Genomic DNA, 72,089 nt, shown 5'->3' on the forward strand with positions numbered 1-72,089 from the left:
ATTCATATGAAAGGAATAGTCAACCACATGACCCTCACTGTGAGCATTCATATGAATGGAACAGACAGACACATGACCTCACTGTGAACATTCATATGAAAGGAATAGTCAACCACATGACCCTCACTGTGAGCATTCATATGAATGGAACAGTCAGACATGACCTCACTGTGAACATTCATATGAATGGAACAGACAGACATGACCTCACTGTGAACATTCATATGAATGGAACAGACAGACATGACCTCACTGTGAATATTCATATGAATGGAACAGACAGACACATGACCTCACTGTGAGCATTCATATGAATGGAACAGACAGACATGACCCTCACTGTGAACATTCATATGAAAGGAATAGTCAACCACATGACCCTCACTGTGAGCATTCATATGAATGGAACAGACAGACATGACCTCACTGTGAACATTCATATGAATGGAATAGTCAACCACATGACCCTCACTGTGAGCATTCATATGAATGGAACAGACAGACATGACCTCACTGTGAGCATTCATATGAATGGAACAGACAGACACATGACCTCACTGTGAACATTCATATGAAAGGAATAGTCAACCACATGACCCTCACTGTGAGCATTCATATGAATGGAACAGACAGACATGACCCTCACTGTGAGCATTCATATGAATGGAACAGACAGACATGACCTCACTGTGAACATTCATATGAATGGAACAGACAGACATGACCTCACTGTGAACATTCATATGAATGGAACAGACAGACACATGACCTCACTGTGAGCATTAATATGAATGGAACAGACAGACATGACCCTCACTGTGAACATTCATATGAATGGAACAGACAGACATGACCTCACTGTGAACATTCATATGAATGGAACAGACAGACATGACCTCACTGTGAGCATTCATATGAATGGAACAGACAGACATGACCTCACTGTGAACATTCATATGAATGGAACAGACAGACATGACCTCACTGTGAACATTCATATGAATGGAACAGACAGACATGACCTCACTGTGAACATTCATATGAATGGAACAGACAGACATGACCTCACTGTGAACATTCATATGAATGGAACAGACAGACATGACCTCACTGTGAGCATTCATATGAATGGAACAGACAGACATGACCTCACTGTGAACATTCATATGAATGGAACAGACAGACATGACCTCACTGTGAGCATTCATATGAATGGAACAGACAGACATGACCTCACTGTGAATATTCATATGAATGGAACAGACAGACATGACCTCACTGTGAACATTCATATGAATGGAACAGACAGACATGACCCTCACTGTGAACATTCATATGAATGGAACAGACAGACATGACCTCACTGTGAGCATTCATATGAATGGAACAGACAGACATGACCCTCACTGTGAACATTCATATGAATGGAACAGACAGACACATGTTTGCAAATATCTGTCCAGCAACCTTCACCTGTCAGTGACAACAGCTCTTCACAGGCTCTTCATTTGTACAAATACAGAAGCTAAACCACTTCATTACATTGTTACATTTGATAACCCAATTTATAAAACATAATTTATGTAAACTGATATTATTTGTTCATTATTTTCTACTTCCTAAACCATATTTGGACGGGCTTAGTTTTACTTAGGGAGGTTGGGTAATGTGTTTTATTAGGGAGGTCGGGTAATGTGTTTTACTTAGGGAGGTCGGGTAATGTGTTTTACTTAGGGAGGTCGGGTAATGTGTTTTATTAGGGAGGTCGGGTAATGTGTTTTACTTAGGGAGGTCAGGTAATGTGTTTTATTAGGGAGGTCGGGTAATGTGTTTTATTAGGGAGGTCGGGTAATGTGTTTTACTTAGGGAGGTCGGGTAATGTGTTTTATTAGGGAGGTCGGGTAATGTGTTTTACTTAGGGAGGTCGGGTAATGGGTTTTATTAGGGAGGTCGGGTAATGTGTTTTATTAGGGAGGTCGGGTAATGTGTTTTACTTAGGGAGGTCGGGTAATGTGTTTTATTAGGGAGGTCGGGTAATGTGTTTTACTTAGGTAGGTCGGGTAATGTGTTTTATTAGGGAGGTCGAGTAATAGCTACATAGCTAGCTACATAGCCGTCTTTGTCTCAAAGATAATTGTGTAGTCTAGACCGATTTCCTAGGTTAGCTAGCCAGCTATTGTCGTTCTTTTAACTCAACGTAACGTTAACAACACTGCTAGCTAACCAGCTAGCCCCCGAATAGCAGCACTGTAGAAATTATTACACTCAACGGAACGACTTGATTAGTGTAGTGTCAACAACGCAGTGTACTGCCAGCTAGCCTACTTTAGCAGTACTGTATCTTTTTAATCATTTTAGTCAATAAGATTCTTGCTACGTAAGCTTAACTTTCTGAACATTCGAGACGTGTAGTCCACTTGTCATTCCAATTTCCTTGCATTAGCGTAGCCTTTTCTGTAGCCTGTCAACTATGTGTCTGTCTATCCCTGTTCTCTCCTCTCTGCACAGACCATACAAACGCTCCACACCGGGTAATGCGACCACCCTAATCTGGTGGTCCCAGTGTTTTACCCACGTGGAGTTCCAGGTCTCCGGTAGCCTCTGGAACTGCCGATCTTTACTAACAAGGCAGAGTTCATCTCAGCCTATGCCTCCCTCCAGTCCCTTGACTTCTTGGCACTGACGGAAACATGGATCACCACAGATAACACTGCTACTCCTACTGCTCTCTCCTCGTCCGCCCACGTGTTCTCGCACACCCCGTGTTTCTGGTCAGCGGGGTGGTGGCACCGGGATCCTCATCTCTCCCAAGTGGTCTTTCTCTCTTTCTCCCCTTACCCATCTGTCTATCGCCTCCTTTGAATTCCATGCTGTCACAGTTACCAGCCCTTTCAAGCTTAACATCCTTATCATTTATCGCCCTCCAGGTTCCCTCGGAGAGTTCATCAATGAGCTTGATGCCTTGATAAGCTCCTTTCCTGAGGACGGCTCACCTCTCACAGTTCTGGGCGACTTTAACCTCCCCGTCTACCTTTGACTCATTCCTCTCTGCCTCCTTCTTTCCACTCCTCTCCTCTTTTGACCTCACCCTCTCACCTTCCCCCTACTCACAAGGCAGGCAATACGCTTGACCTCATCTTTACTAGATGCTGTTCTTCCACTAACCTCATTGCAACTCCCCTCCAAGTCTCCGACCACTACCTTGTATCCTTTTCCCTCTCGCTCTCATCCAACACTTCCCACACTGCCCCTACTCGGATGGTATCGCGGTCCCAACCTTCGCTGTTTTACTCTCTCCTCTTCCATCCTATCATCTCTTCCCTCTGCTCAAACTTTCTCCAACCTATCTCCTGATTCTGCCTCCTCAACCCTCCTCTCCTCCCTTACTGCATCCTTTGACTCTCTATGTCCCCTATCCTCCAGGCCGGCTCGGTCCTCCCTCCCGTGTGGCTCGACGACTCATTGCGAGCTCACAGAACAGGGCTCCCGGGCAGCCGAGGCGGAAATGGAGGAAAACTTCCTGCGGACCTGGCATCCTTTCACTCCCTCCTCTCTACATTTTCCTCCTCTGTCTCTGCTGCTAAAGCCACTTTCTACCATTCTAAATTCCAAGCATCTGCCTCTAACCCTAGGAAGCTCTTTGCCACCTTCTCCTCCCTCCTGAATCCTCCCCCCTCCTCCCTCTCTGCAGATGACTGTCAACCATTTTGAAAAGCAGGTCGATGACATCCGATCCTCGTTTGCTAAGTCAAACGACACCGCTGGTTCTGCTCACACTGCCCTACCCTATGCTCTGACCTCTTTCTCCCCTCTCTCTCCAGATGAAATCTAATGTGTCTTGTGACGGCCGTCCGCCCAACAACCTGCCCGCTTGACCCTATCCCCTCCTCTCTTCTCCAGACCATTTCCGGGTAGACTTTCTCCCTTACCTCACCTCGCTCATCAACTCATCCCTGACCGCTGGCTACGTCCCTCCCGTCTTCAAGAGAGCGAGAGTTGCACCCCTTCTGGTAAAAACCTATACTTGATCCCTCCGATGTCAACAACTACAGACCAGTATCCCTTCTCTCTTTTCTCTCCAAAACTCTTGAGCGTGCGTCCTTGGCCAGCTCTACCGCTATCTCTCTCAGAATGACCTTCTTGATCCAAATCAGTCAGGTTTCAAGACTTAGTCATTCAACTGGTAGATGTCTTTCTGTATCACGGAGGCGCTCCGCACTGCTAAAGCTAACTCTCTTTCTGCTCTCATCCTTCTAGACCTATCGGCTGCCTTCGATACTGTGAACCATCAGATCCTCCTCTCCACCCTCTCCGAGTTGGGCATCTCCGGCGCGGCCCACGCTTGGATTGCGTCCTACCTGACAGGTCGTTTCACCAGGTGGCGTGGCGGTAATCTGTCTTCACCACGCGCTCACCACTGGTGTCCCCAGGGCTCTGTGGCCCTTTTATTCTCGCTATACACCAAGTCACTTGGCTCTGTCATAACCTCACATGGTCTCTCCTATCATTGCTATGGAGACGACACACAATTAATCTGTCCTTTCCCCCTTAGGATGACCAGGTGGCGTAATGCATTTTGCATGTCTGGCAGACATATCAGTGTGGATGTGGATCACCACCTCAAGCTGAACCTCAGCAAGATGGAGCTTCTTCCTCCCGGGGTCGGGTACTGCCCGTTCCATGATCTCGCCATCACGGTTGACAACTCCATTGTGTCCTCCTCCCCAGAGCGCTAAGAACCTTGGCGTGATCCTGGACAACACCCCTGTGTTCTCAACTAACATCAAGGAGGTGTCCCGTTCCTGTGGTTCATGCTTACAACATCCGCAGAGTAATGTGCCTCACACAGGAAGGTCGCAGGTCCTAATGGCACTTGTCATCTCCCGTCTTGAGGTACTGCAACTGTGTTTTACTGGGCTCCCTGCCTGTGCCATTAAACCCCTATCATAGAACGGAGCCCGTCTGGTGTTCAACCTTCCCAAGTTCTCTCAGGGACCCCGCTCCTCCGCTCTCTCCACTGGCTTCCAGTTGAAGGATCCGTCAAGACCATGGTGCTTATTACGGAGCTGTGAGGGGAACGGTTTCAGTACCTCCAGGCCCTGATCAGGCCCTACACCCAAACAAGGGCACTGTTCATCCACCTCTGGCCTGCTCGCTCCCTACCACTGAGGAAGTACAGTTCCCGCTCAGCCCAGTCAAAACTGTTCGTTCTGGCCCCCAATGGTGGAACAAACTCCCTCACGACGCCAGGACAGCGGAGTCAATCACCACCTTCCGGAGACACCTGAAACCCCACCTTTCAAGGAATACCTAGGATAGGGTAAGTAAGGGTAATAATGTTCTCACTAACAAGAGTTAGATGCAAGTGGCTGTTCCACTGGTTGTCATAGGTGTTTGCATCAATTTGTAAGTCGCTCTGGATAAGAGCGTCTGCTAAATGACTTAAATGTAAATGTGTTTTATTAGGGAGGTCGGGTAATGTGTTTTATTAGGGAGGTCGGGTAATGTGTTTTACTTAGGGAGGTCAGGTAATGTGTTTTATTAGGGAGGTCGGGTAATGTGTTTTACTTAGGGAGGTCAGGTAATGTGTTTTATTAGGGAGGTCGGGTAATGTGTTTTACTTAAGGAGGTCGGGTAATGTGTTTTACTTAGGGAGGTCAGGTAATGTGTTTTATTAGGGAGGTCGGGTAATGTGTTTTACTTAAGGAGGTCGGGTAATGTGTTTTACTTAGGGAGGTCAGGTAATGTGTTTTATTAGGGAGGTCGGGTAATGTGTTTCATTAGGGAGGTCGGGTAATGTGTTTTACTTAGGGAGGTCGGGTAATGTGTTTTATTAGGGAGGTCGGGTAATGTGTTTTATTAGGGAGGTCGGGTAATGTGTTTTATTAGGGAGGTCGGGTAATGTGTTTTATTAGGGAGGTCGGGTAATGTGTTTTACTTAGGGAGGTCGGGTAATGTGTTTTACTTAGGGAGGTCAGGTAATGTGTTTTATTAGGGAGGTCAGGTAATGTGTTTTATTAGGGAGGTCGGGTAATGTGTTTTACTTAGGGAGGTCAGGTAATGTGTTTTATTAGGGAGGTCGGGTAATGTGTTTTACTTAGGGAGGTCGGGTAATGTGTTTTACTTAGGGAGGTCGGGTAATGAGTTTTATTAGGGAGGTCGGGTAATGTGTTTTACTTAGGGAGGTCGGGTAATGTGTTTTACTTAGGGAGGTCGGGTAATGTGTTTTATTAGGGAGGTCGGGTAATGTGTTTTATTAGGGAGGTCGGGTAATGTGTTTTACTTAGGGAGGTCGGGTAATGTGTTTTACTTAGGGAGGTCGGGTAATGTGTTTTACTTAGGGAGGTCGGGTAATGTGTTTTACTTAGGGAGGTCGTCATGCACAACTACAACCTCTGTCATTTAAGTCCTGTCCCAAATCTGTCATGACAGTTCATTTCTACATGACAGGAGAGTAACAATTCCAGCAAGAATAACCTACTGTTGTCTGAGGTATTGCTGGAGCAAGTAAGCAATAACTGATTAGATAAATTAAAGGACGTGTTTATGAAGGGCCTACATGTATCAACTTTCACAGAGAATGCTTTTGTGTATACATTATGTGCGAATTGAATTGATCACGGCCAAATGAAATCAGTAAAAAAAAGTGCTTATTTTTATGCGAACCTTGCTGTTATTAGATCGCAAAGCAGAACTGAGCTAAACGTTTGGAAAGGACAACTTCACATTCTCATCCGTAGCCTCAAAACACATCTCAGGTGCAAGTGCACTGTTTAACTCACATCTAAAGGGACATTTTACTGCGGATCGCTAAAATATCTGAATGTTTATGATCATACTTCCTCAATTCAAACATTATGGCGACATTATCCCGAGGATAGTTTGGTATGGTTTATTAACTTGGCGAACCAAACTCGAGTTTATCAGTGTCGCCCGAACTTGTTGAAATATCTTCATACCTAGAAAAAAAAACTCCAGGCTGCCATGATAACTGTCACACCCTCATCTGTTTCACTTGTCTTTGTGCTTGTCTCCACCCCCCTCCAGGTGTCTCACATCCTCCCCATTATCCCCTGTGTATTTATACCCGTGTTCTCTGTTTGTTGTCAGTTGATTTTGTTTTCGTCAAGCCTACTAGTGGTTTTCCCTCTGTTCCTGTCTTAATCTAGTTCCTGTTTTCTAGCTTTCCTGGTTTTGACCATTCTGCCTGCTAAACTAATCCCGTCTAAAATGTCTTTAGGTATAACGGACATTCTGGAGTAATAATTACAAAACCAACTTTCTCTAGTAAAACTAGTTCCATGTGAATAGAGCTTTAGATGCACATAATGTCCAGGGTAGCTTGGTGGTCAAAGGTCATGTGGTTTAGTAAGAAGAATGCCCCTCTCCCCACAGGTGTGATTTCTACCTCTGAGGGTTTAGAGCTTGAGGTAGTCACCTCATACAAGTACTTGGGAGTATGGCTAGACAGTACACTGTCCTTCTCTCAGCACATATCAAAGCTGCAGGCTAAAGTTAAATCTAGACTCGGTTTCCTCTATCGTAATCGCTCTTCTTTCACCCCAGCTGCCAAACTAACACCGATTCAGATGACCACCCTACCCATGCTAGATCACCAATATGTAATTTATAGATAGATAGGTAAGGGTGCTCTCGAGCGGCGAGATGTTCTTTACCATTCAGCCATCAGATGTGCCACCAATGCTCCTTATAGGACACATCACTACACTCTATACTCTTCTGTAAACTGGTCATCTCTGTAAACCTGTCGCAAGGCCCACTGGTTGATGCTTATTTATAAAAAAAACCCTGCTCCAATACATAGTGCCAACTGTAAAGTTTGGCGGAGAAGGAATAATGGTCTGGGTCTGTTTTAATGGTTCAGGCCCCTTAGTTCCAGTGAAGGGAAATTTTACCACTACAGCATACAATGACATTCTAGATGATTCTATTGCTTCTATCTTTGTGTTGCTACCATGTTGTGTTGCTACCATGTTGTGTCGCTACCATGTTGTGTTGCTACCATGTTGTGTTGCTACCATGTTGTGCTGCTACCATGTTGTGCTGCTACCATGTTGTGCCGCTACCATGTTGTGTTGCTACCATGTTGTGTTGCTACCATGTTGTGTTGCTACCATGTTGTGTTGCTACCATGTTGTGCTGCTACCATGTTGTGCTGCTACCATGTTGTGTTGCTACCATGTTGTGTTGCTACCATGTTGTGTTGCTACCATGTTGTGTTGCTACCATGTTGTGTTGCTACCATGTTGTGTTGCTACCATGTTGTGTTGCTACCATGTTGTGTCGCTACCATGTTGTGTTGCTACCATGTTGTGTCGCTACCATGTTGTGTTGCTAGCATGTTGTGTTGCTACCATGTTGTGCTGCTACCATGTTGTGTCGCTACCATGTTGTGTTGCTACCATGTTGTGCTGCTACCATGTTGTGCTGCTACCATGTTGTGTTGCTACCATGTTGTGTTGCTACCATGTTGTGCTGCTACCATGTTGTGTTGCTACCATGTTGTGTTGCTACCATGTTGTGCTGCTACCATGTTGTGTTGCTACCATGTTGTGTTGCTACCATGTTGTGTTGCTACCATGTTGTGCTGCTACCATGTTGTTATGTTGTGTTTCTGTGTTGTCATGTGTTGCTGCCTTGTGGTGTCTCTCTTGTTGTGATGTGTGTTTTGTCCTATATTTATATTGTATTTATTTATTTATTTGAATCCCAACCCCCATCCCCGCAGGAGGCCTTTTGCCTTTTGGGAGGCCGTCACTGTATATACGAATTTTGTTCTTAACTGACTAGCCTAGTTAAATATAGATAAAATAAACATTTTACATTTTTTGGGGGAAGGCCCTTCACCATCATGTGTGGTCCTTCTGTAGCTCAGTTGGTAGAGCATGGCGCTTGTAACGCCAGGGTAGTGGGTTCTGATTCCTGGGACCACCCATACATAGAATGTATGCACACATGACTGTAAGTCGCTTTGGATAAAAGCGTCTGCTAAATGGCATATATTATTATTATATATATTATTTCCTGTTTCAGCGTAACAATGCCCCCATGCACAAAGCAAGGTCCATACAGAATTGGTTTACCGAGATCAGTGTAGAAGAACATGACTGGCCTGCACAGGGCCCTGACCTCAACCCCATCGAACACCTTTGGGATGAATTGGAATGCTGACTGCGAGCCTAATCACCCAACATTCGTGCCCGACCTCACTAATGCTCTTGTGGCTGAATGGAAGCAAGTCCCAGCAGCAATGTTCCAAATTCTAGTGGAAAGCCTTCCCAGAAGAGTGGAGGCTGTTATAGCAGCAATGTTCCAACATCTAGTGTAAAGCTTTCTCAAGAGAGTGGAGGCTGTTATAGCAGCAATGTTCCAACATCTAGTGGAAAGCCTTCCCAGAAGAGTGGAGGCTGTTATAGCAGCAATGTTCCAACATCTAGTGGAAAGCCTTCCCAGAAGAGTGGAGGCTGTTATAGCAGCAATGTTCCAACATCTAGTGGACAGCCTTCCCAGAAGAGTGGAGGCTGTTATAGCAGCAATGTTCCAACATCTAGTGGAAAGCCTTCCCAGAAGAGTGGAGGCTGTTATAGCAGCAATGTTCCAACATCTAGTGGAAAGCCTTCCCAGAAGAGTGAAGGCTGTTATAGCAGCAAAGGGGGAACCAACTCCATATCTGACATACTCTGTCAGGGAACTCCCGTCTCAGACCATATGGTGTCCAGTACACCATAGAGGAAGGTTTGACGACTGACATGTTTGGCAAGGTAGCCCCAGGCCCCCAGCACCACCAGATACCTGATAGGTACTGAAGACAGAACTCTACTCAGAGCTGACAGTGTTTTCGACAGTCAAATCCTTAGATTTGGGCAAATAGACCATAGAAATAAATCTAATTCTAGTTCTATTTAGACAGCTGAAGTTGTACTTTACACAACTTTTTAATTTTTTATTTTGTTAGGTAAAATGTAGGCCCCACCGTTTTTTATAAGCACATCTATATATTTAATAATATATGATAATATATGCCATTTAGCAGACGCTTTATCCAAAGCACTTACAGTCATGTGTGCATACATTCTACGTATGGGTTCCCGGAATCAAACCCACTGTTACTTTGTATGCTCTACCAACTGAGCTACAGAAGGACCATGTTTTGTCTTTGTAACACGAAAGACAACAGTTGATTTTTTTGGTTTGTGTTTGATAAATGTGTAATCTGGTTGTGTTAGTGTAATATCCACATGGAAACTAAACCATGAAGGAATATTACTATTGGGGGAGAGACAAGACAAAACTAGCCAGTTATCGAATATTGTTTTCATAAGACAGCTGAGCTGACTGAAGACCGCAGGCATTCAACTCGCAGTAGTAGATATCCCCCACGATAACATGTATTTACACGATGTGACTTTTATAGTGTTGTATAATGAGCGTCTTACGAAACACATTCTAGACACTGGCTGTCACTATCTTACCATAACTGATTTGACAGAGACATATTCCCACTTGAAAAAAATATGACAGTATGTTATAGAATAGTTCACACTGTAGTATCCCTCAATCATGTGTAGTATTTACTATAGAATGTTGTAGTATACTGTAGATACTACAGTACTGTCTGGGAGAAGACACTGTAGTATCCCTCAATCATGTGTAGTATTTACTATAGAATGTTGTAGTATACTGTAGATACTACAGTACTGTCTGGGGGAAAACACTGTAGTATCCTTCAATCATGTGTAGTATTTACTATAGAATGTTGTAGTATACTGTAGATACTACAGTACTGTCTGGGGGAAAACACTGTAGTATCCTTCAATCATGTGTAGTATTTACTATAGAATGTTGTAGTATACTGTAGATACTACAGTACTGTCTGGGGGAAAACACTGTAGTATCCTTCAATCATGTGTAGTATTTACTATAGAATGTTGTAGTATACTGTAGATACTACAGTACTGTCTGGGGGAAAACACTGTAGTAAATAGAGCAATGTCCGTTAAAAAAAACGACACTTTTTTAACTATACTATTTAACTTTACAGGTTAGAGAAAAGCTCTGATCTATTTGTTCAGACCCCAGTCCTACCCCAGTCCTACCCCAGTCCAACCCCAGTCCTACCCTACCTTGTTCTACCCCAGTCCGACCCAACCTTGTCCAGACCCCAGTTCTACCCCAGTCCTACCCTACCTTGTTCAGACCCCAGTCCTACCCCAGTCCTACCCCAGTCCAACCCTACCTTGTTCAGACCCCAGTCCTACCCCAGTCCTACCCTACTTTGTTCAGACCCCAGTCCTACCCCAGTCCTACCCTACAAGTTATGGAACATTTTCTCTTTTAGAAATATAGTAAATACTACAGTATACTATGATCTGCAAAAACACTATAGTAAATACTACAGTAATGTCTGCAAAAACACTATAGTAAATACTACAGTAATGTCTGCAAAAACACTATAATAAATACTACGGTAATGTCTGCAAAAACACTATAGTAAATACTACAGTATACTACAGTCTGCAAAAACACTAAAGTAAATACTACAGTAGACTACAGTCTGCAAAAACACTACAGTAAATACTACAGTATACTACGGTCTGCAAAAACACTACAGTAAATACTACAGTATACTACAGTCTGCAAAAACACTATAGTAAATACTACAGTATACTACGGTCTGCAAAAACACTACAGTAAATACTACAGTAATGTCTGCCAAAATACTACAGTAAATACTACAGTATACTACGGTATGCAAAAACACTATAATAAATACTACAGTGATGTCTGCAAACACAGTATAGTAAATACTACAGTATACTACAGTCTGCAAAAACACTACAGTAAATACTATAGTAATGTCTGCAAAAACACTACAGTAAATACTGCAGTATACTACGGAATGCAAAAACACTATTGTAAATACTACTGTAATGTCTGCAAAAACACTACAGTAAATACTACAGTATACTACGATCTGCAAAAATTCACTGAAGTGTATTTGCGGAATTTAGCGAATACTATTTTATTTATACCATAGTATACTATAGCATTTTTTTTATGTGGGATCAGCTAGATAGGATAGCCAGCTGCAACTATCCCCAAGCTATGCTAGCTAGCTGCTGTCATCTTGGCTCAACACAATGTTAGCCTACACATACAACTGAATTAGCTGACCATTTTTGAGAGGAGAAGTCCTCAACTTCAAAACTCTGTTCTTTCCAGAGCAATGCTAACGTAGCTAACCTCGCTGTACTCACTACTGAACTTGTTTGTTGTGAATGAATGGCAAAGACACACCCAAGAACCCCCCCCCCATATCAAACAACAACCCAAGACAACTTGTCTGCTCCTCCTCCTCTTTCTCTTTCTGTCTCTTCCTGCCTCTCTCTTTCAATTTCAATTCAAAGAGGCTTTATTGACATGGGAAACATACACTCACCGGACAGTTTATTAGGTACACCACCCTGTTGAAGAAAATGGATCGCTCCTACAGTGTCTGTGGCTTGCTATATGAAGCAGGCAGACAGGCATCAAGGCATTCAGTTACTGTTCGATTCAACTTTAGAAAGGGCAGTGGCTAAGAGACTTTGAGCGTGGTACGTCGGTGCCAGGCGCTTCGTACGATCGTTGGTGCCAGGCGCTTCGTACGATCGTTGGTGCCAGGCGCTTCGTACGATCGCTGGTGCCAGGCACTTCATATGATCGTCGGTGCCAGGTGCTCCGGTTCCAGTATCTCAGAAACGGACTCCCTACTGGGCTTTTCACGCACGACATTGTCTAGGTTTTACTGAGAACGGTACGACAAACAAACAACATCCTGTCAGCGGCAGTCCTGTGGGTGAAAACAGCCTGTTGATGAGAGGTAGGCAGTCCTGTGGGTGATAACAGCCTGTTGATGAGAGGTAGGCAGTCCTGTGGGTGAAAACAGCCTGTTGATGAGAGGTAGGCAGTCCTGTGGGTGAAAACAGCCTGTTGATGAGAGGTAGGCAGTCCTGTGGGTGAAAACAGCTCGTTGATGAGAGGTAGGCAGTCCTGTGGGTGAAAACAGCCTGTTGATGAGAGGTAGGCAGTCCTGTGGGTGAAAACAGCCTGTTGATGAGAGGTCGGCAGTCCTGTGGGTGAAAACAGCCTGTTGATGAGAGGTAGGCAGTCCTGTGGGTGAAAACAGCCTGTTGATGAGAGAGGTAGGCAGTCCTGTGGGTGAAAACAGCCTGTTGATGAGAGGTAGGCAGTCCTGTGGGTGAAAACAGCCTGTTGATGAGAGGTAGGCAGTCCTGTGGGTGAAAACAGTCTGTTGATGAGAGGTAGGCAGTCCTGTGGGTGAAAACAGCCTGTTGATGAGAGGTAGGCAGTCCTGTGGGTGAAAACAGCCTGTTGATGAGAGAGGTAGGCAGTCCTGTGGGTGAAAACAGCCTGTTGATGAGAGGTAGGCAGTCCTGTGGGTGAAAACAGCCTGTTGATGAGAGAGGTAGGCAGTCCTGTGGGTGAAAACAGCCTGTTGATGAGAGGTAGGCAGTCCTGTGGGTGAAAACAGCCTGTTGATGAGAGGTAGGCAGTCCTGTGGGTGAAAACAGCCTGTTGATGAGAGGTAGGCAGTCCTGTGGGTGAAAACAGTCTGTTGATGAGAGGTAGGCAGTCCTGTGGGTGAAAACAGTCTGTTGATGAGAGGTAGGCAGTCCTGTGGGTGAAAACAGCTCGTTGATGAGAGGTAGGCAGTCCTGTGGGTGAAAACAGCTTGTTGATGAGAGGTAGGCAGTCCTGTGGGTGAAAACAGCCTGTTGATGAGAGGTAGGCAGTCCTGTGGGTGAAAACAGCCTGTTGATGAGAGGTAGGCAGTCCTGTGGGTGAAAACAGCTGGTTGATGAGAGGTAGGCAGTCCTGTGGGTGAAAACAGCCTGTTGATGAGAGGTAGGCAGTCCTGTGGGTGAAAACAGCCTGTTGATGAGAGGTAGGCAGTCCTGTGGGTGAAAACAGTCTGTTGATGAGAGGTAGGCAGTCCTGTGGGTGAAAACAGCCTGTTGATGAGAGGTAGGCAGTCCTGTGGGTGAAAACAGTCTGTTGATGAGAGGTAGGCAGTCCTGTGGGTGAAAGCAGTCTGTTGATGAGAGGTAGGCAGTCAACTGTGCTCCTGTGGGTGAAAACAGCCTGTTGATGAGAGGTAGGCAGTCCTGTGGGTGAAAACAGCCTGTTGATGAGAGGTAGGCAGTCCTGTGGGTGAAAACAGCGTGTTGATGAGAGGTAGGCAGTCCTGTGGGTGAAAACAGCCTGTTGATGAGAGGTAGGCAGTCCTGTGGGTGAAAACAGCCTGTTAATGAGAGGTAGGCAGTCCTGTGGGTGAAAACAGCTGGTTGATGAGAGGTAGGCAGTCCTGTGGGTGAAAACAGCCTGTTGATGAGAGGTAGGCAGTCCTGTGGGTGAAAACAGCCTGTTGATGAGAGGTGGGCAGTCCTGTGGGTGAAAACAGCCTGTTGATGAAACAGTCCTGTTGAAAACAGCCTGTTGATGAGAGAGGTAGGCAGTCCTGTGGGTGAAAACAGCCTGTTGATGAGAGGTAGGCAGTCCTGTGGGTGAAAACAGCCTGTTGATGAGAGGTAGGCAGTCCTGTGGGTGAAAACAGTCTGTTGATGAGAGGTAGGCAGTCCTGTGGGTGAAAACAGCCTGTTGATGAGAGGTAGGCAGTCCTGTGGGTGAAAACAGCCTGTTGATGAGAGAGTAGGCAGTCCTGTGGGTGAAAACAGCCTGTTGATGAGAGGTAGGCAGTCCTGTGGGTGAAAACAGCCTGTTGATGAGAGAGGTAGGCAGTCCTGTGGGTGAAAACAGCCTGTTGATGAGAGGTAGGCAGTCCTGTGGGTGAAAACAGCCTGTTGATGAGAGGTAGGCAGTCCTGTGGGTGAAAACAGCCTGTTGATGAGAGGTAGGCAGTCCTGTGGGTGAAAACAGTCTGTTGATGAGAGGTAGTCCTGGCAGTCCTGTGGGTGAAAACAGTCTGTTGATGAGAGGTAGGCAGTCCTGTGGGTGAAAACAGCCTGTTGATGAGAGGTAGGCAGTCCTGTGGGTGAAAACAGCCTGTTGATGAGAGACAGTCCTGTGGGTGAAAACAGCCTGTTGATGAGAGGTAGGCAGTCCTGTGGGTGAAAACAGCCTGTTGATGAGAGAGGTAGGCAGTCCTGTGGGTGAAAACAGCTGGTTGATGAGAGGTAGGCAGTCCTGTGGGTGAAAACAGCCTGTTGATGAGAGGTAGGCAGTCCTGTGGGTGAAAACAGCCTGTTGATGAGAGGTAGGCAGTCCTGTGGGTGAAAACAGTCTGTTGATGAGAGGTAGGCAGTCCTGTGGGTGAAAACAGCCTGTTGATGAGAGGTAGGCAGTCCTGTGGGTGAAAACAGTCTGTTGATGAGAGGTAGGCAGTCCTGTGGGTGAAAGCAGTCTGTTGATGAGAGGTAGGCAGTCCTGTGGGTGAAAACAGTCTGTTGATGAGAGGTAGGCAGTCCTGTGGGTGAAAACAGTCTGTTGATGAGAGGTAGGCAGTCCTGTGGGTGAAAACAGCCTGTTGATGAGAGAGGTAGGCAGTCCTGTGGGTGAAAACAGTCTGTTGATGAGAGGTCGGCAGTTCTGTGGGTGAAAACAGTCTGTTGATGAGAGGTAGGCAGTCCTGTGGGTGAAAACAGCCTGTTGATGAGAGGTAGGCAGTCCTGTGGGTGAAAACAGTCTGTTGATGAGAGGTAGGCAGTCCTGTGGGTGAAAACAGTCTGTTGATGAGAGGTAGGCAGTCCTGTGGGTGAAAACAGCCTGTTGATGAGAGGTAGGCAGTCCTGTGGGTGAAAACAGTCTGTTGATGAGAGGTCAGCAGTCCTGTGGGTGAAAACAGTCTGTTGATGAGAGGTAGGCAGTCCTGTGGGTGAAAACAGCCTGTTGATGAGAGGTAGGCAGTCCTGTGGGTGAAAACAGTCTGTTGATGAGAGGTCTCCTGTGGGTGAAAACAGCCTGTTGATGAGAGGTCGGCAGTCCTGTGGGTGAAAACAGTCTGTTGATGAGAGGTAGGCAGTCCTGTGGGTGAAAACAGTCTGTTGATGAGAGGTAGGCAGTCCTGTGGGTGAAAACAGCCTGTTGATGAGAGGTAGGCAGTCCTGTGGGTGAAAACAGCCTGTTGATGAGAGGTAGGCAGTCCTGTGGGTGAAAACAGCCTGTTGATGAGAGAGGTAGGCAGTCCTGTGGGTGAAAACAGCCTGTTGATGAGAGAGGTAGGCAGTCCTGTGGGTGAAAACAGCCTGTTGATGAGAGGTAGAAGGAGAAGGACAAGAATCATACAAGCCAACAGGTGGTTCACAAACAGGCCCATAACGGAGCAGTACAACAGTGGTATGAAGAATGACATCTCTGAATATATATAAAATAATAATATAATAATATATGCCATTTAGCAGACGCTTTTATCCAAAGCGACTTACAGTCATGTGTGCATACATTCTACGTATGGGTGATCCCGGGAATCGAACCCACTACCCTGGCGTTACAAGAGCCATGCTCTACCAACTGAGCTACAGAAGGACCACACAACTGGTCTGTCCTGGACGGGATGGAGACGACCTCACTGGGTTCAACTCCTGTCAGTTAAAAACTAGAAGAAGCGACTCCAGTGGACACGCGATCATCAACACCGGACAATTGAGGAGTGGAAAATACAACATCTGGAATATGACAGTGAGTTCAGTTTACCTGAGGGACCCAGACCTCAACCCAATGGAGATGGAACCGGCAGTTCAAGCATGATTGTAGCGCCGTCCATCGAGCCAGAATGGATCAACATCTCTGTGGAACGTTTTGCGACACCGTGTAGAATGGCCCCAAAAAAATTCAGGCTGTTCTGGTGGCAAATAATAAACTGTAATAATAAACAATGACAAATGAACAGTAAAAATCACAAAGGTTTTCAAAAACATAAAACATTTCAAATGTTGTTTTATTAACAATGTGCAAATAGTTGTAGTACAAATAGTGTAAATAAACAGATCCATATCGGTTGTATTTGCATTGTTGCTTGTGCTCCATTGGTTGTCCTGTTCTCATGGCAACGGGTCACAAATCTTGCTGCTGTGACTGCACACCGCGGTATATCGCCTAACGCATATGGGTTTATGATTTGTTTTCAAATTCGTTGTGGGTCTGTGTAATCTGAGAGAAATATGTCTCTCATAGGGTTATACATTTGGCAGGTTAGGAAGTGCAGCTCAGTTTCCACCTCATTTTTGTGGGCAGCACATAGCCTGTCTTCTCATGAGAGCCTGGTCTGCCTATGGCGGCCCCTCTCAATAGCAGGGCTATAATCACTGAGTGTGCTATAATCACTGAGTCAAGGATTTTCTCTCTCTCTCTCTCTCTCTCTCTCTCTCTCTCTCTCTCTCTCTCTCTCTCTCTCTCTCTCTCTCTCTTTCTCTCTTTCTCTCTGCTCCTCCCTCTCTCTTTCTCGCATCTCTTTCTCTCCTCTCTCTGTCTGTCTGTCTGTATTTGCTCCTCCCTCTCTCCTCTCTGTCTGACTTTCTCCCCCGAAAAAGCACTTTCTATCATCCATTTCAACGTCAAGCTGTTTTTTTAGTGGGCCTCATTATTTAGTATTGAGCTGTAAAATACCCTCTTCTCTTAGCTAAGTGTTCCCATACGTCCTAAAAGTAAGTGTGTGTGTGTGTGTACGTGTATGTGTGTGGTCGCCTTGCTAAGTGTCCACAACCGCTCTGCCAAAGTAGTGCTAAAAGACTGAAGGCCCTCTACAACATCTGCTTAACTACAAACTCACAGAGTCATCAGACTAGAGAGACAGAGAGAGACAGAGAGAGAGACAGAGAGAGAGAGAGAGAGAGAGAGAGAGAGAGAGAGAGAGAGAGAGAGAGAGAGAGAGAGAGAGAGAGAGAGAGGGTTGAGAGGGAGAAGAGAGAGTGACAGAGATGGAGAGAGGGACAGAGATGGAGAGATGGAGAGAGAGAGAGAGAGAGAGAGAGAGGGTTGAGAGGGAGAAGAGAGAGGGACAGAGATGGAGAGATGGAGAGGAGAGATGTTTATTTCACTTTTGTATATTATCTACCTCACTTGCTTTGGCAATGTTAACACTTGTTTCCCAATAAAGCCCCTTGAATAGAATTGATAGAGAGAGAGACAGAGAGAGAGAGAGAATTACATTTTTGTTTTTGTTTATTTCACTTTTGTTTATTGATCTATTTCACTTGCTTTTGTCAATGTAAACATATGTTTCCCATGCCAATAAAGCCATTAAATTGAAATTGAATTGAGAGTAGTGAGTGGGTAGTGAGCTCATGGGCTCCTGAGTTCTTCTGCAAAAACAGAATTACAGTTGCAGAAATGTAGATAAACTAGAATTTTACAACGATTTATCTTCACATTAAAACCTTCAATTCAAATCAATATTCCTAAAACCTTTATTTTGGACATAATTACCTGAATATACAAGACAGAGGAGTTGGTCGTGGACGACAGGAAAAGGCGGGCCAAAACAGACCCCCCATTAACATCAACGGGGTTGTAGTGGAGCGGGTTGAGTGTTTCAAGTTCCTTGGTGTCCACATCACCAGCAAACTATCATGGTCCAATCACACCAAGACAGTTGTGAAGAGGGCACGACAAAAACCTATTCCCCCTCAGGAGACTTGGCATGGGTCCTCAGATCCTCAAAAGGTTCTACAGCTGCACCATCGAGACTGGTTGCGTCACTGCCTTGTATGGCAACTGCTCGGCATCTGACCGTATGGCGCTACAGAGGGTAGTGCGAACGGCCCAGTACATCACTGGGGCCAAGCTTCCTGCCATCCAGGACCTATATAATAGGCGGAGTCAGAGGAAGGCCAATACAATTGTCAGACTCCAGTCACCCAAGTCATAGACTGTTTTCTCTGCTACCGCACGGCAAGTGGTACCGGGGCGCCAAGTCCAGGTCCAAAAGGCTCCTTAACAGCTTCTACCCCCAAGCCATAAGACTGCTGAACAGCTTCTACCCCCAAGCCATCAGACTGCTGAACAGCTTCTACCCCCAATCCATAAGACTGCTGAACAGCTTCTACCCCCAAGCCATCAGACTGCTGAACAGCTTCTACCCCCAAGCCATCAGACTGCTGAACAGCTTCTACCCCCAAGCCATAAGACTGCTGAACAGCTTCTACCCCCAAGCCATCAGACTGCTGAACAGCTTCTACCCCCAAGCCATCAGACTGCTGAACAGCTTCTACCCCCAAGCCATAAGACTGCTGAACAGCTTCTACCCCCAAGCCATCAGACTGCTGAACAGCTTCTACCCCCCAAGCCATAAGACTGCTGAACAGCTTCTATCCCCCAGCCATCAGACTGCTGAACAGCTTCTACCCCCAAGCCATAAGACTGCTGAACAGCTTCTACCCCCAAGCCATAAGACTGCTGAACAGCTTCTATCCCCCAGCCATCAGACTGCTGAACAGCTTCTACCCCCAAGCCATCAGACTGCTGAACAGCTTCTACCCCCCAAGCCATCAGACTGCTGAACAGCTTCTACCCCAAGCCATAAGACTGCTGAACAGCTTCTACCCCCAAGCCATCAGACTGCTGAACAGCTTCTACCCCCAAGCCATCAGACTGCTGAACAGCTTCTACCCCCAAGCCATAAGACTGCTGAACAGCTTCTACCCCCAAGCCATCAGACTGCTGAACAGCTTCTACCCCCCAAGCCATAAGACTGCTGAACAGCTTCTACCCCCAAGCCATAAGACTGCTGAACAGCTTCTACCCCCAAGCCATAAAACTGCTGAACAGCTTCTACCCCCAAGCCATCAGACTGCTGAACAGCTTCTACCCCCAAGCCATAAGACTGCTGAACAGCTTCTACCCCCCAAGCCACAAGACTGCTGAACAGCTTCTACCCCCCAAGCCATAAGACTGCTGAACAGCTTCTACCCCCAAACCATCAGACTGCTGAACAGCTTCTACCCCCCCAAGCCATAAGACTGCTGAACAGCTTCTACCCCCCAAGCCATCAGACTGCTGAACAGCTTCTACCCCCCAAGCCATAAGACTGCTGAACAGCTTCCACCCCCCAAGCCATCAGACTGCTGAACAGCTTCTACCCCCAAGCCATAAGACTGCTGAACAGCTTCTACCCCCAAGCCATCAGACTGCTGAACAGCCTCTACCCCCCAAGCCATCAGACTGCTGAACAGCTTCTACCCCCAAGCCATCAGACTGCTTCACAGCTTCAACCCCCAAGCCATCAGACTGCTGAACATCTTCTACCCCCAAGCCATAAGACTGCCGAACAGCTTCTACCCCCAAGCCATAAAACTGCTGAACAGCTTCTACCCCCCAAGCCATAAGACTGCTGAACAGCTTCTACCCCCAAGCCATCAGACTGCTGAACAGCTTCTACCCCCAAGCCATAAGACTGCTGAACAGCTTCTACCCCCAAGCCATAAGACTGCTGACTGCCATAAGACTGCTGAACAGCTTCTACCCCAAGCCATAAGACTGCTGAACAGCTTCTACCCCCAAGCCATAAGACTGCTGAACAGCTTCTACCCCCAAGCCATAAGACTGCTGAACAGCTTCTACCCCCATGCCATCAGACTGCTGAACAGCTTCCCCCAAGCCATCAGACTGCTGAACAGCTTCTACCCCCAAGCCATCAAGACTGCTGAACAGCTTCTACCCCCAAGCCATAAGACTGCTGAACAGCTTCTACCCCCAAGCCATAAGACTGCTGAACAGCTTCTACCCCAAGCTAAGACTGCTGAACAGCTTCTACCCCCAAGCCATAAGACTGCTGAACAGCTTCTACCCCCAAGCCATCAAGACTGCTGACTGCTGAACAGCTTCTACCCCCAAGCCATAAGACTGCTGAACAGCTTCTACCCCCTGCTGAACAGCCTATGCTGAACAGCTTCTACCCCCAAGCCATCAGACTGCTGAACAGCTTCTACCCCCAAGCCATCAGACTGCTGAACAGCTTCTACCCCCAAGCCAACAGCTTCTACCCCCAAGCCATAAGACTGCTGAACAGCTTCTACCCCCAAGCCATAAGACTGCTGAACAGCTTCTACCCCCAAGCCATCAGACTGCTGAACAGCTTCTACCCCCAAGCCATAAGACTGCTGAACAGCTTCTACCCCCAAGCCATAAGACTGCTGAACAGCTTCTACCCCCAAGCCATCAGACTGCTGAACAGCTTCTACCCCCAAGCCATCAGACTGCTGAACAGCTTCTACCCCCAAGCCATCAGACTGCTGAACAGCTTCTACCCCAAGCCATAAGACTGCTGAACAGCTTCTACCCCCAAGCCATAAGACTGCTGAACAGCTTCTACCCCCCCAAGCCATAAGACTGCTGAACAGCTTCTACCCCCAAGCCATAAGACTGCTGAACAGCTTCTACCCCCAAGCCATCAGACTGCTGAACAGCTTCTACCCCCAAGCCATCAGACTGCTGAACAGCTTCTACCCCCCAAGCCATAAGACTGCTGAACATCCAATCAAATGGTTCACCGGACTATTACATTGACCCCCATCCATTTTGTTTTGTACACAGCTGCTACTTGCTGTTTATTATCATAGTGACTTCACCGTTACCTACACATGACCTCTAACCTGTACCCCCGCACACTGACTCGGTACTGGTACCCCCTGTATATAGCCTCGCTATTGTTATGTTATCGTGTTGCTTTTCATTATTTTTTACTTTAGTTTATTTGGTAAATATTTCCTTAACTCGTCTTGAACTGCGCTGTAGGTTAAGGGCTTTTCAGTAAGCATTTCACGATAACTTGTTGTATTCAGAACCGAGTGGGTAATATTCAGTCTGAAGATATTTCTGAAGCCAAAAAAAATAAAAGACAATAATCTCTAGGTCATTTAGTTAAATAAAGCCAAGTAAATAAGGCTACTAAGCTACCAAGCTGCTAGGACAGAACAGACCTGGGGGCACCTTCAATTAGCACTGAAGTGTGAAGTCAGATGTGTGAAAACTCTTGAGCCCCAACAATGGCAGGGGAGTTTCACAACCCCTCCCAACCAAATTCAGAGGCCTTTGAAGCCCATAAGGCTTATCCCTGTCCAGAGGTCATTACAGTACAGTGGATATTAAACATAACACTGCATGAAATAAGTACACAAATAAACTCCTCAATGACAAATCAGAGACACTGTTTGCTGACTGCTACAAAGAGGGAAACGTAAGCAACTTAATGTTCCACACAGACCATCCCCTGGCACAGTGCTATACGAACACACTACCCCCTATGTCAAGAGAGAGGGTATTGACCCAGGGTGGAAACTCAGAATACTAGACATTGTGTACAAGGTGTACAAGTCTGGGACAGTAATGGTGCAGGGACTCCTCGTGCAGTTCCATCAGGACGGGATCAAAGAGAGAGAGTACACAGCAGGAAAGAGTCTCTCTTTGTGACGACTCCCCCATCCTGAGTGATTCGCATCACACCTCTTCAAACTGTCCTGCCGAGGAGGAGAGTCACTCCCCAACAGCACTGAATACACCCAGGTCCCACAACTGCACTGCTTCTCCATCTTTGAGAGGGATATATTCACAGAGCTGGAGAGAGACGTGGTGGAGCTCAGAGAGCTGGAGAGAGACGTGGTGGAGCTCAGGGAGCTGGAGAGAGATGTGGTGGAGCTCAGAGAGCTGGAGAGAGATGTGGTGGAGCTCAGAGAGCTGGAGAGAGATGTGGTGGAGCTCAGGGAGCTGGAGAGAGACGTGGTGGAGCTCAGAGAGCTGGAGAGAGACGTGGTGGAGCTCAGAGAGCTAGAGAGACACGGTGGAGCTCAGAGAGCTGGAGAGAGACGCGGTGGAGCTCAGAGAGTTGGAGAGAGACATGGTGGAGCTCAGAGAGACGTGGTGGAGCTCAGAGAGACGTGGTGGAGCTCAGAGAGACATGGTGGAGCTCAGAGAGACATGGTGGAGCTCAGAGAGACATGGTGGAGCTCAGAGAGGCATGGTGGAGCTCAGAGAGACATGGTGGAGCTCAGAGAGACATGGTGGAGCTCAGAGAGACATGGTGGAGCTCAGAGAGACGTGGTGGAGCTCAGAGAGACGTGGTGGAGCTCAGAGAGACGTGGTGGAGCTCAGAGAGACGTGGTGGAGCTCAGAGAGACGTGGTGGAGCTCAGAGAGACGTGGTGGAGCTCAGAGAGACATGGTGGAGCTCAGAGAGACATGGTGGAGCTCAGAGAGACATGGTGGAGCTCAGAGAGACATGGTGGAGCTCAGAGAGACATGGTGGAGCTCAGAGAGACATGGTGGAGCTCAGAGAGACATGGTGGAGCTCAGAGAGACATGGTGGAGCTCAGAGAGACATGGTGGAGCTCAGAGAGACATGGTGGAGCTCAGAGAGACATGGTGGAGCTCAGAGAGACATGGTGGAGCTCAGAGAGACATGGTGGAGCTCAGAGAGACATGGTGGAGCTCAGAGAGACATGGTGGAGCTCAGAGAGACATGGTGGAGCTCAGAGAGGTATTCCACACAATCCAGACTGAACAAATCCATAAAACAGACCAGCAACAACAACATCCCCCAACAAGACCCGGAGGGCAGAATGTGGAGATGGACGGCCGTCTGAGAGAGTTTGCTGCTCTGAATTAAAGAGGCACACTGAAGGACAAGGTCAGAAGGCTGAGGTGTGACACTCGCCCAGACAAGACAGCAGAACAGCCCATCTCAGACCCGGACCACAACCTCAACACCACAATGTGACAGACAACACAGGACCCACCAACCCAACAGACCCCACCCCTCCTAACGGACCCCACCCCTCCCAACAGACCCCACCCCCTCCTAACAGCCCACGTCAGACCAGGACCACAACCTCAATACCACAATGGGAGAGATAACACAGGACCCACCAACCCAACAGACCCCACCCCCTCTTAACAGACCCCACCCTCTCCTAACAGACCCCACCCCCTCTTAACAGACCCCACCCCCTCCTAACAGACCCCACCCCCTCTTAACAGACCCCACCCCCTCCTAACAGCCCACCTCAGACCCGGACCACATCCACAACACATTGGACAGACAACACAGAACCCACCAACCCAACAGACCCCACCCCCTCCTAACAGACCCCACCCCACCTCCTCCCCCACCCCCCTTAGACCCCACCCCCTCCTTATAGACCCCACCCCCTCCTAACAGACCCCACATCCTCCTAACAGACCCCACCCCCTCCTAACAGACCCCACCTCCTCCCAACAGACCCCACCCCCTCCTAACAGACCCCACCCCCTCCTAACAGACCCCACCCCCTCCTAACAGACCCCACCCCCTCCTAACAGCCCCTGTCAGCTCCCCTGACTGACCTCCTGACCCCCCCATCTACTGAGGACATACAAAAGCCAGAGATTGTGCTCCTCATTGACTTAAATGGCAAATACATTCAAGAGGATAAACTTTTTCCCAAACACAAAGTGGCTAAACTCTGGTGCCCAAACACTAGGCATGCCCTAGAGCTGTTGTCAGAGGACAAACACTAGTCCCTGGAGCTGTTGTTAGAGGACAGACTAGGGTCCCCCAGTCACATCGTAATTCACATGGGCAAATATTACCTGAGAACCCAGCAGGAAAGGGTGTCCACAGCACTCAAGGGAGTGATTGAAAATAATTTTTCCACTTTCCCCAACGCACGAGTGGTTAGCTACCACAAAGATCATTTTACCCTGTCACCATACAGTGGGTGAATGCAAGCATTTCGTGAGACTGTGCCTCAAAACCTAATGTCTTCCTGGCCCACCACTCCACCCTGGACTTGAACAGCCTTTACGACCAGGTCCACCTCTACAAGGCAGAGAGCAACCGACACCCTGTCCAGACCTGCGAGACCCCCTCCCAGACCTGCAAGACCCACTTCCGAAGGACCTGCACAGAGAGAACCCATACCAAGAGGACCTACACCCAGACCCCAGCATCACCAGCCACACCCCGGCCAGCTAAGACCACCCCAGGCAAACCCTGGCCACACCCTATATAAGCCCCCCCATATCAGACCTATGCCACTTCTGCCAACCCCGTACCCCCACCACTGTGGCAAGGACCTCAACATGACAGCAGGGAATTTACCCAGACTGTGAGCAGAGCAACAGGCCCAACCCCCACTATTACACCTGCCCAAGCCCCATCCTGTAACAGGCCCAACCCCCACTATTACACCTGCCCAAGCCCCATCCTGTAACAGGCCCAAGCCCCATCCTGTAACAGGCCCAACCCCCACTATTACACCTGCCCAAGCCCCATCCTGTAACAGGCCCAACCCCCACTATTACACCTGCCCAAGCCCCATCCTGTAACAGGCCCAAGCCCCATCCTGTAACAGGCCCAAGCCCCATCCTGCAACAGGCCCAAGCCCCATCCTGTAACAGGCCCAACCCCCACTATTACACCTACCCAAGCCCCATCCTGTAACAGGCCCAACCCCCACTATTACACCTGCCCAAGCCCCATCCTGTAACAGGCCCAAGCCCCATCCTGTAACAGGCCCAAGCCCCATCCTGCAACAGGCCCAAGCCCCATCCTGTAACAGGCCCAAGCCCCATCCTGCAACAGGCCCAAGCCCCATCCTGCAACAGGCCCAAGCCCCATCCTGCAACAGACCCAAGCCCCATCCTGCAACAGGCCCAAGCCCCATCCTGTAACAGGCCCAAGCCCCATCCTGCAACAGGCCCAAGCCCTATCCTGCAACAGGCCCAAGCCCCATCCTGCAACAGGCCCAAGCCCCATCCTGCAACAGGCCCAAGCCCCATCCTGCAACAGGACCAAGCCCAATCCTGTAACAGGCCCAAGCCCCATCCTGCAACAGGCCAAAGCCCCATCCTGCAACAGACCCAAGCCCCATCCTGCAACAGGACCAAGCCCCATCCTGTAACAGGCCCAACCCCCACTATTACACCTGCCCAAGCCCCATCCTGTAACAGGCCCAAGCCCCATCCTGTAACAGGCCCAAGCCCCATCCTGCAACAGGCCCAAGCCCCATCCTGTAACAGGCCCAAGCCCCATCCTGCAACAGGCCCAAGCCCCATCCTGCAACAGGCCCAAGCCCCATCCTGCAACAGACCCAAGCCCCATCCTGCAACAGGACCAAGCCCCATCCTGTAACAGGCCCAAGCCCCATCCTGCAACAGGCCAAAGCCCCATCCTGTAACAGGCCCAAGCCCCATCCTGCAACAGGCCCAAGCCCCATCCTGTAACAGGCCCAAGCCCCATCCTGTAACAGGCCCAAGCCCCATCCTGAAACAGGCCCAAGCCCCATCCTGCAACAGGCCCAAGCCCCATCCTGCAACAGGCCCAAGCCCCATCCTGCAACAGGACCAAGCCCCATCCTGTAACAGGCCCAAGCCCCATCCTGCAACAGGCCAAAGCCCCATCCTGTAACAGGCCCAAGCCCCATCCTGCAACAGGCCCAAGCCCCATCCTGTAACAGGCCCAAGCCCCATCCTGCAACAGGCCCAAGCCCCATCCTGTAACAGGCCCAAGCCCCATCCTGCAACAGGCCCAAGCCCCATCCTGCAACAGGCCCAAGCCCCATCCTGCAACAGGCCCAAGCCCCATCCTGCAACAGGCCCAAGCCCTATCCTGCAACAGGCCCAAGCCCCATCCTGCAACAGGCCCAAGCCCCATCCTGCAACAGGCCCAAGCCCCATCCTGCAACAGGCCCAAGCCCCATCCTGCAACAGGCCCAAGCCCCCTGCATCCTGCAACAGGCCCAAGCCCCATCCTGCAACAGGCCCAAACCCCATCCTAGGTAACAGGCCAAAGCCCCATCCTGTAACAGGCTCTGCCCCATCCTGCAACTGGCCCAAGCCCCATCCTGTAACAGGCCCAAAACCCATCCTGCAACAGGCTATGCCCCACCCAAAGCTTTCCTGCAACAGGCCCATCTCATCAGGCTGGAATATCCTGGTCAACAGGCCCAAGCTCCATCCTGCAACAGGCCCAAGCCCCATCCTGCAACAGGCCCAAGCCCCATCCTGCAACAGGCCCACCCCATCCTGCAACAGGCCCAAGCCCCATCCTGCAACAGGCCCAAGCAAAACCCATCCTGCAACAGGCCCAAGCTTTTACTATCTCATTCTGGAATATACAAGATCCTACTGTGACGGTCAACACAAATACAAAACATTACACACTATGGAACCCAAAGCTTTTACTATCTCATCCTGGAATATACAAGGTCAGAGGTCAACACAAATACAACATTACACACTATGGAACACAAAGCTTTTACTATCTCATCCTGGAATATACAAGGTCAGAGGTCAACACAAATACAACATTACACACTATGGAACACAAAGCTTTTACTATCTCATCCTGGAATATACAAGGTCAGAGGTCAACACAAATACAACATTACACACTATGGAACCCAAAGCTTTTACTATCTCATCCTGGAATATACAAGGTCAGAGTCAACACAAATAAACATTATAACTATGGAACACAAAGCTTTTACTATCTCATCCTGGAATATACAAGGTCAGAGGTCAACACAAATACAACATTACACACTATGGAACCCAAAGCTTTTACTATCTCACCCTGAAATATACAAGGTCAGAGGTCAAATGCCTTTGGCCTAAAGAGCAGGAACCCAGACTTCATCAAATAAATTGGAAATACAGACATTGTCACCCGACAAGAAACATGGTATAAAGGAGACGTGTTGTCCTCTAGGTTACAGAGAGCTGGTAGTACCATCCACCACACTACCAGGTGGGTGGTATAGAGGAGATGGACCCACTGGTTGACCTCTAGGTTATAGAGAGTTGGTATTCCCATCCACCACACTACCAGGTGGGTGGTATAGAGGAGATGGACCCACTGGTTGTCCTCTAGGTTACAGAGAGCTGGTAGTCCCATCCACCACACTACCAGGTGGGTGGTATAGAGGAGATGGACCCACTGGTTGTCCTCTAGGTTACAGAGAGCTGGTATTCCCATCCACCACACTACCAGGTGGGTGGTATAGAGGAGATGGACCCACTGGTAGCCCTCTAGGTTACAGAGAGCTGGTAGTCCCATCCACCACACTACCAGGTGGGTGGTATAGAGGAGATGGACCCACTGGTTGTCCTCTAGGTTACAGAGAGCTGGTATTCCCATCCACCACACTACCAGGTGGGTGGTATAGAGGAGATGGACCCACTGGTTGTCCTCTAGGTTACAGAGAGCTGGTAGTCCCATCCACCACACTACCAGGTGGGTGGTATAGAGGACAGACCCACTGGTTGTCCTCTAGGTTACAGAGAGCTGGTAGTCCCATCCACCACACTACCAGGTGGGTGGTATAGAGGAGATGGACCCACTGGTTGTCCTCTAGGTTACAGAGAGCTGGTAGTCCCATCCACCACACTACCAGGTGGGTGGCATAGAGGAGATGGACCCACTGGTTGTCCTCTAGGTTACAGAGAGCAGGTAGTCCATCCACCACACTACCAGGTGGGTGGTATAGAGGAGACGGACCCACTGGTTACCCTCTAGGTTACAGAGAGCTGGTATTCCCATCCACCACACTACCAGGTGGGTGGTATAGAGGAGATGGACCCACTGGTTGTCCTCTAGGTTACAGAGAGCTGGTAGTCCCATCCACCACACTACCAGGTGGGTGGTATAGAGGAGACAGACCCACTGGTTGTCCTCTAGGTTACAGAGAGCTGGTATTCCCATCCACCACACTACCAGGTGGGTGGTATAGAGGAGATGGACCCACTGGTTGTCCTCTAGGTTACAGAGAGCTGGTAGTCCCATCCACCACACTACCAGGTGGGTGGTATAGAGGAGACAGACCCACTGGTTGTCCTCTAGGTTACAGAGAGCTGGTATTCCCATCCACCACACTACCAGGTGGGTGGTATAGAGGAGATGGACCCACTGGTTGTCCTCTAGGTTACAGAGAGCTGGTAGTCCCATTCACCACACTACCAGGTGGGTGGTATAGAGGAGATGGACCCACTGGTTGTCCTCTAGGTTACAGAGAGCTGGTATTCCCATCCACCACACTACCAGGTGGGTGGTATAGAGGAGATGGATCCACTGGTTGTCCTCTAGGTTACAGAGAGCTGGTATTCCCATCCACCACACTACCAGGTGGGTGGTATAGAGGAGATGGACCCACTGGTTGTCCTCTAGGTTACAGAGAGCTGGTATTCCCATCCACCACACTACCAGGTGGGTGGTATAGAGGAGATGGACCCACTGGTTGTCCTCTAGGTTACAGAGAGCTGGTAGTCCCATTCACCACACTACCAGGTGGGTGGTATAGAGGAGATGGACCCACTGGTTGTCCTCTAGGTTACAGAGAGCTGGTAGTCCCATCCACCACACTACCAGGTGGGTGGTATAGAGGAGATGGACCCACTGGTTGTCCTCTAGGTTACAGAGAGCTGGTATTCCCATCCACCACACTACCAGGTGGGTGGTATAGAGAGATGGACCCACTGGTTGTCCTCTAGGTTACAGAGAGCTGGTATTCCCATCCACCACACTACCAGGTGGGTGGTATAGAGGAGATGGACCCACTGGTTGTCCTCTAGGTTACAGAGAGCTGGTATTCCCATCCACCACACTACCAGGTGGGTGGTATAGAGGAGATGGACCCACTGGTTGTCCTCTAGGTTACAGAGAGCTGGTAGTCCCATCCACCACACTACCAGGTGTGAAACAGGGAACATTTTACATCAAGCTAGAAATTAAAATGGAAATGATCTCAACAGAGAAAATTGTCCTCATCTGTTCTACCTATATCTCCCGAAAATAATCCCCAGACTTTAACGATGACAGTTTCTCCATCCTAGAGATCAACGATTTCCAGGCCCAGTGACGTACTAGTTTGTGGCGACCTATATGTCAGAACTGGACAAGAACCCAACACCCTCAGCACACATGGGGACAAACACCTACCTGAAGGTGACAGCATTCCTTCCCCCATATAACCCCCCCAAATATAAATACGAAAGCATAACCAACAAACAAAATGGGCCACAACTCTTGCAGCTGTTACATCCTGGGTATGTCCATAGTCAATAGGCTTCGAGGGGACTCCTATGGTAGGTACACCTATAGCTCTGTTACATCCTGGGTATGTCCATAGTCAATAGGCTTCGAGGGGACTCCTATGGTAGGTACACCTATAGCTCTGTTAAATCCTGGGTATGTCTATAGTCAATAGGCTTCGAGGGGACTCCTATGGTAGATACACCTATAGCTCTGTTACATCCTGGGTATGTCCATAGTCAATAGGCTTTCGAGGGGACTCTATGGTAGGTACACCTATAGCTCTGTTACATCCTGGGTATGTCCATAGTCAATAGGCTTCGAGGGACTCCTATGGTAGGTACACCTATAGCTCTGTTACATCCTGGGTATGTCCATAGTCAATAGGCTTCGAGGGGACTCCTATGGTAGGTACACCTATAGCTCTGTTACATCCTGGGTATGTCCATAGTCAATAGGCTTCGAGGGGACTCCTATGGTAGGTACACCTATAGCTCTGTTACATCCTGGGTATGTCCATAGTCAATAGGCTTCGAGGGGACTCCTATGGTAGGTACACCTATAGCTCTGTTACATCCTGGGTATGTCCATAGTCAATAGGCTTCGAGGGGACTCCTATGGTAGGTACACCTATAGCTCTGTTACATCCTGGGTATGTCCATAGTCAATAGGCTTCGAGGGGACTCCTATGGTAGGTACACCTATAGCTCTGTTACATCCTGGGTATGTCCATAGTCAATAGGCTTCGAGGGGACTCCTATGGTAGGTACACCTATAGCTCTGTTACATCCTGGGTATGTACATAGTCATTGGTAGGCTTCGAGGGGACTCCTATGGTAGGTACACCTATAGCTCTGTTACATCCTGGGTATGTACATAGTCAATAGGCTTCGAGGGGACTCCTATGGTAGGTACACCTATAGCTCTGTTACATCCTGGGTATGTCCATAGTCAATAGGCTTCGAGGGGACTCCTATGGTAGGTACACCTATAGCTCTGTCACATGCTGGGTATGTACATAGTCAATAGGCTTCGAGGGGACTCCTATGGTAGGTACACCTATAGCTCTGTTACATCCTGGGTATGTCCATAGTCAATAGGCTTCGAGGGGACTCCTATGGTAGGTACACCTATAGCTCTGTTACATCCTGGGTATGTACATAGTCAATAGGCTTCGAGGGGACTCCTATGGTAGATACACCTATAGCTCTGTTACATCCTGGGTATGTCCATAGTCATTGGTAGGCTTCGAGGGGACTCCTATGGTAGGTACACCTATAGCTCTGTTACATCCTGGGTATGTACATAGTCATTGGTAGGCTTCGAGGGGACTCCTATGGTAGGTACACCTATAGCTCTGTTACATCCTGGGTATGTACATAGTCAATGGTAGGCTTCGAGGGGACTCCTATGGTAGGTACACCTATAGCTCTGTTACATCCTGGGTATGTACATAGTCATTGGTAGGCTTCGAGGGGACTCCTATGGTAGGTACACCTATAGCTCTGTTACATCCTGGGTATGTACATAGTCAATGGTAGGCTTCGAGGGGACTCCTATGGTAGGTACACCTATAGCTCTGTTACATCCTGGGTATGTCCATAGTCAATAGGCTTCGAGGGGACTCCTATGGTAGGTACACCTATAGCTCTGTTACATCCTGGGTATGTACATAGTCAATAGGCTTCGAGGGGACTCCTATGGTAGGTACACCTATAGCTCTGTTACATCCTGGGTATGTCCATAGTCATTGGTAGGCTTCGAGGGGACTCCTATGGTAGGTACACCTATAGCTCTGTTACATCCTGGGTATGTACATAGTCAATAGGCTTCGAGGGGACTCCTATGGTAGGTACACCTATAGCTCTGTTACATCCTGGGTATGTACATAGTCAATAGGCTTCGAGGGGACTCCTATGGTAGGTACACCTATAGCTCTGTTACATCCTGGGTATGTACATAGTCAATAGGCTTCGAGGGGACTCCTATGGTAGATACACCTATAGCTCTGTTACATCCTGGGTATGTACATAGTCAATGGTAGGCTTCGAGGGGACTCCTATGGTAGGTACACCTATAGCTCTGTTACATCCTGGGTATGTACATAGTCATTGGTAGGCTTCGAGGGGACTCCTATGGTAGGTACACCTATAGCTCTGTTTGATGCTGGGTATGTACATAGTCATTGGTAGGCTTCGAGGGGACTCCTATGGTAGATACACCTATAGCTCTGTTACATCCTGGGTATGTCCATAGTCAATGGTAGGCTTCGAGGGGACTCCTATGGTAGATACACCTATAGCTCTGTTACATCCTGGGTATGTACATAGTCAATAGGCTTCGAGGGGACTCCTATGGTAGATACACCTATAGCTCTGTTACATCCTGGGTATGTACATAGTCATTGGTAGGCTTCGAGGGGACTCCTACGGTAGGTACACCTATAGCTCATTACATCCTGGGTATGTACATAGTCAATAGGCTTCGAGGGGACTCCTTTAGATACACCTGAGCTCTGTTACATCCTGGGTATGTCTAGTCAGAGCATTCAGGGACTCAGTTCACCTGCCTGTTACATCCTGGGTAGTCTCTCAGAGCATTCAGGGGACTCAGGTACACCTGCCTGTTACATCCTGGGTATGTCTCTCAGAGCATTCAGGGGACTCAGGTCCACTGAGCTCTGTTACATCCTGGGTAGTCTCTCAGAGGCATTCAGGGGACTCAGTTCACCTGACCTCTGTTACATCCTGGGTATGTCCATAGTCATTGGTAGGCTTTGAGGGGACTCCTATGGTAGGTACACCTATAGCTCTGTTACATCCTGGGTATGTACATAGTCAGTTCAGGGGACTCAGGTCCACTGAGCTCAACATCCTGGGTTTGTCTCTCAGAGCATTCAGGGGACTCAGTCCACTGACCTCAACATCCTGGGTCTGTCTCTCAGAGGCTTCAGTCAGTAGGTACACCTATACCTCTGTTACATCCTGGGTATGTCTCTCAGAGCATTCAGGGGACTCAGTTCACATACCTCTGTTACCCTGGGTATGTCTAGTCAGAGCATTCAGTCAGTTCACCTAGACCTCTGTTACATCCAGGTCTGTCCATCAGGTAGCGTTCAGGGGACTCAGTTCACCTGAGCTCTGTTACATCCTGGGTATGTCTAGTCAGAGGCGTTCAGGGGACTCCACTGACACCTATAGCTCTGTTACATCCTGGGTATGTACATAGTCATTCTTCAGGGCTTCAGTAGGTACACCTATAGCTCTGTTACCCTGGGTATGTACATAGTCATTCTCAGGCTTCAGGGACTCAGTAGGTACACCTATAGCTCTGTTACATCCTGGGAGTCCATAGTCATTGTAGGCTTTGAGGGACTCTCTATGGTAGGTACACCTAGAGCTCTGTTACAGAGCATTCAGTTCAGGGGACTCATGGACCCATAGCTCTGTCTCCTGGGTTTGCATTCAATGGTCAGTTCACTGGACCTCAGGTACACCAGAGCTCTGTTACATCCTGGGCATTCATAGTCAGTTCGAGGGGACTCCTATGGTAGGTACACCAGAGCTCTGTTACATCTTGGGTATGTACATAGTCAATAGGCTTCAGGGGACTCCTATGGTAGATACACCTATAGCTCTGTTACATCCTGGGTATGCAATAGTCAATGGTAGGCTTCGAGGGGGACTCCTATGGAATAATCTGTTACATCCTGGGTATGTAATAGTCATTGTAGAGGGACTCCTAGGAAAAGCTCTGTTTGATGCTGGGTAAAATGTACCAAAAGATACACATAGCTCTGTAGATGTCCACAGTCAAATTCAGGGGACTCTCTAGATAATTAGCCTGTTACATCCTGATTTCATGTAATAGTCAATGGTAAACTGGTAGATACAATAGCCTAATCCTGTATTTGACATAGTCAATTCCTATCGAGGGGACTCCTATGGTAGATACACCTAAGCTCTGTTAATCCTGGGTATGTACATAGTCATTGGTACAGGGACTCCTACGGTAGGTACTCCTCTTGAAAAGTGAACAACAATGAGTCAGATTCAGTCAGTTCACTGACTCTCCCAGAGTCTCTCAGAGCATTCAGTCAGTTCACTGACCTCAACCCAGAGTCTCTCAGAATTCAGTCAGTTCACTGATCAACCCAGAGTCTCAGAGCACAGTCAGTTCACTGACCTCAACCCAGAGTCTCTCAGAGCATAAAGTCAGTTAATTAAAGAGTCTCTCAAGCATTCAGTCAGTTCACTGACCTCAACCCAGAGTCTCTCAGAAAGTCAGTTCAACAACAAAACGTTCAGTCCCAGAGTCTCACAGACTTCAGTCAGTTCACAACCTCAACCCAGAGTCTCTCAGAGCATTCAGTCAGTTCACTGACCTCAACCCAGAGTCTCTCAGAGCATTCAGTCAGTTCACTGACCTCAACCCAGAGTCTCTCAGATTCAGTCAGTTCACTGACCTCAACCCAGAGTCTCTCAGAGCATTCAGTCAGTTCAGAGACCTCAACCCAGAGTTCTCAATCAGTCAGTTCACTGACCTCAACCCAGAGTTCTCAGATCAGAGGTATGACCTCAATCAGAGTCTCTCAGAGCATTCAGTCAGTTCACAACCTCAACCCAGAGTCTCTCAGAGCATTCAGTCAGTCCACTGACCTCAACCCAGAGTCTCTCAGAGCGTTCAGTCAGTTCACTGACCTCCCAATCTCTCAGAGGTATCAGTTCACTCAATCAGACCCAGAGTTCTCAATCAGTCAGTTCACTGACCTCAACCAATCTCTCAGAGCGTATCAGTTCACAACCTCAGAGTCTCTCAGTTCAGTCAGTTCAATCAACCCATGGTTCTCAATTCAGTCAGTATGACCTCAACCAAGTCTCTCAGAGCGTATGGTTCACTGACCTCAACCAGAGTCTCTCAGGCATTCCCAATCACAGACCTCAACCCAGAGTCTCTCAGAGCATTCAGTCAGTTCACTGACCTCAACCAATCAGAGGTATCAGTTCACAATCAACCCAGAGTCTCTCAGAGTTCCCAGTTCAGAGGTATGAGTTCTCAATTCAGTCAGTACTGACCTCAACAGATCTCTCAGAGCGTATCAGTTCTCAATCAGAGCATAGTCAGTTCACTGACCTCAACCCAGAGTCTATCAGAGTTCAGTCAGTTCAATCAGAGAGTCTGGTTCAGTCAATCACTGACCTCATGGTTCTCAGAGCATTCAGTCAGTATGACCTCAACCCAGTTCCCAATCAGAGTTATGAGTTCTCAATCAGAGTATGGTTCAATCCCAGAGTCTCAATCAGAGCATTCAGTGGTTCTCAATCAGAGCAAAATCACTTCCCAATCAGAGGAAATGGAATTCTCAATCAGATGGAATGGTTCCCAATCAAGTAGACAACAACAAATAATCCCTTCTAGGTTCTCAATTTCAGTAATAGTATGGTTCCCAATCAAACAGTGTATTTGTTCTCAATCATCGAATCTAAAAATGGTTCAACAATCAGAGGTATGGTTCCTCAATGAGGAATAGGAATCATCGGTTCCCAATCAGAGTTCAGAGTATTTAATTAAATAAACTGGTTCAACAAAAACAAACAACAAAACAGGAAACAACCACAAACTCAGGTGGAAAACAGGCTACCTAAGTATGGTTCTCAATCAGAGGTATGGTTCTCAATCAGAGGTATGGTTCTCAATCAGAGGTATGGTTCTCAATCAGAGGTATGGTTCTCAATCAGAGGTATGGTTCTCAATCAGAGGTATGGTTCTCAATCAGAGGTATGGTTCCCAATCAGAGGTATGGTTCTCAATCAGAGGTATGGTTCTCAATCAGAGGTATGGTTCCCAATCAGAGGTATGGTTCTCAATCAGAGGTATGGTTCTCAATCAGAGGTATGGTTCCCAATCAGAGGTATGGTTCCCAATCAGAGGTATGGTTCTCAATCAGAGGTATGGTTCTCAATCAGAGGTATGGTTCCCAATCAGAGGTATGGTTCTCAATCAGAGGTATGGTTCTCAATCAGAGGTATGGTTCTCAATCAGAGGTATGGTTCTCAATCAGAAGTATGGTTCTCAATCAGAGGTATGGTTCTCAATCAGAGGTATGGTTCTCAATCAGAGGTATGGTTCCCAATCAGAGGTATGGTTCCCAATCAGAGGTATGGTTCTCAATCAGAGGTATGGTTCCCAATCAGAGGTATGGTTCTCAATCAGAGGTATGGTTCCCAATCAGAGGTATGGTTCTCAATCAGAGGTATGGTTCCCAATCAGAGGTATGGTTCTCAATCAGAGGTATGGTTCCCAATCAGAGGTATGGTTCTCAATCAGAGGTATGGTTCCCAATCAGAGGTATGGTTCTCAATCAGAAGTATGGTTCTCAATCAGAGGTATGGTTCTCAATCAGAGGTATGGTTCCCAATCAGAGGTATGGTTCCCAATCAGAGGTATGGTTCTCAATCAGAGGTATGGTTCTCAATCAGAGGTATGGTTCCCAATCAGAGACAATGATTGACTGCTTCCTCTGATTGGGAACCATACCTCAAACACATAGAAATACAACACACAGAACAAAACATAGAATGTAAAACATAGAATGAAAGATTTGTGACCTGATGCCACGAGAAAAGGGCAACCAGTGAAGAACACACACCATTGTAAATACAACCCATATTTATGCTTATTTATTTTATCTTGTGTGCTTTAACTATTTCAACATTTGAAATGTCTTTATTCTTTTGGAACTTTTGTGAGTGTAATGTTTACTGTTAATTTGTATTGTTCATTGCACTATTGTTTGTTATCTATTTCACTTGCTTTGGCAATATAAACATATGTTTCCCATGCCAATAAAGCCCTTAAATTGAAATTGAATTTAATTGAGAGAGGGAGAGAAAGAGAGAGAGAGAGAGAGAGAGAGAGAGAGAGAGAGAGAGAGAGAGAGAGAGAGAGAGAGAGAGAGAGAGAGAGGAAGGAAAAATAGACTAATAATCTCCCTCTCTCCCCTCTCTCTCCCTCTCCCCTCTCTCTCCCACTCCCCCCTCTCTCCCCTCCCTCACCCTCACCCCTCTCTCCTCCCTCTCTCTCTCCCACTCCCCTCTCTCTCTCCCACTCCCCTCTCTTTACTCTCTCTTCCACTCCACACTCTCTCCTCTCTCTCTCTCTTACACTCCACACTCTCTCCTCTCTCTCCCACTCCCCTCTCTCTCTTCTCTCTTACACTCCACACTCTATCCTCTCTCTCCCACTCCCCTTATCTCCCCTCTCTCTCCCACTCCCCCTCTCTCCACTCCCTCACCCCTCTCTTTCCCTCACCCCTCTCTCTCTCTCCTCTCTCTCCCACTCCCCCTCTCTCCCCTCTCTCTCCTTCACCTCTCTCTCTCTCTCCTCTCTCTCCCACTCCCCTCTCTCTCTCCTCTCTCTCCCACTCCACTCTCTCTCTATCCCACACCCCTCTCTCTCCCACTCCCCTCTCTCTCCTCTTTCTCCCACTCCCCTCTCTCTCCTCTCTCTCCCACTCTCCCCTCTCTCTCTCCCTCAGCCCTCTCTCTCTCTCCTCTTTCTCCCACTCCACTCTCTCTATCTCACACCCCTCTCTTCTCTCTCCCACTCCTCTCTCTCTCTCCCACTCTCCCCTCTCTCTCCTCTCTCTCCCACTCCACTCTCTCTATTCCAAACACCTCTCTCTCACTCCTCTCTCTCTCTCCCCACTCTCCCCCTCTCTCCTCTCTCTCCCACTCCACTCTCTCTATTCCAAACACCTCTCTCTCTCTCTCTCTCTCTCTCTCTCTCTCTCCCTTCCCCTTTCCCCCCCTCTCTCTCTCTCTCTCTCTCTCTCTCTCTCTCTCTCTCTCCCCTTCCCCTTTCCCCCCTCTCTCTCCCCATCTATTCACAGTGCTGTGGTTCTATACAAGGTTACTCCATTAGCCAGCAGGATAGGAACAATGGGAAACTGCGTCAAGCAGGTGGTGCTTTCTGAGTTGAACAGAAGAGACTGTGTGTGTGTGTGTGTTGTGTGTGTGTGTGTGTGTGTGTGTGTGTGTGTGTGTGTGTGTGTGTGTGTGTGTGTGTGTGTGTGTGTGTGTGTGTGTGTGTGTGTGTGTGTGTGTGTGTGTGTGTGTGTGTGTGTGTGTGTGTGTGTGTGTGCAGCAATGGTACTCATTGGAGTTATAGTACTAGCTTTCTGAATGGACAGACTGGGTGAGTGAATGGTGGATTAGCAGAGCTGCTGTTTTCTTACTGTATAGAGTTCATTTCTATTTCAAATGACCATTGAACAAACAATATAATAAGTACATAATAAAACAAATTATACAGACTGTAGATTTATTGGAAGGTTTAGTTAAAAAAAAAAATGTAAACCAACATGGTGGACAAGCTGTTTGAAATGAATTGAATTGAAATAACCAGAAAAACCACATGATTTGACGTGACCTTTACACATGTTTTGTGAAATCATCTGAAACCTGAAAAGTGTTTTTTTTATTGTTTAAACATTTCACAACATGACGATGTGGATTTTCTGATCTGAAATAAAACTGGGCTTATAGTTGTGTTTTTTTGTCGTTGATTACATTTTACGTGATCACAAACTTTCACATATTTAGATTCAAATGTTTACATGATAAAACCGTCAGAACCTCTTCGATGACAGCAACATGCATTTCCTGCTTCGCCACCAGGGTCTGTGGGAGATTTATTGCCAAGAGTTAAATTATACACTTTTGATAGAAAGTTGCCAAGGATCCAAGTCAGTAATTGTGATGCTGACAGCACCAACTAAAAAGAAGCAGTACTCAGGAACACTTTACATGAAGGCCTCGATTCAATCGGATCCTGATCTGGATCTGAACCTGATCTGGATCTGAACCTGATCTGGATCTGAACCTGATCTTATCTGAACCTGATCTGGATCTGAACCTGATCTGGATCTGAACCTGATCTGGATCTGAACCTGATCTGAACCTGATCTTATCTGAACCTGATCTGGATCTGAACCTGATCTTATCTGAACCTGATCTGGATCTGAACCTGATCTTATCTGAACCTGATCTGGACCTGATCTGAACCTGATCTGGATCTGAACCTGATCTTATCTGAACCTGATCTGGACCTGATCTGAACCTGATCTGGATCTGAACCTGATCTTATCTGAACCTGATCTGGATCTGAACCTGATCTTATCTGAACTTGATCTGGATCTGAACCTGATCTTATCTGAACCTGATCTGGATCTGAACCTGATCTTATCTGAACCTGATCTGGATCTGAACCTGATTCAATCGGATCAAGCAGAAACATGCGATAGCATAGCTGGTGTGTTGGTTGTGTCGGAGGTAGAACTGAGTGAGCTGGAGTATATAGCCACTGTCTCAGTACTGGAACTCACTCATTTACATGTCTAATATCCAGAGTGATTTACAGTGTTGCGGTGGGGTGCGTACTGGCGGCAGAGAAGTCAGAGCAAAAACTGATTTACAATGGCGCAGTTTAATAAACAAAAAAACACCGTTAACAGAACAATAAACCAGTAAATAAAACAACAAACAACAAAACCCATTACACACCGGCATAACGTGCACAAGCACTACAATAAACACTTCCGGACAAGGACAAGTCGGGGAGGAACAGAGGGTTAAATACACACGATGTAATGATGGAATTGAAACCAGGTGTAAAGGGAAGACGAGACAAAACAAATGGAAAATGAAAGGTGGATCGGCGATGGCTGGAAGACCGGTGAATGTCGCCCGAACAAGGACAGGGAAATGACCATACAAAGGTAGATAAACAACAACATACCACAGTCATAATAAGTATACATAAGTATACATTTTCTGTAACTGTTAGTGAGAATGCTATTGCTATTGCTAATGCTATTGCTATTGCTATTGCTAATGCTATTGTTATTGCTAATGCTATTGCTATTGCTATTGCTATTGCTATTGCTAATGCTAATGTTATTGCTAATGCTATTGTTATTGCTAATGCTATTGTTATTGCTAATGCTATTGCTATTGCTATTGCTAATGCTATTGTTATTGCTAATGCTATTGTTATTGCTAATGCTATTGCTAATGCTATTGTTATTGCTAATGCTATTGTTATTGCTAATGCTATTGTTATTGCTACTTGCAAATGTATGAAAGTATTTAGTAGTTTATTTTGATACGTTGACCTCTATGGTATTTTGTAATTATTATTTGTAAATTCTATTTTTTATTTTTTTTGCCCATCCCTGGGTGAAGACAATGTGCTGACGTGACGGTGGCTAATTAGCATATTTGGGGTTTAAAATATGTTGTATTTGTGCCAACCAACAGTGGAAATGTTGTATCAGTTTCAGTTTATCATTAAGTTGCCATTGTCACTCCACTGTTAAGGCATTTTCCAGTAGCTTAAATGGCAGCTGGTTCACAGGAAGTTTATGTTTGATTTGAGCCAACTAGTTACAAGTGAAAGTACAATTACAAGTCATGTACTGTAGCTAATCCATCACTGGCCTGATAGTCTGGTAGGAAAGGGAGTATTACAATGTCTTGTACTGTAGCTAATCCATCACTGGCCTGATAGTCTGGTAGGAAAGGGAGTATTACAATGTCATGTACTGTAGCTAATCCATCACTGGCCTGATAGTCTGTTAGGAAAGGGAGTATTACAATGTCATGTACTGTAGCTAATCCATCACTGGCCTGATAGTCTGGTAGGAAAGGGACTGTATTACAATGTCATGTACTGTAGCTAATCCATCACTGGCCTGATAGTCTGGTAGGAAAGGGAGTATTACAATGTCATGTACTGTAGCTAATCCATCACTGGCCTGATAGTCTGGTAGGAAAATGGGAGTATTACAATGTCATGTACTGTAGCTAATCCATCACTGGCCTGATAGTCTGGTAGGAAAGGGATTATTACAATGTCATGTACTGTAGCTAATCCAACACTGGCCTGATAGTCTGGTAGGAAAGGGAGTATTACAATGTCATGTACTGTAGCTAATCCATCACTGGCCTGATAGTCTGGTAGGAAAGGGATTATTACAATGTCATGTACTGTAGCTAATCCATCACTGGCCTGATAGTCTGGTAGGAAAGGGATATTACAATGTCATGTACACTGGCATGTACTGTAGCTAATCCATCACTGGCCTGATAGTCTGGTAGGAAAGGGAGTATTACAATGTCATGTACTGTAGCTAATCCATCACTGGCCTGATAGTCTGTTAGGAAAGGGAGTATTACAATGTCATGTACTGTAGCTAATCCATCACTGGCCTGATAGTCTGGTAGGAAAGGGAGTATTACAATGTCATGTACTGTAGCTAATCCATCATACTCACTGGCCTGATAGTCTGGTAGGAAAGGGAGTATTACAATGTCATGTACTGTAGCTAATCCATCACTGGCCTGATAGTCTGTTTGGAAAGGGAGTATTACAATGTCATGTACTGTAGCTAATCCATCACTGGCCTGATAGTCTGTTAGGAAAGGGAGTATTAAAATGTCATGTACTGTAGCTAATCCATCACTGGCCTGATAGTCTGGTAGGAAAGGGAGTATTACAATGTCATGTACTGTAGCTAATCCATCACTGGCCTGATAGTCTGTTATATTAAAATGTCATGTACTGTAGCTAATCCATCACTGGCCTGATAGTCTGGTAGGAAAGGGAGTATTACAATGTCATGTACTGTAGCTAATCCATCATGTACTGTAGCTAATCCATGGCCTGATAGTCTGGTAGGAAAGGGAGTATTACAATGTCATGTACTGTAGCTAATCCATCATCTGGCCTGAAGTCTGGTAGGAAAGGAGTATTACAATGTCATGTACTGTAGCTAATCCATCACTGGCCTGATAGTCTGGTAGGAAAGGGAGTATTACAATGTCATGTACTGTAGCTAATCCATCACTGGCCTGATAGTCTGGTAGGAAAGGGAGTATTACAATGTCATGTACTGTAGCTAATCCATCACTGGCCTGATAGTCTGGTAGGAAAGGGAGTATTACAATGTCATGTACTGTAGCTAATCCATCACTGGCCTGATAGTCTGGTAGGAAAGGGAGTATTACAATGTCATGTACTGTAGCTAATCCATCACTGGCCTGATAGTCTGGTAGGAAAGGGAGTATTACAATGTCATGTACTGTAGCTAATCCATCATACTCACTGGCCTGATAGTCTGGTAGGAAAGGGAGTATTACAACGTCATGTACTGTAGCTAATCCATCATACTCACTGGCCTGATAGTCTGTTAGGAAAGGGAGTATTACAATGTCATGTACTGTAGCTAATCCATCATACTCACTGGCCTGATAGTCTGGTAGGAAAGGGAGTATTACAATGTCATGTACTGTAGCTAATCCATCATACTCACTGGCTAAGTCCATCATACTGTAGCTAATCCATCATACTCACTGGCCTGATAGTCTGGTAGGAAAGGGAGTATTACAATGTCATGTACTGTAGCTAATCCATCATACTCACTGGCCTGATAGTCTGTTAGGAAAGGGAGTATTACAATGTCATGTACTGTAGCTAATCCATCACTGGCCTGATAGTCTGGTAGGAAAGGGAGTATTACAACGTCATGTACTGTAGCTAATCCATCACTGGCCTGATAGTCTGGTAGGAAAGGGAGTATTACAATGTCATGTACTGTAGCTAATCCATCACTGGCCTGATAGTCTGTTAGGAAAGGGAGTATTACAATGTCATGTACTGTAGCTAATCCATCATACTCACTGGCCTGATAGTCTGGTAGGAAAGGGAGTATTACAATGTCATGTACTGTAGCTAATCCATCATACTCACTGGCCTGATAGTCTGGTAGGAAAGGGAGTATTACAATGTCATGTACTGTAGCTAATCCATCACTGGCCTGATAGTCTGTTAGGAAAGGGAGTATTACAATGTCATGTACTGTAGCTAATCCATCACTGGCCTGATAGTCTGGTAGGAAAGGGAGTATTACAATGTCATGTACTGTAGCTAATCCATCACTGGCCTGATAGTCTGGTAGGAAAGGGAGTATTACAATGTCATGTACTGTAGCTAATCCATCACTGGCCTGATAGTCTGGTAGGAAAGGGAGTATTACAATGTCATGTACTGTAGCTAATCCATCACTGGCCTGATAGTCTGGTAGGAAAGGGAGTATTACAATGTCATGTACTGTAGCTAATCCATCACTGGCCTGATAGTCTGGTAGGAAAGGGAGTATTACAATGTCATGTACTGTAGCTAATCCATCACTGGCCTGATAGTCTGGTAGGAAAGGGAGTATTACAATGTCATGTACTGTAGCTAATCCATCACTGGCCTGATAGTCTGGTAGGAAAGGGAATTACAATGTCATGTACTGTAGCTAATCCATCACTGGCCTGATAGTCTGGTAGGAAAGGGAGTATTACAATGTCATGTACTGTAGCTAATCCATCATAGTCTGGTAGGAAGTCTGTTAGGGGAGTATTACACTGGCCTGATAGTCTGGTAGGAAAGGGAGTATTACAATGTCATGTACTGTAGCTAATCCATCACTGGCCTGATAGTCTGGTAGGAAAGGGAGTATTACAATGTCATGTACTGTAGCTAATCCATCACTGGCCTGATAGTCTGTTAGGAAAGGGAGTATTACAATGTCATGTACTGTAGCTAATCCATCACTGGCCTGATAGTCTGTTAGGAAAGGAGTATTACAATGTCATGTACTGTAGCTAATCCATCACTGGCCTGATAGTCTGTCATGTCATGTACTGTAGCTAATCCATCACTGGCCTGATAGTCTGTTAGGAAAGGGAGTATTACAATGTCATGTACTGTAGCTAATCCATCACTGGCCTGATAGTCTGTTAGGAAAGGGAGTATTACCTGTCATGTACTGTAGCTAATCCATCACTGGCCTGATAGTCTGGTAGGAAAGGGAGTATTACAATGTCATGTACTGTAGCTAATCCATCACTGGCCTGGCCTGATAGTCTGGTAGGAAAGGGAGTATTACAATGTCATGTACTGTAGCTAATCCATCACTGGCCTGATAGTCTGGTAGGAAAGGGAGTATTACAATGTCATGTACTGTACTAATCCATCACTGGCCTGATAGTCTGGTAGGAAAGGGAGTATTACAATGTCATGTACTGTAGCTAATCCATCACTGGCCTGATAGTCTGGTAGGAAAGGGAGTATTACAATGTCATGTACTGTAGCTAATCCATCACTGGCCTGATAGTCTGGTAGGAAAGGGAGTATTACAATGTCATGTACTGTAGCTAATCCATCACTGGCCTGATAGTCTGGTAGGAAAGGGAGTATTACAATGTCATGTACTGTAGCTAATCCATCACTGGCCTGATAGTCTGGTAGGAAAGGGAGTATTACAATGTCATGTACTGTAGCTAATCCATCACTGGCCTGATAGTCTGGTAGGAAAGGGAGTATTACAATGTCATGTACTGTAGCTAATCCATCACTGGCCTGATAGTCTGGTAGGAAAGGGAGTATTACAATGTCATGTACTGTAGCTAATCCATCATACTCACTGGCCTGATAGTCTGGTAGGAAAGGGAGTATTACAACGTCATGTACTGTAGCTAATCCATCATACTCACTGGCCTGATAGTCTGTTAGGAAAGGGAGTATTACAATGTCATGTACTGTAGCTAATCCATCATACTCACTGGCCTGATAGTCTGGTAGGAAAGGGAGTATTACAATGTCATGTACTGTAGCTAATCCATCATACTCACTGGCCTGATAGTCTGGTAGGAAAGGGAGTATTACAATGTCATGTACTGTAGCTAATCCATCATACTCACTGGCCTGATAGTCTGGTAGGAAAGGGAGTATTACAATGTCATGTACTGTAGCTAATCCATCACTGGCCTGATAGTCTGGTAGGAAAGGGAGTATTACAACGTCATGTACTGTAGCTAATCCATCACTGGCCTGATAGTCTGGTAGGAAAGGGAGTATTACAATGTCATGTACTGTAGCTAATCCATCATCACTGGCCTGATAGTCTGGCCTGATAGTCTGGCCTAGGAAAGGGAGTATTACAATGTCATGTACTGTAGCTAATCCATCATACTCACTGGCCTGATAGTCTGGTAGGAAAGGGAGTATTACAATGTCATGTACTGTAGCTAATCCATCATACTCACTGGCCTGATAGTCTGGTAGGAAAGGGAGTATTACAATGTCATGTACTGTAGCTAATCCATCACTGGCCTGATAGTCTGGTAGGAAAGGGAGTATTACAATGTCATGTACTGTAGCTAATCCATCACTGGCCTGATAGTCTGGTAGGAAAGGGAGTATTACAACGTCATGTACTGTAGCTAATCCATCACTGGCCTGATAGTCTGGTAGGAAAGGGAGTATTACAACGTCATGTACTGTAGCTAATCCATCACTGGCCTGATAGTAATGACATGGTGACAAGCTATATGTGAAATACACTATGGTTCTTTGGTCACATGGATTTATGTCAGGTTTAGTAGCAGTGTTTTTTCTGCTGTTTCAAGCAGACACGCATTTTTTCTTGAAGCTCGTCGAAGATCTGTAGATAAAGTCTGAGCCCCTTCTTCTTCGGTGATTGGACAACAGTAGGGATTCTTTGGCTTCCCGAGTGGCGCAGTGGTCTAAGGCATTGTATCGCAGTGCTAGCTGTGCCACTAGAGAGCCTGGTTAGAGTCCAGGTTCTGTCGCAGCCGGCCACGACTGGGAGACACATGGGGTGGTGCACAATTGGCCCAGAGTCATCTGGATTAGGGGATTAGGGGTGTGGCTGGCAGGAATATTCATACCAATTATTTTAATGCACTTTTTTTTCCGCTTGATAATTTTTGCACTGAACATCATGTGACATTACGTGGCTAAGAACTCCTTGGCAAAAAAACGCCTAAATTAATTATAGGATTCTTGAGTGAGATTAGATTAACGTGGACTATTTTGAGGAAGCGAACAGAACCAGTCAAAAATGTGGACACATCCAGGGTTTTCATTTATGTTTAACTCCACATGCAGAGATCAAAAATCATACATTTTGACTCATCAGAGACCAAAGGACAGATTTCCACCGGTCTAATGTCCATTGCTCTTGTTTCTTGGCCCAAGCAAGTCTTTTCTTATTATTGGTGTCCTTTAGTAGTGGTTTCTTTGCATCAATTTGAACATGAAGGCCTGATTCACACAGTGTCCTCTGAACAGTTGATGTTGAAATCTGTCTGTTACTTGAACTCTCTGATTTATTTGGTCTGCAATTTCTGAGGCTGGTAAACTCTAATGAACTTATCCTCTGCAGCAGAGGTAACTCTGGGTCTTCCTTTCCTGTGGCGGTCCTCATGAGAGACAGTTTCATCATAACGCTTGATAGCTGACACTTGACTCTTTTCTCACACTTGACTCTTCTCTCACACTTGACTCTTCTCTCACACTTGACTCTTCTCTCACACTTGGCTCTTTTCTCACACTTGACTCTTTTCTCACACTTGACTCTTCTCTCACACTTGACTCTTCTCTCACACTTGACTCTTCTCTCACACTTGACTCTTCTCTCACACTTGACTCTTCTCTCACACTTGACTCTTTTCTCACACTTGACTCTTTTCTCACACTTGGCTTTTTTTACACATTTTGTCACGTTACAGAATTTTTCTAAAATTTATTAAATTGTTGATTTTCCTCATCAATCTACACACAATATTCCATAATGACGAAGCAAAAACAGGTTTTTAGACATTTAGAAAACTTTAGAAAACTTTACAATGTATGAAAATCGTATTCAAACTCAGTACTTTGTTGAATCGCCTTTGGCAGCCTCGAGTCTTAGGTACGACGCTACAAGCTTGGCACACCTGTATTTGGTTAGTTTCTCCCATTCTTCTCTGCAGATCCTCTCAAGCTCTGTCAGGTTGGATGGGGAGCGTTGCTGTTCAGATATTTTCATGTCTCTCCAGAGATGTTCGATCGGGCTCTGGCTGGGCCACTCAAGGACATTCAGAGACTTGTCCCGAAGCCACTCCTGCGTTGTCTTGTCTGTATGCTTAGGGTCGGTCTTGGCAGTGTGTTTAAGGTCGTTGTCCTGTTGAAAGGTAAACCTTTGCCCCAGTCTGAGGTCCTGAGCGCGCTGGAGCAGGTTTTCATCAAGGATCTCTCTGTACTTTTCTCCGTTCACCTTTCCCCGATCCTGACTAGTCTCCCAGCCACTGCCGCTGAAAAACATCCCTACAGCATTATGCTGCCACCACCATGCTTCACCGTAGGGATACTGCCACCACCACCATGCTTCACCGTAGGGATACTGCCACCACCACCATGCTTCACCATAGGGATGCTGCCACCACCACCATGCTTCACCATAGGGATGGTGACAGGTTTCTTCCAGATGTGAGGCTTGACATTCAGGCCAAAGAGATCAATCTTGATTTCATCAGACCAGAGAATCTTGTTTCTCATGGTCTGAGAGTCCTTTAGGTGCCTTTTGGCAAACTCCAAGAAGGCTGCCATATGCCTTTAACTGAGGAGTGGCTTCTGTCTGGCCACTCTACCATAAAGGCCTGATTGGTGGAGTGCTGCAGAGATGGTTGTCCTTCCGGAATGTTCTCCCATCACCACAGAGGGACCATCGGGTTCTTGGTCACCTCCCTGACCAAGGCCCTTCTCCCCCGATTGCTCAGTTTAGCTGGGTGGCCAGTTCTAGAAAGAGTCTAGGTGGTTACAAACTTCTTCCATTCAAGAATGATGGAGGCCACTGTGTTCTTGGGGACCTTCAATGTTGCAGACATTCTTTTGTACCCTTACCAGACATTACTGTAGGTCACCCTAGATGAGAGCGTCTGCCACCTAGCCACCGGACATTACTGTAGGTCACCCTGGATAAGAGCGTCTGCCACCTAGCCACCAAACATTACTGTAGGTCACCCTGGATAAGAGCGTCTGCCACCTAGCCAACGAACATTAATGTGGGAGGACAACGTCCCAGCCCCTAGTGGGAGGACACCGTCCCCAGCCCCTAGTGGGAGGACACCGTCCCCAGTGGGAGGACACCATCCCCAGCCCCTAGTGGGAGGACACCGTCCCCAGCCCCTAGTGGGAGGACACGGCCCCAGCCCCTAGTGGGAGGACACCGTCCCCAGCCCCTAGCGGGAGGACACCGTCCCAGCGGTCACCAAGGCACACCAGCGGATATCTCTCAGTCAATGCAGATCCGTTGAGTCCATCCTCCTACATCACCGTCGGGTTTGGATACCACTGCAAGGGCAAATGGCAACTCCTTGTCCAGTCTGCGGAGAGGGTCATCGGCGACCACTTGCTCTCCATCGAGGTCGTGCATGACTCCTGGATGCCCAGCTGTCCCCCAGCTGTTCCCCCCAGCTGTTCCTCCCGCACAGCTGTTCCCCCCACAGCTGTTCCCCCCGCACAGCTGCCCCCCAGCTGTTCCCCCGCACAGCTGTCCCCCCACAGCTGTCCCCCCACAGCTGTTCCCCCGCACAGCTGTCCCCCCCCAGCTGTCCCCCCCCAGCTGTTCCTCCCCCAGCTGTTCCCCCGCACAGCTGTTCCCCCCACAGCTGTCCCCCCACAGCTGTTCCTCCCCCCACAGCTGCCCCCCACAGCTGCCCCCCCACAGCTGTTCCCCCCCAGCTGTTTCCCCCAGCTGTTCCTCCCCCAGCTGTTCCCCCACAGCTGTTCCCCCCACAGCTGCCCCCCACAGCTGTTCCTCCCCCACAGCTGTTCCTCCCCCCACAGCTGTTCCTCCCCCCACAGCTGTTCCCCCCAACAGCTGTTCCCCCCCCACAGCTGTTCCTCCCCCCAGCTGTTCCCCCCGCACAGCTGTCCCCCCACAGCTGCCCCCCCACAGCTGTTCCTCCCCCACAGCTGTTCCTCCCCCCCACAGCTGTTCCTCCCCCAGCTGTTCCCCCCACAGCTGTTCCCCCACAGCTGCCCCCCACAGCTGTTCCTCCCCCCACAGCTGTTCCTCCCCCCACAGCTGTTCCTCCCCCACAGCTGTTCCCCCAACAGCTGTTCCCCCCACAGCTGTTCCTCCCCCAGCTGTTCCCCCGCACAGCTGTTCCCCCCCACAGCTGCCCCCCACAGCTGTTCCTCCCCCCACAGCTGTTCCTCCCCCCACAGCTGTTCCTCCCCCCCAGTCAATAACAGAAAACAAACTTCCTGCAGGTTGAGTTAAAAAGACATCTGGCAATTTGTCGCAAAATTGTGGAAAACTAATATTTTCACATGCAAATTGTTTTTTTGGGCAAACTGTTGCGATACATTTTGTGAATTTCTGGCAAACAATTCTGGGAAATCAATTCTGGGAACTGAGTATCAATATGCAAACCAGATCAGTTTTTTTGGTTACTGTGTATCGACACATAATCCAATTCATATAATTTTAAATGAACTTACTGCTCAGAGGAAAACAATGAAACGTTCTAAAATAGTAAATATGTAGTAAATATATTCTGATTCGAATTCAATCACCGGTCAGGAGTATCACATTTTCATTTCATTACAGTACAACGGTTTGATTTGTTTGATCGTAGCTAGCTACATAGCTAGCTACATAGCCGTCTTTGTTTCAAAGATAATTGTGTAGTCTAGACCGATTTCCTAGGTTAGCTAGCCAGCTATTGTCGTTCTTTTAACTCAACGTAACGTTAACAACACTGCTAGCTAACCAGCTAGCCCCGAATAGCAGCACTGTAGAAATTATTACACTCAACGGAACGACTTGATTAGTGTAGTGTCAACAACGCAGCTACTGCCAGCTAGCCTACTTTAGCAGTACTGTATCATTTTAATCATTTTAGTCAATAAGATTCTTGCTACGTAAGCTTAACTTTCTGAACATTCGAGACGTGTAGTCCACTTGTCATTCAATTTCCTTGCATTAGCGTAGCCTTTTCTGTAGCCTGTCAACTATGTGTCTGTCTATCCCTGTTCTCTCCTCTCTGCACAGACCATACAAACGCTCCACACCGCGTGGCCGCGACCACCCTAATCTGGTGGTCCCAGCGCGTACGACCCACGTGGAGTTCCAGGTCTCCGGTAGCCTCTGGAACTGCCGATCTGCGGCCAACAAGGCAGAGTTCATCTCAGCCTATGCCTCCCTCCAGTCCCTTGACTTCTTGGCACTGACGGAAACATGGATCACCACAGATAACACTGCTACTCCTACTGCTCTCTCCTCGTCCGCCCACGTGTTCTCGCACACCCCGAGAGCTTCTGGTCAGCGGGGTGGTGGCACCGGGATCCTCATCTCTCCCAAGTGGTCTTTCTCTCTTTCTCCCCTTACCCATCTGTCTATTGCCTCCTTTGAATTCCATGCTGTCACAGTTACCAGCCCTTTCAAGCTTAACATCCTTATCATTTATCGCCCTCCAGGTTCCCTCGGAGAGTTCATCAATGAGCTTGATGCCTTGATAAGCTCCTTTCCTGAGGACGGCTCACCTCTCACAGTTCTGGGCGACTTTAACCTCCCCACGTCTACCTTTGACTCATTCCTCTCTGCCTCCTTCTTTCCACTCCTCTCCTCTTTTGACCTCACCCTCTCACCTTCCCCCCCTACTCACAAGGCAGGCAATACGCTTGACCTCATCTTTACTAGATGCTGTTCTTCCACTAACCTCATTGCAACTCCCCTCCAAGTCTCCGACCACTACCTTGTATCCTTTTTCCCTCTCGCTCTCATCCAACACTTCCCACACTGCCCCTACTCGGATGGTATCGCGCCGTCCCAACCTTCGCTCTCTCTCCCCCGCTACTCTCTCCTCTTCCATCCTATCATCTCTTCCCTCTGCTCAAACTTTCTCCAACCTATCTCCTGATTCTGCCTCCTCAACCCTCCTCTCCTCCCTTACTGCATCCTTTGACTCTCTATGTCCCCTATCCTCCAGGCCGGCTCGGTCCTCCCCTCCCGCTCCGTGGCTCGACGACTCATTGCGAGCTCACAGAACAGGGCTCCGGGCAGCCGGCGGAAATGGAGGAAAACTCGCCTCCCTGCGGACCTGGCATCCTTTCACTCCCTCCTCTCTACATTTTCCTCCTCTGTCTCTGCTGCTAAAGCCACTTTCTACCATTCTAAATTCCAAGCATCTGCCTCTAACCCTAGGAAGCTCTTTGCCACCTTCTCCTCCCTCCTGAATCCTCCCCCCTCCCTCTCTTGCAGATGACTTCGTCAACCATTTTGAAAAGAAGGTCGATGACATCCGATCCTCGTTTGCTAAGTCAAACGACACCGCTGGTTCTGCTCACACTGCCCTACCCTATGCTCTGACCTCTTTCTCCCTCTCTCTCCAGATGAAATCTCGCGTCTTGTGACGGCCGGCCGCCCAACAACCTGCCCGCTTGACCCTATCCCCTCCTCTCTTCTCCAGACCATTTCCGGAGACCTTCTCCCTTACCTCACCTCGCTCATCAACTCATCCCTGACCGCTGGCTACGTCCCTCCCGTCTTCAAGAGAGCGAGAGTTGCACCCCTTCTGAAAAAACCTACACTCGATCCCTCCGATGTCAACAACTACAGACCAGTATCCCTTCTCTCTTTTCTCTCCAAAACTCTTGAGCGTGCCGTCCTTGGCCAGCTCTACCGCTATCTCTCTCAGAATGACCTTCTTGATCCAAATCAGTCAGGTTTCAAGACTAGTCATTCAACTGAGACTGCTCTTCTCTGTATCACGGAGGCGCTCCGCACTGCTAAAGCTAACTCTCTCTCCTCTGCTCTCATCCTTCTAGACCTATCGGCTGCCTTCGATACTGTGAACCATCAGATCCTCCTCTCCACCCTCTCCGAGTTGGGCATCTCCCGGCGCGGCCCACGCTTGATTGCGTCCTACCTGACAGGTCGCTCCTACCAGGTGGCGTGGCGAGAATCTGTCTCCTCACCACGCGCTCTCACCACTGGTGTCCCCCAGGGCTCTGTTCTAGGCCCTCTCTTATTCTCGCTATACACCAAGTCACTTGGCTCTGTCATAACCTCACATGGTCTCTCCTATCATTGCTATGCAGACGACACACAATTAATCTTCTCCTTTCCCCCTTCTGATGACCAGGTGGCGAATCGCATCTCTGCATGTCTGGCAGACATATCAGTGTGGATGACGGATCACCACCTCAAGCTGAACCTCAGCAAGACGGAGCTCCTCTTCCTCCCGGGGAAGGACTGCCCGTTCCATGATCTCGCCATCACGGTTGACAACTCCATTGTGTCCTCCTCCCAGAGCGCTAAGAACCTTGGCGTGATCCTGGACAACACCCTGACGTTCTCAACTAACATCAAGGCGGTGTCCCGTTCCTGTAGGTTCATGCTCTACAACATCCGCAGAGTACGACCCTGCCTCACACAGGAAGCGGCGCAGGTCCTAATCCAGGCACTTGTCATCTCCCGTCTTGACTACTGCAACTCGCTGTTGGCTGGGCTCCCTGCCTGTGCCATTAAACCCCTACAACTCATCCAGAACGCCGCAGCCCGTCTGGTGTTCAACCTTCCCAAGTTCTCTCACGTCACCCCGCTCCTCCGCTCTCTCCACTGGCTTCCAGTTGAAGCTCGCATCCGCTACAAGACCATGGTGCTCGCCTACGGAGCTGTGAGGGGAACGGCACCTCAGTACCTCCAGGCCCTGATCAGGCCCTACACCCAAACAAGGGCACTGCGTTCATCCACCTCTGGCCTGCTCGCCTCCCTACCACTGAGGAAGTACAGTTCCCGCTCAGCCCAGTCAAAACTGTTCGCTGCTCTGGCCCCCAATGGTGGAACAAACTCCCTCACGACGCCAGGACAGCGGAGTCAATCACCACCTTCCGGAGACACCTGAAACCCCACCTCTTCAAGGAATACCTAGGATAGGGTAAGTAAGGGTAAGTAATCCTTCTCACCCCCCTTCTCCCCCAACAAGATTTAGATGCAAGTGGCTGTTCCACTGGTTGTCATAGGTGTTTGCACCAATTTGTAAGTCGCTCTGGATAAGAGCGTCTGCTAAATGACTTAAATGTAAAATGTAAATGTAAACTCTTCATAATAATGTAGTAAATATATTACGTATATATGTTAAACTCTTCATAATAATGTAGTAAATATATTACGTATATATGTTAAACTCTTCATAATAATGTAGTAAATATATTACGTATATATGTTAAACTCTTCATAATAATGTAGTAAATATATTACGTATATATGTTAAACTCTTCATAATAATGTAGTAAATATATTCCCGTGTTCAATGTTCTTTTTAACAGATAAAAAAATCAATCTAATACAAGTTGAAACCAGCGAAGAAAGAGCAAACATATCTACGTAAGTGGCTACATTGCGCAAGTGGTCACCTGATGGCTCCTAGAGAGATTCTCGAGTAAAATACAGAGGTAGCCATTATTCCAATCGGTCTGAAAAACCAATTTTCCAGGTGGATATAAACACTGGATATTCCCCAATATGTTTATGTAGATACAACAAGAGAGAAATGTGGGAATGTTGACAGTAGGCTGTTTAAAAGGACAACTGCAGAAATATTTAGATGAGCAAAGTGATAACTGAGAAATAGACTGCAAGTTTAAAAGTTAATTAACAAAATTGTAATAACTCAAACGAAAACTAAATCAAACACAGTTCAGAACTATTTGAATGAACTTAGGAGATGATGAGGTGATCCTTCGTCCATAGCTTGTAGAAACAATCAGAAAACATACAAAACTTTGGATAGTGAAAACAATTACAGATTTTTTTATTTTATTTTGGCATCTTAAAAAAGCTAGAAATTTTGTTTTGCCAACTATGGCAATTCATATAACTTTTCCAAAATGAATTTCTTACACAAAAATTATGGGTTAAAAATAACCTAAATTGGGTCATTTTGACAACCCAGCACTGGGTCAATGTTGTAAAACACAACATTGGGTTAATTCAACCCACTGGAGTTGGGTTGTGCTTCTAACCCAGCAAGTTGGCTTGAGTGCTTGACCCAGCTGTGGTGTAAATTAGACAATATTTCTGTGTTGAAACAACCCAGTGTGTTGGGTTGTAAACATAAACCCAGCACATTGGGTTGTGGGATTGATTGGTAATGTTTTATGTAATCCTTATTATTTTCAGTGACATCCTGACTTCATTTTGATTTTGCATATTTTTGCCATCGTGACCATCCCAGCCCTTTCTTACACACCATCCAAGATACAATGTTGAAATAGAATCATTCATTTGTATTGCCTACATTTCAGAACATGCAGTTGATGTCGGAAGTTTACATATACTTAGGTTGGAGTCATTAAAACTAGTTTTTCAACCACTCCACAAATGTATTGTTAATAAACTATAGTTTTGGCAACTCGGTTAAGACATCAACAATTCCCAACAATTGTTTACAGACAGATTATTTCACTTATAATTCAATGTATCCCAATTCCAGTGGGTCAGTAGTTTACATAGACTAAGTTGACTGCCTTTAAACAGCTTAGAAAATTCCAGAAAATTATGTCATGGCTTTGGGAGCTTCTGATAGGCTAATTGACATAATTTGAGTCAATTGGAGGTGTTTCTGTGGAAGTATTTCAATGCCTACCTTCAAACTCAGTGCCTCTTTGCTTTTTTTTATTTTATTTTATTTATTTCACCTTTATTTAACCAGGTAGGCTAGTTGAGAACAGGTTCTCATTTGCAACTGCGACCTGGCCAAGATAAAGCATAGCAGTGTGAACAGACAACACAGAGTTACACATGGAGTAAACAATTAACAAGTCAATAACACAGAGAATAAAGGGGAGTCTATATACAATGTGTGCAAAAGGCATGAGGAGGTAGGCGAATAATTACAATATTGCAGATTAACACTGGAGTGATAAATGATCAGATGATCATGTACAGGTAGAGATATTGGTGTGCAAAAGAGCATAATAGGAATATTTTTAAAAATCAGCCAAGACCTCAGAACAAATTGTATACCTCCACAAGTCTGGTTCATCCTTGGGAGCAATTTTCAAATGCCTGAAAGTACCATGTTCATCTGTACAAACAAGAGTACGCAAGTATAAACACCATGGGACCACGCAGCCGTCATACTGTTTAGGAAGGAGACGCGTTCTGTCTCCTAAAGATGAGATTTTGGCGCGAAAAGTGAAAATCAATCCCAGAACAACAGCAAAGGACCTTGTGAAGATGCTGGAGGAAACAGGTACAAAAGTATCTCTATCCACAGTAAAACGAGTCCTATATCGACATAACCTGAAAGGCTGCTCAGAAAGGAAGAAGCCACTGCTCCAAAACCATCATAAAAAAGCCAGACTACGGTTTGCAACTGCACATGGGGACAAAAACTGTATTGTTTGGAGAAATGTCCTCTGGTCTGATGAAACAAAAATAGAAATGTTTGGCCATAATGACCATCATTATGTTTGGAGGAAAAAGGGGGAGGCTTGCAAGCCAAAGAATCCCATCCCAATCGTGAGGCACGGGGGTGGCAGCATCATGTTGTGGGGGTGCTTTGCTGCAGGAGGGACTGGTGCACTTCACAAAATAGATGGCATCATGAGAAAGCGAAAATTATGTGGATATATTGAAGCAACATCTCAAGACATCAGTCAGGAAGTTAAGGCTTGGTCACAAATGAGTCTTCCAAATGGACAATGACCCCAAGCTATACTTATAAAGTTGTAGCAAATTGGCTTAAGCACAACAAAGTCAAGGTATTGCAGTGGCCATCACAAAGCCCTGACCTCAATCCTATAGAACATTTGTGGGCAGAACTGAAAAAGCGTGTGCGAGCAAGGAGGCCTACAAACCTGACTCAGTTACACCAGCTCTGTCAGGAGGCCTACAAACCTGACTCAGTTACACCAGCTCTGTCAGGAGGCCTACAAACCTGACTCAGTTACACCAGCTCTGTCAGGAGGCCTACAAACCTGACTCAGTTACACCAGCTCTGTCAGGAGGAATGGGCCAAAATTCACCCAACTTATTGTGGGAAGCTTGTGGAAGGCTACCTGAAACGTTTGACCCAAGTTAAACAATTTAAAGGCAATGCTACCAAATACTAATTATGTAAACTTCTGACACACTGGGAATGTGATGAAAGAAATAAAAGCTAAAATAAATCATTCTCTAAACCATTATTTTGACATTTCAAGTTCTTAAAATAAAGTGGTGATTCTAACTGACCTAAGAAAGGGAAGGTTTACTAGGATTAAATGTCAGGAAATGTGAAAAACTGAGTTTAAGGGTATATGTAAACTTCAGACAACTGTGTAGTCAACCCCTTTGCTATTAAGCCCCTAAATGTAAATGTAAACCTCAGACTACAATTGTAGATAGTATATCAGTCCTCCATCAGTGTATATAGTATATCAGTCCATCAGTGTATATAGTAATATAGTATATCAGTCCTCCATCAGTGTATAGAGTAATATAGTATATCAGTCCTCCATCAGTGTATATAGTAGTATATCAGTCCATGAGTGTATATAGTATATCAGTCCTCCATCAGTGTATATATTAATATAGTATATCAGTCCTCCATCAGTGTATATAGTAATATAGTATATCAGTCCTCCATCAGTGTATATAGTAATATAGTATATCTGTCCTCCATCAGTGTATAGAGTAATATAGTATATCTGTACTCCATCAGTGTATACAGTAATATAGTATATCTGTCCTCCATCAGTGTATATAGTAATATAGTATATCAGTCCTCCATCAGTGTATATAGTAATATAGTATATCAGTCCTCCATCAGTGTATATAGTAATATAGTATATCTGTCCTCCATCAGTGTATATAGTAATATAGTATATCAGTCCTCCATCAGTGTATACAGTAATATAGTATATCTGTCCTCCATCAGTGTATATAGTAATATAGTATATCAGTCCTCCATCAGTGTATACAGTAATATAGTATATCTGTCCTCCATCAGTGTATAGAGTAATATAGTATATCAGTCCTCCATCAGTGTATATAGTAATATAGTATATCTGTCCTCCATCAGTGTATATAGTAATATAGTATATCAGTCCTCCATCAGTGTATATAGTATATCAGTCCTCCATCAGTGTATATAGTAATATAGTATATCAGTCCTCCATCAGTGTATATAGTATATCAGTCCTCCATCAGTGTATATAGTATATCAGTCCTCCATCAGTGTATATATTAATATAGTATATCAGTCCTCCATCAGTGTATATAGTAATATAGTATATCAGTCCTCCATCAGTGTATATAGTAATATAGTATATCAGTCCTCCATCAGTGTATATAGTAATATAGTATATCAGTCCTCCATCAGTGTATACAGTAATATAGTATATCAGTCCATCAGTGTATACAGTAATATAGTATATCAGTCCTCCATCAGTGTATACAGTAATATAGTATATCAGTCCTCCATCAGTGTATATAGTAATATAGTATATCAGTCCATCAGTGTATATAGTAATATAGTATATCAGTCCTCCATCAGTGTATACAGTAATATAGTATATCAGTCCATCAGTGTATATAGTAATATAGTATATCAGTCCTCCATCAGTGTATACAGTAATATAGTATATCAGTCCTCCATCAGTGTATAGAGTAATATAGTATATCAGTATGGCGCTTGTAACGCCAGGGTAGTGGGTTCGATTCCCGGGACCACCCATACGTAGAATGTATGCACACATGACTGTAAGTCGCTTTGGATAAAATATAGCGTCTGCTAAATGGCATATATTATTATTATTATTATTATTATTATATCAGTCCTCCATCAGTGTATACAGTAATATAGTATATCAGTCCATCAGTGTATATAGTAATATAGTATATCAGTCCATCAGTGTATATAGTATATCAGTCCTCCATCAGTGTATACAGTAATATAGTATATCTGTCCTCCATCAGTGTATATAATATGTCAGTACTTCCAAAGTTGTGGCAAAATGGCTGAAGGACAACAAAGTCAAGGTATTGGAGTGGCAAAGCCCTGACCTCATTCTTATAGAACATTTGTGGGCAGAACTGGAAAAGCGTGTGCGAGCAAGGAGGCCTACAAACCTGACTCAGTTACACCACAAATTATTGTGGGAAGCTTGTGGAAGGCTACCCGAAAACATTTGACCCAAGTTAAACAATTTAAAGGCAATGCTACCAAATACTAATTGAGTGTATGAATACTTCTGACCCACTGGGAATGTGATGAAAGAAATAAAAGCTGAAATAAATTACTCTCTCTACTATTATTCTGACATTTCACATTCTTAAAATAAAGTGGTGATCCTAACTGACCTAAGACAGGGAATTGTTACTAGGATTAAATGTCAGGAAATGTGAAAACTGAGGTTAAATGTAGTTGGCTAAGGTGTATGTAAACTTCCGACTTCAACTGTACATCAGAGAATTGTCCACAATGTACAAGAATATATACATTTTTAAATAGCACATTGAAACAAAGCCCTATTGTCTAAGTATGTGTTATTTCACAGGATAATAATTAATCCCATTTTATGAATTAAAATGTATATATATATTATTTCATGAAGCAAACATCAGACTAAAGCTTCAGTTGAACTAGATAATGAGAAAAACAAAGCATGTGGTCGACACTGTCTTAAAACCTCTTGAATTATATTATTATTATTAACTATCCTAACTTAACATTATTTAAAACTATCCTAAGTTAACCTCTTGAAACTAGGGGGCACTATTTTTATGTTTGGAAAAATAACGTTCCCAAAGTAAACTGCCTATTTCTCAGGACCAGATGCTAGAATATGCATAGATAGAAAACACTCTAAAGTTTCCAAAAGTGTCAAAATATTGTCTGTGAATATAACAGAACTGATATTGCAGGCGAAACCCTGAGGCAAATCAAACCAGGAAGTGGCTTCTATTTTGGAAACTCCATGTTCCATAGCCTCAACTTTGCTCCATTTAAAGGGATATCAACCAGACTCCTTTTCCTATCGGATCCTCAAGGTGTCAACAGTCTGTATACATAGTTTTAGGCTTTTATTTTGAAAAATGAGCGAGAAAGGTAACATCGTGTCATTGTATGGCCGGGTGCCCGTAGCGTTTTGCTTGGCGCAACAGAGTTTGGGCAGCCATTGACTTTCCCTCTCCTACTGAATAAGACAGTTGTGGTTGATATATTATTGATTATATATTTTAAAAACAACCTGAGGATTGATTATAAAAAACGTTTGACATGTTTCTGTGGACATTACGGATACTTTGTGGAATTTGTCTGCGTTGTCGTGACCGCTCTTTCCTGTGGATTTCTGAACATAACGCACCAAACAAACGGAGGTATTTGGATATAAAAAATAATCTTTATGTAACATTTGCTGTCTAACTGGGAGTCTTGTGAGTGAAAACATCCAAAGATCATCAAAGGTAACCAATTAATTTGATTGCTTTTCTGATTTTCGTGACCAAGCTACTTGATGCTTGTTGTTCATAATGTTTTGTCTAGTGATCGATAAATTTACACAAACGCTTGGATTGCTTTCGCTGTAAATCATTTCAAAATCTGAGACGACAGGTGGATTAACAAAAGGATAAGCTGTGTTTTCCTATATTGCACTTGTGATTTCATGAATATAAATATTTTTTGTAATACAATTTGAATGTGACGCTATGCAATTCAGTTGTTGATGGTGGGATTGCAGCCATAATAAGTTTAACAAATGTATATATATATATATATATATATATATATATATATATATAGACACTTTGAAGAAAAATATATATTTAGGGTCAAGAAGTTCTAAGAAGCAGTATGCGTAAAGTACTTAAGTAAAAATACTTTAAAGTACTACTTAAGTAAATGTTGGGGGTATCTGTACATGACTATTCATATTTTTGACAACTTTTACTTCACTACTTTCCATAATAAAATCATGTACTTTTTACTTCATACATTTTCCCTGACACCCAAAAGGTGTTGTTACATTTTGAAGGCTTAGCAGGACAGGAAAATGGTCCAATTCACACACTTATCAGGATAATGATGATGGTCATCCCTTTTGCCTCTGATCTGGTGAACTCACTAAACACAAATGCATCTTTTGTAAAGTACGTTTCAGTGTTGGAGGCCCTGGCCATACGTTTGTGGAAATGTGAAATTAATGTAGGAGAATATAATACATTAGATTTGTTAAAAGATAATACAAAGACAAAAACAACTGTTCTTTTGTATTTTTTTGTAGTCATCTTTTAAATGCAAGAGAAAGGCCATCATGTATTATTCCAGCCCAGGTGCAGTTCCTGTGCAAAGTTTTAGACTGATCCGATGAACTATTGTATTTCTGTTCAAAATGTTGTATCAAGACTGCCCAAATATGTCTAATTTGTTCATTAATAACTTTTTTATGTTTAAAATTGTGCACTCTCCTCAAACAATAGCATGGTATTATTTCACTGTAATAGCTACTGTAAATTGGACAGTGCAGTTAGATTAACAAAAATTCAAGTTTTCTGCCAATATCAGATATGTCTATGTCCTGGGAAATGTTCTTGTCACTTGCTAATCGCATTAGCCTACATTAGCTCAACCGTCCCTGATCCCAAAGAAGTTTAAAGTATATTTTGAGCAATTCAATATTATTTTGATACTTAAGAACATTTAGAACCAAATACTTTTGGAATTTGACTTAAGTAGTATTTTACTGGGTGACATTCACTTGAGTATCTTTCCATTTATGTATCTACACTTTTACTTCAGGAATTGGGTATCTTTCCATTTATGTATCTACACTTTTACTTCAGGAATTGGGTACTTCCTCCACCACTGTTAAGTAGCATTTAAAGTATTTTTTCCGTTTACACCACCGGGTGCGCCTTTCTCAAATCAAATCTAAGTCTTTCGGTCATGTTGTGATAAGAAAATATACACTGCTCAAAAAAATAAAGGGAACACTAAAATAACACATCCTAGATCTGAATGAATGAAATATTTATATTAAATACTTTTTTCTTTACATTGTTGAATGTGCTGACAACACAATCACACAAAAATTATCAATGGAAATCAAATGTATCAACCCACAGAGGTCTGGATTTGGAGTCACACTCAAAATTAAAGTGGAAAACCACACTACAGGCTGATCCAACTTTGATGTAATGTCCTTAACACAAGTCAAAATGAGGCTCAGTAGTGTGTGTGGTCTCCACGTGCCTGTATGACCTCCCTACAACGCCTGGGCATGCTCCTGATGAGGTGGCGGATGGTCTCCTGAGGGATCTCCTCCCAGACCTGGACTAAAGCATCCGCCAACTCCTGAACAGTCTGTGGTGCAACGTGGCGTTGGTGGATGGAGCGAGACATGATGTCCCAGATGTGCTCAATTGGATTCAGATCTGGGGAATGGGCGGGCCAGTCCATAGCATCAATGCCTTCCTCTTGCAGAAACTGCTGACACACTCCAGCCACATGAGGTCTAGCATTGTCTTGCATTAGGAGGAACCCAGGGCCAACCGCACCAGCATATGGTCTCACAAGGGGTCTGAGGATCTCATCTCGGTACCTAATGGCAGTCAGGCTACCTCTGGCGAGCACATGGAGGGCTGTGCGGCCCCCCAAAGAAATGCCACCCCACACCATGACTGACCCACTGCCAAACCGGTCATGCTGGAGGATGTTGCAGGCAGCAGAACATTCTCCACGGCGTCTCCAGACTCTGTCACGTCTGTCACATGTGCTCAGTGTGAACCTGCTTTCATCTGTGAAGAGCACAGGGCGCCAGTGGCGAATTTGCCAATCTTGGTGTTCTCTGGCAAATGCCAAACGTCCTGCACGGTGTTGGGCTGTAAGCACAACCCCCACCTGTGGACGTCGGGCCCTCATACCACCCTCATGGAGTCTGTTTCTGACCATTTGAGCATACACATGCACATTTGTGGCCTGCTGGAGGTCATTTTGCAGGGCTCTGGCAGTGCTCCTCCTGCTCCTCCTTGCACAAAGGCGAGGGTGGCGGTCCTGCTGCTGGGTTGTTGCCCTCCTACGGCCTCCTCCACGTCTTCTGATGTACTGGCCTGTCTCCTGGTAGCGCCTCCATGCTCTGGACACTACGCTGACAGACACAGCAAACCTCTTGCCACAGCTCGCATTGATGTGCCATCCTGGATGAGCTGCACTACCTGAGCCACTTGTGTGGGTTGTAGACTCCGTCTCATGCTACCACTAGAGTGAAAGCACCGCCAGCATTCAAAAGTGACCAAAACATCAGCCAGGAAGCATAGGAACTGAGAAGTGGTCTGTGGTCACCACCTGCAGAGCCACTCCTTTATTGGGGGTGTCTTGCTAATTGCCTATAATTTCCACCTGTTGTCTATTCCCATTTGCACAACAGCATGTGAAATGTATTGTCAATCAGTGTTGCCTCCTAAGTGGACAGTTTCATTTCACAGAAGTGTGATTGACTTGGAGTTACATTGTGTTGTTTCAGTGTTCCCTTTATTTTTTTGAGCAGTGTAAAACAATATCCATAAAATATATGTTTGAACTTTCGAACTAGTTTCCCTTGGGAATGCAAATAAAGCATTTTTTAAATCAAAAGCAATCACTTTTGCATGTGAAAACACAAAATCCTGCTCCACGTGCTTAATTACTTCACTTTTGTTTTGAGCTGACTTCGCCTTGGGCTTTGAATGGCAGACCGTTTCCAGAACGAATGCGATCAATTTTCATCTGGTGCAAAAACAATCCTGCCGGGCGCCCGGGCCCAACTAATCGAATCCCCTCACTCACACACACAGACACACATAGACACACAGTGCTCAACCAATGGGCGGCCCTGATTGGTTAACCAACTCTTTCAGTCACCATTGTGTGGGCGGGACTAAGACTCTCTCGTTCCTTCCTCAGCTCAAAGCGGCACTTTTCCGATTCTGTGTGAGAGAGCAGAGCGGACGACGGCAACATCTCTTCTTCTTACCAGAGGAAATACACACCGACTCATTCTCACAGCTACGGAGCAGTTACACCTTATCAGTACTCTACCGAATTACCAGGACATCTTCTACCCAAGGAGACTAGAATAAATAAAGGAAAAACACGTTAAAACATTATTACCTATCGGTTAAATTAGAGGAGCCGATATACCGATATCCCAGCAACACCAGGATAACATACCGGAGCTTTCGGGAGCACGAGGAAAGGGAGAGGGATAAAGGAGGAGAAGACAGGATGATTCTCAAGCATCATTTGGTTCTGACGCTGTGCACCGTCTACGGGATACTGCTAAAAGGTTAGACTGCTGTTTTTAACTTTGAGTGGAAAAAAAAAACATTTGAGAGTGTGTGTGCGTGCCTGCGTGTGTTTGTTTGAGAGCGAGAGAGATGCGGGAGGAGGAGGTGATGGAGACTGCGTGAGGAGAGTGGAGAGTCTCATGGGTCATTTGCGGGCATTATTTTCACGCTGCGCCTGGGGGGGCACTGCCCTGTCACGCACGGGGTCTCGCATGCGTCGGAGTGTGTGTGTGTGTGCGTGTGTCGCTGGGGTGCCCTGTCATGCATAGGGTCTCAGATACGTGCTAATGCAATGGATTAAACGCGATACAATTTGCATAATTTGTTGGATGTGATTTGGGAGCCTACGGGGGCTTGTTGTGCTCGCACACTCGCAGTTTGTGTGTGTGCGCGCGTGCGTGTTAGTGTGTTTTAAATGCTGAAATGAACGGTAAACGGCTAAGAACGCACCGCACACACCTCAGAGGCAAGGCATCCTCCCTGGTACGCAGGTTGTTGTTGCCGCTTCAACACACACACACACACACACACACACACACACACACACACACACACACACACACACACACACGCACATAATGTTGTCTCATTATCGGTTAATTATGAATTGTCTGAAATCAAATAGAGGAAAATGTGTAGTAGACTATAACACTTTTCTTCTCACGACGACAGTCATTCAGTTAAGGACGTTAGTGTAAAACGTTTAGTCGGTAATACGTCTCGGGCTTTAGCCGTGCAGTCGTGAATTCGTAGTTAGGCTATGTGCAGCAGGAGTCGCCCAATGTTGACTCTTGGGCGTTTATTTAGGGCTCTACACACAACAAGATCTCATAGTTTCCCTTTTACATTTTGCCGTATTGTGATTAGAGTCAACATTTTTTACACGTTCATTCCGCGTGGTTACAGTGATAAACAGAAAGACACTTAAGACATTCATTCCGAGTGGAAAAGGTTAGGGCTCAAATCAAAATAGTAAAAAAAAAACGAAGTGCTATTACCATCAGGTATTCTCAAGGCTTGCTAAAGCATTGTGAACTGCGGTGGGGCAGGGGTCTAAGCAGCCAGCTCCGAGCATCACGAGTTCAATCCCAGTGCCCTTTAGGCTGAGTGATTGTAGACCAATAGCCCGTTATTCAGCAGCCTAATAGATGGTTTTAACTGGAGAACGGGATAGAATGGGAGAATGACTAGAGCATGAACAAGAGAAAATATAGAACGGAGAATGAGTAGAGTATGAATTTGAGAATTGATAGAGCATGGATAGAATGGGAGAATGATTAGAGTATGAATGCGAGAAAATATAGAACGGAGAATGAGTAGAGTATGAATTTGAGAATTGATAGAGCATGGATAGAATGGGAGAATGATTAGAGCATGAACGAGAGAAAATATAGAACGGAGAATGAGTAGAGAGTATGAATTTGAGAATTGATAGAGCATGTATAGAATGGGAGAATTGATAGAGCATAGATAGAATGCGAGAATTGATAGAGCATAGATAGAATGGGAGAATTGATAGAGCATAGATACAATGGGAGAATTGATAGAGCATAGATACAATGGGAGAATTGATAGAGCATAGATACAATGGGAGAATTGATAGAGCATAGATAGAATGGGAGAATTGATAGAGCATAGATAGAATGGGAGAATTGATAGAGCATAGATAGAATGGGAGAATTGATAGAGCATAGATAGAATGGGAGAATTGATAGAGCATAGATAGAATGGGAGAATTGATAGAGCATAGATAGAATGGGAGAATAGATGAATGGGAGAATTGATAGATAGAATGGGAGAATTGATAGAGCATAGATAGAATGGGAGAATTGAAAGAGCATAGATAGAATGGGAGAATTGAAAGAGCAAGATGAATGGGAGAAAAGAGCATAGATAGAATTGATAGAGCATAGATACAATGGGAGAATTGATAGAGCATAGATACAATGGGAGAATTGATAGAGCATAGATACAATGGGAGAACTGATAGAGCATAGATACAATGGGAGAATTGATAGAGCATAGATAGAATGGGAGAATTGATAGAGCATAGATAGAATGGGAGAATTGATAGAGAGAATTGATAGAGCTTCACTCCGTTGATTGGTGGAGTGGGATTTATGGAACAGCAGACCCCTTTTTGTAATGTGATTTCCTCACCAGTCCCACACTGGGGTGATAGCAAAGTGATTTTGTGAAAGCGAGGAAAAGTCTCCTTCCCTTGCTAGTAAGCAGCTAGCTGTCAGCCTGGCTGTTTTTTTTTTTTTTTTTTTTTGTGTGTGGATGATCTCAATGATGTGTGTCCACTCCACTGTCTCCCTGAAGAAGCTCACATCCACTACAAGACCATGGTACTTACCTACAGAACAGCAAGAGGAACTGCTCCTCCTCCACTCCACTGGCTATGACTGGTCCACCTAGCTATCTGGAGATGAATGTACTGACTATGACTGGTCCACCTAGCTATCTGGAGATTAATGTACTGACTATGACTGGTCCACCTAGCTATCTGAAGATGAATGTACTGACTATGACTGGTCCACCTAGCTATCTGGAGATTAATGTACTGACTATGACTGGTCCACCTAGCTATCTGAAGATTAATGTACTGACTATGACTGGTCCACCTAGCTATCTGAAGATGAATGTACTGACTATGACTGGTCCACCTAGCTATCTGTAGATTAATGTACTGACTATGACTGGTCCACCTAGCTATCTGAAGATGAATGTACTGACTATGACTGGTCCACCTAGCTATCTGTAGATGAATGTACTGACTATGACTGGTCCACCTAGCTATCTGTAGATGAATGTACTGACTATGACTGGTCCACCTAGCTATCTGGAGATGAATGTCCTGACTATGACTGGTCCACCTAGCTATCTGAAGATGAATGTACTGACTATGACTGGTCCACCTAGCTATCTGTAGATGAATGTACTGACTATGACTGGTCCACCTAGCTATCTGTAGATGAATGTACTGACTATGACTGGTCCACCTAGCTATCTGGAGATGAATGTCCTGACTATGACTGGTCCACCTAGCTATCTGAAGATGAATGTACTGACTATGACTGGTCCACCTAGCTATCTGTAGATGAATGTACTGACTATGACTGGTCCACCTAGCTATCTGGAGATGAATGTCCTGACTATGACTGGTCCACCTAGCTATCTGAAGATGAATGTACTGACTATGACTGGTCCACCTAGCTATCTGTAGATGAATGTACTGACTATGACTGGTCCACCTAGCTATCTGAAGATGAATGTACTGGCTATGACTGGTCCACCTAGCTATCTGTAGATGAATGTCCTGACTATGACTGGTCCACCTAGCTATCTGGAGATGTATGTACTGACTATGACTGGTCCACCTAGCTATCTGGAGATGAATGTACTGACTATGACTGGTCCACCTAGCTATCTGGAGATGAATGTACTGACTATGACTGGTCCACCTAGCTATCTGAAGATGAATGTACTGACTATGACTGGTCCACCTAGTTATCTGGAGATGAATGTACTGACTATGACTGGTCCACCTAGCTATCTGTAGATGAATGTACTGACTATGACTGGTCCACCTAGCTATCTGGAGATGAATGTACTGACTATGACTGGTCCACCTAGCTATCTGTAGATGAATGTACTGACTATGACTGGTCCACCTAGCTATCTGGAGATGAATGTACTGACTATGACTGGTCCACCTAGCTATCTGTAGATGAATGTACTGACTATGACTGGTCCACCTAGCTATCTGAAGATGAATGTACTGACTATGACTGGTCCACCTAGCTATCTGAAGATGAATGTACTGACTATGACTGGTCCACCTAGCTATCTGTAGATGAATGTACTGACTATTACTGGTCCACCTAGCTATCTGAAGATGAATGTACTGACTATGACTGGTCCACCTAGCTATCTGAAGATGAATGTACTGACTATGACTGGTCCACCTAGCTATCTGTAGATGAATGTACTGACTATGACTGGTCCACCTAGCTATCTGGAGATGAATGTACTGACTATGACTGGTCCACCTAGCTATCTGGAGATGAATGTACTGACTATGACTGGTCCACCTAGCTATCTGTAGATGAATGTACTGACTATGACTGGTCCACCTAGCTATCTGGAGATGAATGTACTGACTATGACTGGTCCACCTAGCTATCTGAAGATGAATGTACTGACTATGACTGGTCCACCTAGCTATCTGTAGATGAATGTCCTGACTATGACTGGTCCACCTAGCTATCTGTAGATGAATGTACTGACTATGACTGGTCCACCTAGCTATCTGGAGATGAATGTCCTGACTATGACTGGTCCACCTAGCTATCTGAAGATGAATGTACTGACTATGACTGGTCCACCTAGCTATCTGTAGATGAATGTACTGACTATGACTGGTCCACCTAGCTATCTGGAGATGAATGTCCTGACTATGACTGGTCCACCTAGCTATCTGAAGATGAATGTACTGACTATGACTGGTCCACCTAGCTATCTGTAGATGAATGTCCTGACTATGACTGTGATATGTGGTTGTCTCCTCTCAGCCATCTTAAGATGAATGAACAAACTGTAAATCGTTTCAGATAAGAACGTCTGCAAAATTACTCAAACGTAAAAATAAAAATAAATAAAGAAATGTGTGTGTACCTGCCCATTCCTTCAGATGAAATAGGGAGAGAGAGTGTGAGATAATGTGTGCGTTTGAGTTTGTGTGTGTTGACGTTGCTTTGAGAGACTAGTTAAGGATCATATCACTTCCATCTTACCCAACACCCTAGACACATTACAATTTGCATACCTCCCCAAAAGGTAAAATGAGGGGGGGGTATTCAACAGATTCAATGCACTTCCCCATCCCCATCTGGACAAGACTAATACCTACAGTACCCTGCCCTATCCCCATCTGGACAAGACTAATACCTACAGTACCCTGCCCTATTCCTATCTGGACAAGACTAATACCTACAGTACCCTGCCCTATCCCCATCTGGACAAGACTAATACCTACAGTACCCTGCCCCATCCCCATCTGGACAAGACTAATACCTACAGTACCCTGCCCCATCCCCATCTGGACAAGACTAATACCTACAGTACCCTGCCCTATCCCCATCTGGACAAGACTAATACCTACAGTACCCTGCCCCATCCCCATCTGGACAAGACTAATACCTACAGTACCCTGCCCTATCCCCATCTGGACAAGACTAATACATTTACATTTACATTTAAGTCATTTACAGTACCCTGCCCTATCCCCATCTGGACAAGACTAATACCTACAGTACCCTGCCCCAACCCCATCTGGACAAGACTAATACCTACAGTACCTTGCCCCATCTCCATCTGGACAACAGGAATACCTACAGTACCCTGCCCTATGCCCATCTGGACAAGACTAATACCTACAGTACCCTGCCCTATCCCCACCTGGACAAGACTAATACCTACAGTGCCCTGCCCTTTCTCCATCTGGACAAGACTAATACCTACAGTACCCTGCCCTATCCCCATCTGGACAAGACTAATACCTACTGTACCCTGCCCTATTCCTATCTGGACAAGACTAATACCTACAGTACCCTGCCCTATCCCCATCTGGACAAGACTAATACCTACAGTACCCTGCCCTATCCCCATCTGGACAAGACTAATACCTACAGTACCCTGCCCTATCCCCATCTGGACAAGACTAATACCTACAGTACCCTGCCCTATCCCCATCTGGACAAGACTAATACCTACAGTACCCTGCCCTATCCCCATCTGGACAAGACTAATACCTACAGTACCCTGCCCCATCCCCATCTGGACAAGACTAATACCTACAGTACCCTGCCCCATCCCCATCTGGACAACAGGAATACCTACAGTACCCTGCCCTATGCCCATCTGGACAAGACTAATACCTACAGTACCCTGCCCTATCCCCACCTGGACAAGACTAATACCTACAGTGCCCTGCCCTTTCTCCATCTGGACAAGACTAATACCTACAGTACCCTGCCCTATCCCCATCTGGACAAGACTAATACCTACAGTACCCTGCCCTAGACCCATCTGGACAAGACTAATACCTACAGTACCCTGCCCTAGCCCCTTCCGGACAACAGGAATACCTACAGTACCCTGCCCTATTCCCATCTGGACAAGACTAATACCTACAGTACCCTGCCCTAACCCCATCTGGACAAGACTAATACCTACAGTACCCTGCCCTAATCCCATCTGGACAAGACTAATACCTACAGTACCCTGGCCATATCCCCATCTGGACAAGACTAATACCTACAGTACCCTGCCCTATTCCCATCTGGACAAGACTAATACCTACAGTACCCTGCCCTATCCCCATCTGGACAAGACTAAAACCTACAGTACCCTTCCCTTAACGCCATCAGGACAAGACTAATACCTACAGTACCCTGCCCTATCCCCATCTGGACAAGACTAATACCTACAGTACCCTGCCCCAGCCCCATCTGGACAAGACTCATACATACTGTACCCTGCCCTACCCCCATCTGGACAAGAGTAATACCTACAGTACCCTGCCCTACCCCCATCTGGACAAGACTAATACCTACAGTACCCCGCCTGCCCTATCCCCATCTGGACAAGACTAATACCTACAGTACCCTTCCCTATCCCCATCTGGACAAGACTAATACCTACAGTACCTTGCCCTAATCCCATCTGGACAAGACTAATACCTACAGTACCCTGCCCTATCCCCATCTGGACAAGAGTAATACCTACAGTACCCTGCCCTATCCCCATCTGGACAAGAGTAATACCTACAGTACCCTGCCCCAATCCCATCTGGACAAGAGTAATACCTACTGTACCCTGCCCCAATCCCATCTGGATAAGACTAATACCTACAGTACCCTGCCCTATCCCCATCTGGACAAGAGTAATACCTACAGTACCCTGCCCCACCCCATCTGGACAAGACTAATACCTACAGTACCCTGCCCTAATCCCATCTGGACAAGACTAATACCTACAGTACCCTGCCCTATCCCCATCTGGACAAGAGTAATACCTACAGTACCCTGCCCCAATCCCATCTGGATAAGACTAATACCTACAGTACCCTGCCTTCCCTAACCCCATCTGGACAAGACTAATACCTACAGTACCCTGCCCAGACCCATCTGGACAAGAGTAATACCTACTGTACCCTGCCCTATTCCCCATCTGGAGAAGACTAATACCTACAGTACCCTTCCCTTATCCCCATCTGGACAAGAGTAATACCTACTGTACCCTGCCATATACCCATCTGGACAAGACTAATACCTACAGTAGCCTTCCCTTATCCCCATCTGGACAACAGGAATACCTACAGTACCCTGCCCTAACCACATCTGGACAAGACTAATACCTACAGTACCCTGCCCTATCCCCATCTGGACAAGACTAATATCTACAGTACCCTGCCCTAACCCCATCTGGACAAGACTAATACCTACAGTACCCTGCCCTATCCCCATCTGGACAAGACTAATACCTACAGTAACCTCCCCTACCTTATCTGGACAAGACTAATACCTACAGTACCCTGCCCTATCCCCATCTGGACAACAGGAATACCTACAGTACCTACAAAACGAAACAGAAAAATGGATCGCTAGTGACTAGAAAGCCGGTGACGTCGACCGCCGAACAAGGAGAAGGGCCGAACTCGGCGGAAGTCGTGACAAGGTGGCTTAGGGTAGAGAAATGAACATTCAATTCTCTGGCAAAAGCTCTGGTGGACATTTCCCTCAGTCAGCATGCCCATTGTGATGTGTTGTCTGACAAAACTGTACATTTTAGTTTCCTTTTATTGTCCCCCCAGCACAAGGTGCACCTGTGTGATGATCATGCTGTTTAATCAGCTTCTTGATATGCCACACCTGTCAGGTGGATGGATCCTCTTGGCAAAGGAGAAATGCTCACTAACAGGGAGGTAAACAAATTTGTTCACAAAATTTGAGAGGAAATAGGCTTTTGTGCATATGGAAAATGTCTTTACATGTTTTGTTTATATTTTTATTCAGTGTGTGTGTGTGTATATATATGTATATATATAGGTATAGGTGTTCGATGGGGTTGAGGTCAGGCCTCGTAGCAGGCCAGTCAAGTTCTACCGTATCGACAAACCATCTCTGTATGGACCTCGCTGTTTCAGCATTCTAATGCTGAAACAGGAAAGGACCTTCACCAAACTGTTGCCACAAAGTTGGAAGCACAGAATCATCTAGAATGTCATTGTATGTTGTAGCATTTAGATTTCCCTTCACTGGAACTAAGAGGCCTGAATCATTAAAAACAGCCCCAGACCATTATTCCTCCTCCACCAAACTTTATATATTCAAGCTAGGAGCACTGTGTGTGTGTGTGTGTTTGGACAGTATATTCAAGCTAGGAACACTGTGTGTGTGTTTGGACAGTATATTCAAGCTAGGAGCACTGTGTGTGTGTTTGGACAGTATATTCAGGCTTGGAGCACTGTGTGTGTGCGCGCGTTTGTGTGTGTGTGTGTCTGGACAGTATGTTCAGGCTAGGGGCACTGTGTGTGTGTGTGTGTGTGGGGGGGGGGGTCTGGACAGTATATGCAGGCTAAGGGCACTTCATGAGTGTGTGTGTGGGGGGTATGGACAGTATATGCAGGCCAGGGGCACTGTGTGTGTGTGTGTCTGGACAGTATATGCAGGCTGGGAGCAGCTTGCCTGACCAGCTTCAGGCAAAATTGTGAACAGGAGAGTGGAGAGAAAGGTCACAGTGACGTGGAGTATGTGTGTTAGCGTTC

The 72,089-nt window shown here is 45.9% G+C and overlaps 2 protein-coding genes and 1 long non-coding RNA gene across 9 annotated transcripts in view; all 3 read left to right on the forward strand.

The window, feature by feature from the left end:
* Positions 1-27,859: 27,859 nt before the first annotated feature.
* LOC127930840 (uncharacterized) lies at positions 27,860-29,672 on the forward strand. Of its 3 annotated transcripts, none has more exons than XR_008139592.1 (3): positions 27,860-28,002; positions 29,296-29,418; positions 29,499-29,672. It is a non-coding gene; the product is annotated as an uncharacterized LOC127930840 (long non-coding RNA). The 3 variants fall into 3 exon arrangements; XR_008139594.1 differs by lacking the exon at positions 27,860-28,002 and adding an exon at positions 28,966-29,052; XR_008139593.1 differs by lacking the exon at positions 27,860-28,002 and adding an exon at positions 29,101-29,214.
* An 18,704-nt stretch (positions 29,673-48,376) lies between these two features.
* Positions 48,377-49,219, forward strand: LOC127930818 (uncharacterized). The gene has a single exon (XM_052521737.1). The coding sequence runs from the start codon at positions 48,377-48,379 to the stop codon at positions 49,217-49,219; it is 843 nt and encodes a 280-aa protein (XP_052377697.1).
* A 13,683-nt stretch (positions 49,220-62,902) lies between these two features.
* Positions 62,903-72,089, forward strand: part of LOC118383109 (cell adhesion molecule 2-like) — an 884,842-nt gene continuing 875,655 nt past the window's right edge. For all 5 annotated transcript variants that reach the window (XM_052520137.1, XM_052520141.1, XM_052520139.1 and 2 more), the window contains exon 1: positions 62,903-63,255. In XM_052520137.1, coding sequence (XP_052376097.1) covers positions 63,195-63,255 — 61 coding nt within the window. In that variant the 5' untranslated portion in view covers positions 62,903-63,194. The remainder of the gene's footprint in view (positions 63,256-72,089) is intronic.

This window comes from Oncorhynchus keta, chromosome 6 (assembly GCF_023373465.1).
Source record: "Oncorhynchus keta strain PuntledgeMale-10-30-2019 chromosome 6, Oket_V2, whole genome shotgun sequence".
Taxonomy (NCBI): Eukaryota; Metazoa; Chordata; class Actinopteri; order Salmoniformes; family Salmonidae; genus Oncorhynchus; species Oncorhynchus keta.

Excerpts from the sequence above, each read along its gene's own strand:
- LOC127930818 (XM_052521737.1), top strand. The coding sequence starts at position 48,377 with ATGCCCAGCTGTCCCCCAGCTGTTCCCCCCAGCTGTTCCTCCCGCACA.